This window comes from Sciurus carolinensis, chromosome X, assembly GCF_902686445.1.
Source record: "Sciurus carolinensis chromosome X, mSciCar1.2, whole genome shotgun sequence".
Taxonomy (NCBI): domain Eukaryota; kingdom Metazoa; phylum Chordata; class Mammalia; order Rodentia; family Sciuridae; genus Sciurus; species Sciurus carolinensis.
In genome coordinates, this window is record NC_062232.1 from 131,255,331 (window position 1) to 131,327,419 (window position 72,089).

Consider the following 72,089-nt stretch of genomic DNA (forward strand, 5'->3'; position numbering starts at 1 on the left):
AGGGGACCCAAAGGTGGAATCTGTGGGTTGAGGCAGTCCTGTCCCTTTTATATATCTAGTTTCCTTTGTTCTCCTGCATTCTTCTCCCTTATCTTGTTCATTTCCCACTATCCTGTATAGTAACTGGGAGATGCTGGTGGGGTTGTCAGAAGGTGAGAAGCAGGAAGGGCCAAGGTGGAATGCTGGGCAGGAAGGGAGCAGCAGCCCAGAGGGCATTAATTAGCAACTCCCTGTCTGCTCAAGAGTTGCTTCATTAACCTTTTGGGAAGGGTAGTATAGGCAGGTAATCTTGACCCATCAAAGGGCTCTGGAGACATGAACATTCCAATCTCCCAGAGGCAGTTTCCAAATTCCCAGACCAAAATCGGCCTCCATTTTCTCCATTTGACCTGATCATCTTTCTTCACTTTTTGTGGTCCACCATGGATGGGGCATATCATGGGTGTTTCTGGAGATTTTTGTTTGTTTTTTGGGCACTGGCAATTGAGTTCAGGGGCACTTGACCACTGAGCCACATCCCCAGCCTTTTTTATATTTTATTTAGAGACAGGACCTCACTGAGTTGCTTAGGGTCTCCCTAAGTTGCTGAGGCTGGCTTTGAACTCGAGGTCCTCCTGCCTCAGCCTCCGAACCACTGGGATAACAGGCATATGCCACTATGCCTGGCTGTATTGCTGTTTTTAATGAAAGGAAGAAACACGAACTACTGAGGCCAGCCAAGATACTCCCACTTCCATCTTTGCAGAAGGGGCACAATGCGGGTGTGGGTGAACCCTTTTTGGGTCATTCTTATTTCACTGTTTAGGCTTTCTGTAATGATAGCAGCCTTCAAGTCTCAAGATATTCCTCCTTTTTTTCATATGGAACCTTTGTGTAAGTCTAAGGCCGCAGAGGCCTATTGGCCAATGCTAAAACTAGTATTTGGGCTTTTCCTTATGTCTGTGTTCATCCCCTTTGGGATTTTTAGTTTTTCTGTCTTGTCTCTGTTGTTTAAAATCCCAAAGGTCAAATTTAAAACTTGGTTAGTGAAAATTTGAGATTTCATTTCAGGCCATGTTTTTCTACTTTAACTTATATTGAGGACAAGCCCTGTTAAAGAACTATTTCTCTTTCTTTAAGTCCTCTGCCTTAACGACCAAGGTATTTTTAATAGTGAGGACATAAAGACCTGTAGAGAGTTTTTTTTTTTTTTTTTAAATTGGGAGTGTTCTTGAGTAGTATGAACTTGGGTAAAATTAAATGAAGCTTACTTAGCTTTACTAAGTAATGAAAAAACCTAATAAAGCCATGCGAAGTGGTGCATGCTTGTAATCCTACAGACTCTGGAACTGAGGAAGGATTGTAAGTTGTTAGAGGCTAGCCTCCAAAATAGCAAAACCCTGTCACAAAATAAAAAGATAAAAGGGCTGGGGATGTAGATCAGTGACAGAATGCCCTGGGTTCAATCACCAGTACTACAAAAACCAACCAACAAACAGAAAATGAAGTACAAACCTCTCCAAAACAAAATGACACAAAAACCTAATAAAGACAGCAGAAAATTTGAGAAATTATCTTAAAAGTAAAAACTCTTTGTTTTTTGTACTTAATAAAGTACAAAATCTTTGCTTATATATATGTTTATACATATATATGTTTCTTTTTTCTCATTTTAACTTTTTTATGAGTTATTTGTCTTCTTATTTAAGTGTTGGGGTTTTGTTTATTTTATTTTATTTTTGTTTTTGATTGCTTCTCTCTTTTTTTTTTTCTTTCTTTTTTTTCTTCTTCTAATAGCCAAATTCTTTTGTCTTCTCTTTCTCTCTGTTTACTTACTTTTTTATTTTCTCCTCCTTTATAGCCATCACCTAGCTACATCTCTTCTGCATTGTTAATATTTTGAACATTGTAAACTCTGTTCTAACTTCCTATCACATTTTCTTTTGTTAATGAACTATATTTTACCATCTCCTAGAACTATTTAGTTTATATAATTCTTTGCCCTATCATTCATGCTTTTGCAGTTATTAGTACTATGGATGGTATAATTGACCTGCTGTTTAATGCCAGATCTAATCCACAGATTCTTATTATTTTTGCTGTTGGCAACTGCTGACCCTACTATTCCTGTTTTGTGGTAATTAGTGTTTTAGATGTCATTGTAGGCACCAGGTACTTATTTTAATACTGTATAGTTTGCTTCTGTTGTTGCTATTGGCTTTTCCATGGGGTACTGGGAATCTAGGGAACTACAAGCTCACAGAGCAGAGACTGCTGCTGAGCTAAACCCAGACAAGTGACAGTGCACCTTGCTCCACACACAAATTTAGCACCAACTTCATTCTTTAATACAAAAAAAGAAAAGGAAACAAGAAAAATCCAAAACTTATGATCAGGTCAAAATAGGAACATCTAGGGGGACCTACAGCAAAAACACCGAGAATAAATATGAAGACTGTGGACACCACGCCTATGAGGGGTTTCAATATACATCATTCCCTTAATGCGTTTAGAATAGACAGAGTTGTTTAGTAAAGAAGAGCAGACATAGAGCATGTACCCCCAGATATCATGCTCTATAAAACATAATTTCCAGATTCACAAGAAGGACCCCATTCTTTTGAGATCTACAGGGAAAGTGGAATCCTCAAGCTCTGACGCAATGTATACTGTATCAAAATGCAATAATCATCACCAAAAACTAGCAGAAAAACTGTACTGGAAAACCCATTTGGAAATATATTGAAAAATTCATAACTACTGGATGTCCCAGAACACATTGGCAAGTGAAGGCTGTGCCTTAAAAGACCCACAAGTAAGAGAGGAAGACCAATCCATTCCAACACATGCATAAAACCCAACACATCAATACAAGAAATACGAAAATGTAAGGCAATATGACACCTGCTAAAGTTCATAATTCACCAAAAACTGACATCAAAGATATTGAAGTGAATGCAATACCAGAAAAGAATTCAAAACAATGATTATAAAAATGATCAATGCATTCCAAGAGCACACAGAAAAACAACTGAATTAATTAAGGAAGTCAATACAGGATATGAATGAGAAATTTAATAGGAGATAGAGATATTGAAAAGAACCAAACAAAAATTTTAGAAATTAAAGGCACAAAAAATCAAATAAAATGTTCACTTAAAAGTGTCTCTAATAAAGTGGACCATACCGAAGACAGAATCTCAGAGTTGAAAGACAAGTGCCAGACTTGAACATTCAGATAGTATTAAAGAAAAGAAAACAAGTAACCATGACCAGAATATACATGAATTTAGGACAACATTAAGAAACCAAATTTAAGAATCACTGGAATTTTGAGGAATGCCAGATGCAGGCTAAAGGCATGGATAACCTCTTTAGGGAAATAATAACAAAATTTTCTAAATCTTGAGAATGAGATGGACATCGATATTCAGTACGCATTCAAAACCCCAAATACACAAGATAAAAGAAGAACCTCTCCACTGCAAATTTTAACTAAAATACTTAACATAAAGAACAATGCTAGGATTTTAAAAGCTTCAAGAGAAAACACCAGGTCACATTTAGAGGGAAGCCAATTAGAATTACTTCATATTTCTTGGCACAACTTCTAAAATCCAGGAGGACTTGGGATGATGTGTTCCAAGCCCTTTCAGAAAATAACTAACAAGATTGCTATACCAAGCAAGGCTATCCTTTATAATTAAAGATGAAATAAAAACCTTTCAAGACAACAGAAACTAAAAGAATTCACAACTACTAAGCAGGCACTACAAAAAATATTTAAAGAAACAAAATGCACAAAATAAATAAAAACAAACCAACACTTTCAAATGAAAAAATCTCATTTGAAGAGTAGCTAATCAAATGAATAAGAGGACGAAATTAAACATGATAAATAAACCAAAATGGCAGGAGTTGATAAACATCTCTCCATAGTAACATAGAACATAAATGGTCTCAGCTTTCCAATTAAAAGACACAGGCTGAAAGAATGGGTTAAAATACAAGACCAAACTATATGTTGTTTGTAAGACGCTCACCTTACAGGCAAAGCCACAGGCTGAAAGCAAAAGGATGGAAATTGATATACTTTGCAAATTGAGCCTGAAAACCAGCAGAAGTAGTGACTCTCATATCCAACAAAGCCAACTTCAAGCCAAAATTAATCAGAAGAGTGAATGAAGGTCATGTCATACTGGCAAAGGGAACAATCAAACAAGAAGATACAGCTATAGTAAATATTTATGCCCCAAACATTGGTACACATAATTACATAAAATAGATACTACTCCAGTTAAAGGCTCAGACTCCAGTACAATAAAACTGTGTGATTTCTCACCAATAGATAGGTCATCCAGACATAAACTCAATATAGACTGTTCGGACTTAAAAATATTATAAATAAAATGGACTTAACAGATATCTATAGAATATTCCATTCAAAAAGAGACAAATTTGCTTTAATCTCAGTTGCTTGTGGAGTTTTCTCTAAACTAGACAATATTTAAGACCATAAAGCAACTCTTACCTAATACAAAAAAGAATGTAATTTCTTGCATATTATCTGATCATAATAAATGAAATTAGAAATCAACACATACACACAAAAACTACAGAAACTCTGTGAACTGATGGAGATTGAACAATACACTTTTTTTTTGTGGTGCTGGGGATTGAATCCAGGGCCTTGTGCTTGCAAGGCAAGCACTCTACCAACTGAGCTACATCCCCAGCCCAACAATACACTTTTGAATGATGAGTTTGTGGTAGAAGAAATCCCAGTAGAAATTTAAAACATGATAATAGTAATGTAATATATTAGAACCTCTAGAATGGTGGTTCTAAGAGGAAATCTTATGAGTGCCTACCTAAGAAAATCAGAAAGATCCAAATTAAGCAACCTAATGATATATCTCAACACCCATGAAAAATAAGAAGAAACTAAACCAAAACCAATAGAAGCAAATAAGAGCAGAACTGAAATCAATGAAATGAAGAATAAAAAAGCAATATAAGGATCACTGAAATAAGTTGGTTCTATGAAAAGATAAACAAGAATGATAAACCCTTAGCCTAACTAACCTAAGGAAACTGAGAGAAGACCCAAATTAATAAAATGAGAGATAAATAAAGGAAAAATAACCACAAACATTACAGAAATCCAGAGGATCATTAGAGACTATTTTGAAAACTTATACTCCAATAAGTTGGAAAACCTAGAATAAATGGACACAATTTTAAACATATATGAGCAACCCAAATTGAACTAGGAAAATATAGAAAACCTAAACAGAATAATATCAAGCAATGAATGTTATTTATTTATTTATTTATTTTTGCGGTGCTGGGGATTGAACCCAGGGCCTTGTGCTTGCAAGGCAAGCACTCTACCAACTGAGCTATCTCCCCAGTCCCACAATGGATGTTTTTGACCTATTCACTCTACTGTGCTGGTGGTATTAAAAGTGCATACATACATCAGTAATTATAAAATTCTATGCTTTAAATATGTGTAATACGTTAATTATAAATCAATGAAGTTTTTTTTTTTAAAAACCCTTTGTCCTATCCCTTCCAGCCCACACCCATGCATTCATAGAACACATATATTTAGAAGAGGCTTTCAGAGGCCAGAACATTTTTCTTCCTGATAAGTGTATATTAGACTATTGTTGCTTCAGAATTTTTTTTTGCTATGGGTTTTTTTTTTATTTTTACAGAATGTATTTTGATTCATTGTACCCAAATGGGGTACAACTCTTCATTCCTATGGTTTTACACACTATAGATTCACACCATTCATGTACTCATACATGTACATAGGTAATGATATTTGTCTCTCAAGTAATGAATTTGAAACACCAATTAAAAGTCTTCCCACAAAGGAAAGTCCAGGACCAGATGGATTATTGTTGGAATCCTACCAAACCTTTAAACAAGAACTAATCCCAATGCTCCTCAAATTATTCCTTGAAATAGAAAGTGGTGAAACACTTCCAAATTAGTCCTAAAAAGCCAGTGTCATGGTCATGTTATATCAAAACCAGATAAGGACACATCAAAGAAAGAAAACTACAGGCCAATATCCCTGATGAACTTAGAAGCAAAGATGCTTAGAAAAAATTTGCAAATCATATCCAACAACATATTAAGAAGACATAATTTAGCACCCATTCATGATAAGAGCACCGAAGAAACAAGGGATAGAAGGAACCTACTTCAACATCATAAAGGTTATATATGACAAACCCCAAGCCAACATCATAGTGAATGGGGAAAAACTAAAAGCTTTTCCCTTAAAATCTGGGACAAGACAGGGATGTCCATTCTCACCACACCAAGAGTGCTAGAAGTTCTAGCTGGAGCAATTAAGCAAGAGAAGGAAATAAAAGGGATAAAAATAGGAAAGGAAAAATCAAATTATCATTGTTTGCAGATGATATGATTCTATACCTAGATCAAAAAACTCCACCAAATGACTGCTAGGGCTAATAAACAAATTTGGGAAAGAAACATGTTATGAGATCAACATACGAAAATCAATAGCTTTCCTATATACCAACAATGAATCTTCTGAGGAAGAATTCAGGAAAACCATCCCATTCACAATACTCTCAAAAAATACCTAGGAATAAATCTAACCAAGGAGGTGAAAGACTTCTACAATGAAAACTATAGAACTTTGAAGAAAGAAATTGAAGACACGAGAAGCAGAAAAGAAAGTATTTCTCAAGAAAGGCAAAGGAAAGAAGACAAAGCATCTTTTTATGGGTTTGGGGGTTAAACTTATCCCAATTTCTAAAGATGTAGCTGAGGGCTGACTCTTGGAGTATGGACATGTAGTTACCCATCTGGAAGAGAAGATAAAGAGTATGTTAGAGGGTGAGGTGTCCCTCTATCCCTTTCAGCATGTGAACTGATGGAATTCTGGCCTTAAGCATTGTTACTGCACTGTATCTTCCATTGGGTCTCCACCTGGAGATTCCTTACCCTATTGTCTTAATGTACGTCTGTGAGCATTCTAACTATTGGACCTCCACATGCCAGATGAGGTCTTTCACATTTCTCCAAGCCATGAGCCATTAAGGACAGAATGCTGCAAAATAATGGAGGCTATGGGAGGCCTTACCCTGAGAGCGCCTGATGTTTTCCCACCATTTAAAAAAACTAGAATCCATTATAATGGATTAGTAATAGTTAGTTGGCTTGCAGAGAGATTAATAGATCCTGAGGCAACTGACAGAAAAGATGAAGGAAAAGACAAGGCAAGCATTGAGTAAGGTCTCCTATCCTTGTGGCACACAAGTAACACCCTTTTGACCCTGGACATGTTCAAGCAGCAGATTCAACAAAATGCCAGAAAACTGGAGACAGCTTTGAGAGTTCTAAGGGAGAGTCCTAAAATTTGGAGGAAGAAATGACCCTCGTGCCATAATCTAGGAAGAGAGAGAGCCTGTCAGGGTCCTACAGCTATGCCATTAAGGAGGGATGAGGATGAGAACTATCTTTGATGTCTGGAGAGAAGTAGGGTAGTACAAAAGAAAGTAGTGAAGACGAATCTGAAGCCTATGATCAGTCCAAAGACAGAACAGCAGTGAAAAAAAGATAAGGAAGAGTGTGGAGATTCCAGTGTGAGGAGGGGGAAAAGGAAAGAGAACAGAAATGAACACATAAGAATGTACCAAGCCTTTTCATAATACATATATTATAATTGCATGTCTAATTGCCTGTCTCCATTGTCAAACTGTATTTTGTGAGGCAGAAAATTCTATGACTAAAAGTCATAGAATAATCACAATTACAACTCTACCACTAACTAAATGAGTGAAATTAGGCGGCATATGTAACTTGTTTAAAGTTAATTTTCACTAGCAAAAATAAAAATAATGACTGAATCTCTCTGAGTCTATGTTATCTTATATCTAAACTTTGAATAATTTTTAAAACTATGTTTGTAATAAAAATAGTTATCCTGGACTTAGAAAAATTCAAATTAGTACTTTCTTTCATCTTGTTTTGTGGTGCTGGGGATTAGAACCCAGGACCTTGTGCTTTTGAAGCAAGAACTCTACCAACTGAACTATATCTCCAGTTCAGCTTTCTTTCATTTTGGAGTCATACTAGAGTATTTTCTAATAAGCTTGATTGAACTTATCAGACTCTCATTAGAGAATGTAACTTTTCTGTCCTACTGTATTTGACTAAAAATTCAAAATTGATGAAGTCATAGATGATTTGGAGACCTATAAACTTAGAAATGTAAATATGCAGAAATAGATATGTTCTTATGAGTTTATAGTTCAATAGAGAACTTCTTCCTGCTGGTTCTCTCCTAAGTAAATGACAACATTCGAGAATTGTGATTTTACATACTTCATAGAGTTGTTGTGAGTATAACAAAATAAGAATTAATAACACTAACTCAACTAATAATTACTGAATTAAAATTTATTGATGTCAGCTAAGAAGATAATAGGAAGTGAGGTCCATTTCCTTTGGTCCTGGCAGCCCCATTCAGCCTTCAAAAAAGATAATTATCTTTTTTGTCTAAGAGGGTAATTCTGAGATATATTAGTACTTATGGAATTGAGTAAGCACTTACTTGTCACAAATGTTCACCTTGTTATATGCTGGAGCTTAGTTGTGGCATACTTTAATTCTGTACAAATGGCTTCGGTTAATAAATTTCAGGGTGTGGTACTGAGAAGCATTGTTCTTTAAAACTGTAGATCTTAAACTTTACTTTAAAAATCATGTTACTGACATAGAAAGATTTGAGCTGTTCAGAAAAGTTACAGCCCCGCCATCCAGACAGGGTACAATCTCTCAGATCAGAAGTCTTTCAGCAAAGACGTCATATGACATAAATTTACCTTGACTCTATTTTTCAAGGACAGAATTTTGGGCCATTTCTATCCCTAAGCTTGGTGTTAACTCTTCACTCATTGCCTTATTTTTCTTGGAACCTATTAAAATACTACTTCATTTAACTTTTATCTAAACTCTATCCCTGTGTTTTCCTTTTCCCCCTCTTCATACCAGCGATCAAACCTGGGGCACTCTACCACTGAGTTACATCCCCAGTCCTTTTCATTTTTATTTAGAGACAGGTCTTGCTAAGTTTCTGGGGCTGCCCTCAAACTTGCTATCATTCTTCCTCAGTTTTCCAAGTTGGTAGGATTTCAGGTATGCATCATTGTTCCTGACCAGTGTTTTCCTTTTTGGAAGATGCAGTTTAGCTTGTGTTGAAAGCATAGGGGAACTTTGAAGGAGCAAGAGTTAAGTTCAGCTTTTGTTTCCAGACTTGAATAACTTGACAGTACTTTAACATGTGACATATAGAACAGGAATCTCAATACATATAATACATTTAAAATTCTATAGAAAATTTTGTGCTCATCCACTAAGGACTGAGTACTTTGTCTTTTTACAAATGGCAACAAGACTTCTTTTCGGTAAGCCAACTTTCTTAGTTTCCTTGTTTCTGACTAAAAGATCCAAATTGACTTTGCAGCTTTGCTATGTATTTGCTTCTGAGCTTGTTTTTTAAGAATTATATTTTATCAAATGAATACTTGCTCATTTAACAATAATATAATCCAGTCACAAAGACAGTCTGATCTCTGAGGTCGTCATATTTTTAGGTTTTGAAAGCTGTTCAAGGACCAACTGATTTTGGTCTCTTTAGTGATTTAAAAAAATAATTCTTTTAGAATTTGCTTCTCTGGGCTGTGGCTGTGGCTCAGTGGTAGAGCACTTGCCTGGCACATGTGAGGCACTGGGTTCGATCTTCAGCACCACATTAAAATAAATAAGTAAAATAAAGATATTGTGTCCATCTACAGCTAAAAATAATTTGCTTCTCTGATATGTTCACTCTCTGATCTTATTATTCATGTCATAAACTTATGTGCACATGAAACTAATAAAAACATAAAATTATCTTGATACTTTCCATGTCAGTCAAGGTTGCCATGGTTTGTCATAGGAATAAATAAAAATGAACCGAAAATGTGAAGATCTGTAAAATGCAGAATGAACACATTTTTTATGGTTACTTAGATACAGAAAATACAGAGTTCTTTTTCATAAATGGGTTGGATAGAGGAAATACTGTTTTTCACATTCTTATTTCTCAAAAATTTTCTAATGAAGCAGAAAGTGAAATCTGATAACAAATATAGCTTTTTCTCCTGAAAGAGTTATTTTAACTCTTCTGTTTAGCTACATTTGCATAGGTGTTTTCAATTTCTTTGTCTTTGGGGCAAGTGTGGGTAAATTCTTCACGAGCATAGGCATTGTGGAGATAGCGCCAGACTCCTGAGAATTCTGCTGGAATGTCAAAGTCACGGTATTTCTTAGCAGCAACCTACAATTTTGGAAAAAAGTGTAAAAAGAAGTTGGTCATAAAAAGCATCAGTAATGTGACTGTTATGTAGAAAGACATCTCGAAAATCAAGTATTATAAACTTAAATAATCTTGAATTTACTATTTTAATATTTTGTCTACAAATGTAGGCAACACTAAATGATTGGATCATGTTTATTTTGAGGTTATATTTGATTATGAATACATTTACAAGAAGGGGACACAGAAAAGGAGAGCATTTCACCCTCACTAGACTAGGAACTTATTAGGGTCCTGATTATGTCATTTTAATGTACTTTGTCAGGATATAACACAGTAAATTCTGTGAAAGTTCTCTTCAAAAATATTTGTTAAATTAATGATTAAATTATCAAATTATAATATGTTTTTCACTTGCTATGATCTAAAGCACTGTTCCAAGTATTTTTTCATACTTTAATTTATTGAATTTTCTCTTGAAAATTCTGTGAAAAGGATGGTACTATTATTCTTGTTCTGTAGACAAGATAGTAAAAACACCTTTTGATTTAGGAAGAAACAAGAATGTTCCAGAGGATATCATTATGAATCTTTTATCTTAAGAGAGAAAGGATACTTCGTGATAGGAACTCACAAACCCCTCCCATACTATTGTAGCCTCCCCTATAAAGACTTACTTTAATAATGTTCAGTTTGGGTAACAAGCTGCAGTCAGCCAGTGTTAGCTGATCCCCATCCAAGAACAATCTTCTGGAAACTCTGAGTTCCTCAGCATTGTCTGGATCAATTTCATCCAGAAGTGGGGTGTTTAAGTAGTCATCAAGACGTTTAAACTCTCTGAGCAGAGATTTTTCAAAATCTGAGGGAATTAAGTCATTAAGTTATTTATGAATGTATTATCCTCATATATACACTTTAAATATGCTTTTCACAATTTAGACATTTCTGTTTATATACATAGCTTACACTGGCTCTTGAATATCAACTTAACTATATAGAATGCTCAAATATTCAATGGTGAGACACAGATCAAATGGTGAGTAGAAATATATTGGATTTTTCTTGTGCAGGTGAAGTGGTAGGAGAGTCAAAGAAAAACAATATATGTTATCCAACAGAAGAGTCAGAAAATGGAAGAGGAGATAAAGTTTTCCTGACTCGGAGGATAGTAAATTTGTTCAAAAATGTTTGTGGGAAATGGTAGATCCTATAGTTTAAGGATTCTTAAAGATTCAGCTAGTTCATACTTGGCATGCCAATGCTTTAATTGAGCTAAGTTGGTAATTGCTATATTAATCTTTGATTATAAATCTAATAAAACTTTAAGCAAGGGAATTTCAGAGGAGAGAATAAAAACTGAGAGGAAGAATAAGCTGTTACCCAATATATGCTATATATTCAGGAAAATTCTATTTTAGCTGAGTGAGAAGGAGAAAAATAGAGATTTAAAGAAAGAAATCTTACTCTTATTTGCCTCCTTTTGTGTATTCTTAATGTATGCAGAGAATTTGGCAAAGAGGTTACAGCCCACATCAAAGGATTCCTTGTACTTGGGACTCAGGTGAGGATACCTTAAAAAGAAACACAAGGGAACTATCATTCACTCTATGTTCACTAAAGTTTACTGGGAAATTAGTGACTATAATTCAAAGTTTATTTACCTGTAGCAAGAATGTTTAAAGTGGTGGTAAATTTCCCATACATATTTTTTAAAGCCCATTTGTTACAAGATATGGAAAAAAAACCAACATATATTCAAAGATAAGTAGTAGAAAATATAGTTTTAAATTTGACGATTTATAAAGCAAATAAAGGAATAAAGAGGATGGAGATAATGGGGAAAAAAAGTTGTCAAGATATACTCCTCTTTGTAATACAAATTTCATTTACCATAATCAAATGAAATTATGTAATAATGTAATTAACCACACTAACAAATTAAATAAAACCTATATTATCATGAATAGATGCAGAAGAAGGATTCAACACAAAACAAGCACCTTGTAGAGATATCTGCACTCTGATGTTCATTGCAGCATTATTCACAAAGGTTATGATATGGAAGCAACCTAAGAATCCATTGATGCTTGTATGACTAAATAAATAAATTATGGTATATACATGAAATGGAATATCATTCAGTCTTAAAAAAGAAGAGACCCTGCCATTTGCAAATACATAAATGAACCAGAGCACATTTTACTGAGTGAAATAAATCAATCCCAGAAAGAAAAATACTGTATGCTCTTGCTTGTGTGTGGTATCTAAAAAAGTCACATGCATTGAAACAGGGAGTACAACATGTTATTAGGGTGATGGCATGGGGAATAGGAAATACATGTTAGTCAAAGGGGATAAAGTTGCAGTAATGTAGGATGAATAAGTCTAGAAATATAATGTATAATTCCAAGTTTAGAGTTAACAGTGTTTGCTAAGAGAGTAGGTACTTGTATCACACAAAATATGTAACTATGAGCTGTGGCGCACACCTGTAATCCCAGCAGTTTGGGAGGCTGAGGATGGAGGATCCTAAGTTCAAAGCCAGCCTCAGCAACTTAGTGAGGCCCTGAGAAACAGCAAGACCCTGTCACAAAATAAAAATAAAAAGGCTGGGGATGTGGGTCAGTGGTTCAGCGCTTCTGGGTTCAATCCCCAGTAACAAAAACAACAACAACAACAAAAAACAAACTATGTGAGGTGATGGATATGTTAATTTTTACAGTAGTAATCACTTCACTATGTATATGAAAACATTATGTTTTATAATTTCAATGTACACAATAAAAATAAAGGTTAAAAATCAATCCTGTTTAAAAAAAAAAAAAACCTTATTGGCAACTAGAAATGGTCAGGCTGAAACTTAGGTATCTTCCTTGATTTATCTATTTCCCTTCAACAATACATTTGACCCATCAGCAATTACAGTCAGCTCACCTTTCAAAATTTACCTAGAATCTGTCCACTTCTCACCAACTCCATTGTCCCTGACTAGTCCAAACCCTGTATTACTGTAATAGCTTCCTGACCATTCTTATTCTCCCCATTCCCATGCTTGTCTGTCATACCTCTGGAATACTCTCCATCTGTAACCAGAGCAATCATGTTAAAATAAAATGTAAATCATATCATGTCTCCTCTATGTTCATTACTCTGCAATAACCTCATCTTGCTCAGATTCACAGCCCAATTCCTCTATAAGGACTGATGTGATTGGATCACATCTTACTTGTCTGCTCTTATCTCTCACTCACTCACCGACCTTCTTCAAATACACCTAACTTCTACTCCAGGACCTTCTCTGTAACACTGGAACCCTTCTCCTGTTCTAACACCCACTACTTTCTTCCTTTGGTTTATTGTTCTCCTTGGTATTTTTCATCATCTAAAAGAATTTACATTTTGTAGAGAGAAGATGCAGATTAGAGGAAGGATGCACTTCTCAGCAGTTCCTCAGTACCCAACTTATAAAGCAGTAAAACTGCTTCTCAGAGAGGTGGGTAATTAAGGGAACTCACTGAAACTTAATATTGAACTGTGAAAGGAAACATGGACACACAGAAAGTCAGAAACTTGAGCATAATATAAGAAATAACATGTTAGAGATGTGCCAGCTTGGCCACCAACAGCAGCAGTGATGGTAGCTCAGGGGAAAAATCTCTAACACATTCTTTCTGGAAATGAAAGATACAATAGATCAAATTAAAAATTCACTTGAAAGCATTACTAACATAGATTATATTTTGTAGAAAATAGAATTCCAGTCCTTGAAGACAACATATATCAACTTGAATACATAATATACAATAAAGGGAAAAAAGATACAATATGACCAGAATATAGAAGAACTGTGGGATAATATTGAGAGATTATATCTTAGAGTCACTGGGAAAGAAGAAAACATACAGGTACAGGTCAAAGGTATTAAGAATATTTTCAATGAGATGATATCAGAAAAATTTCCCCATGATAGAAATGAGATAGACATCCACATAAAAGATGCATACAGGAACTGAAACACACTAGATCTGAAAAAACCTTTCCAAAACACACCATAATCAAAATGCCTAACATATAGTATCAAAAGTTGTAAGACTGAAACACCAGGCCACGTTTAGAGGCAAATCAATAAGGTTCACTTCTGACTTCTCAACTCAGACCCTAAAAATAAGGAGGATCTGGAATGAGGTACTAAAAGCTCTAAAAATTTGCCAGACAAGCTTACTATATCCAGCAAAGCTATCTTTAAAATTGATATAAAAATAAAAACTTTCCACAACAAGGATAAACTAAAATAATTCACTAAGAAGAATTCACCACTAAGCCAGAACTACAAAGAATATTTAAAGGCAAACAGAAGAACTCAGAAACAAACCCAAAAGCTCCCAAACAGATGGACGCTCATTAGAAGAGAAACTAACTAAATGAAAATCAAGATAGAATTAAATGTAGCAAAGAAACCAAAGTAGCAGGAAATAACAAACACCTATTCATAACAACACTGAATGTAAATGGTCTTGACTCCTCAATTAAAAGACACAGATTAGCAGAATGGATCAAAAAACAAGATTCAACTCTATGCTGTCTGCAAGACTTATAGGCAAAGACACCCATAGTCTGAAGGTAAAAGGATGGAAAGAATATTCCAATTCGAAAAGAGTTAAAAAAAATAGCAGGAGTAATTATTCTCATGTCTGACAAATTAGATTTCAAGCAAAAATTAATCAGAAAAGACAGATACATCCTGGTAAAGGGAACAATCCAAGAAAAAGGTATGATAGTAAATATATATACCCCAAATGTCAGAGTACCCAATTACATAAAAAAGTTCCTTAACATTAAATCTCAGACAGACACAATACAATATTACTGGGTGATTTCAACCCACCCTTATCACCAAAGAAAATCATCAAAGCATTAAACCAATAAAGATATTTCTGACCTAAATACTACAAAAAAGTGGATCTAGTAGACATCTACAGACTATTTTGTCCCAAAACAGAAGAATTTACCTTCTCAGCTCATGGAACATTTTTTAAAACAACATATTCTATATCACAATGTGAGCGTTAGCAAATACCAAAAAATATCTGTATAATCCTGTGCATCCTATTGGATCATAATGAAATGAAGCTAGAAATCAACATTAAGAAATAGAATAGAAACCACAAACACATGAAAATTGAGCAATAATCCTTTAAATGAAGAATGAATCAAAGAAGAAATGGGAGAAGAAATCAAGAAATTCTTGGAAGCAACTGAGAACAGATATATAACATATCATACTTAGTATGAAAGCAGTACTAAGAGGAAAATTTGTAACACTGAGTGCCTACATTAAAAAGTACAGTTGGGAGGCTGAGGCAAAGGGATCACAAGTTCAAAGTCAGCCTCAGCAAGTTTGTGAGACCCTAAGCAACTTAGTGAGATCCTGTCTCAAAATTAAAAAATAAAAAAGAAGGGCTGGGGATGTAACTCAGTGGTTAAGCACCCCTAGGTTCAATTTCCAGTACCCCCTCAAAAAATGGATCCCAAATAAATTTGCCTTAAGGTCTTAGAAAAGGAATAACAAACTAAGCAAAAAATCAGTAGAATACAGAAAATAATTAAGATCAGAGTTGAAATTAATGGCATTGAAAATTTAAAAAAAATACACAGGATCAATGCAAAAAAGAGTTCTTTGAAAGACAAGTAAGATCGATAAACCCTTAGCCAAACTAACCAAAAGAATGAGAAAGCAGACCCAAATTAACAAAATTAGAGATGGAAAAGGAGGTATTACCACAGACCCTTATGAAATCCAGAGGATCATAAACTATTTTGAAAATTTATATTCTAATACTGGGAAATCTAGAAGACATTGACAAATTTCCAGAATATATGACCTGCTCAAATTGAACTAGGAAGATAATAGAAAACCTAAATGAGTCAATATCAAGTAATAAAATTGAAATAGCAAGTAAAAGTCTACAAAGAAAAGCTCAGGACCAGATTCTCAGTTGAGTTCTTCCAGACCTTTAAAGAAGAATTACCACCAGAATTAAATTATTCCATGAAATTGAAAGGGGAACACTCCAAAATACATTCTATGAAGCCAGTATAACCCTGATAACAAAACCAGATATACATATCAAGGAAAGAAAAATACAGAACAATATCTCTGATGAACACAGATGTCAAAATTGTTAATAAAATATTAGAAAAATACATTAAAATCACATCAAGGAAATAGGACACCATGACCAAGTGGGCTTCATTCCAGGGATGCAAGGTTGGTTTGACATGTGCCAATCAATAAATGCAATTCACCACATACATAGAGTTAGGGACAAGAATCATATGATCATCTCAATAGATGCAGGAAAGACTTTTGATAAATGCAGCACCCATTCATTTTAAAAATGCTGAAGAACCCAGGCATAGAAAGAACTTACTTCAATATTATAAAGGCTATACATGACAAACCTGAAGCCAACATAATAGTGAATGGAGAAAAACTGAAAACATTTCCTCTAAAATCAGGAACAAGACAAGGATGTCCACTGTCATCACTTATATTCAATATAGTTTTCAAAACTCTAGCAAGAGCAATCAGGCAAGAGAAGGAAACTAAAGGGATAGAAAAATAAGAAGTCACACTAACTCTGTTTGCTGATGACATAATTCTATATCTAGAAGACTAAAAAGAATTCCAGAAGACTTATAAAGCTGATAAATGAATTAAGTAAGGTGTCAGCATACAAGATCAACATCCAAATCAATATCTTTCCTAAACTCTATACTCCAACAGTAATTCTGCTGAGAAAGAAATCAGAAAACCATCCATTTTATAATAACCTAAAAAAAACTGGTAATTAATCTATGAGGTGAAAGAGCTCTACAGTGACAACTGTAGAACACTGGATAAAGAAATTAAAGAAAACCTTAGAAGATGGAAAGACCTCTCATGTTCTTGGAGAGGCAGAATTAATATTATCAAAATGGCCATACTACCAAAAGTGCTATACAGATTCAATGCAATCCATTTCAAAACACCAGTGGTATTCTTCACAGAAATAGAAAACATAGTCCTAAAATTCATTTGGAAAAACAAGAGACCCAAAACAGCCAAAGCCATGCTGAGCAAGAAGAGTGATGCAGGAGGCATCACCAATACCTGATCTGAAATTACACTACAGAGTTATAGTAACAAAAACATCATGGTACTAACACCATAACAGACATGAAGTCCAGTGGAATAAAATAGAAGACACAGAAACAAACCCACATAGATACAGTCATCTGATACTTGATAAAGATGCCAAAAATATGTTGGAGAAAAGAGCCTTTTAAACAAAAGGTGCTGGGAAAAAAGAAACAGATTCCTATCTCTCACTCTGCACAAATATCAGGTAAAATTGAATCAAAGACTTGGAATTATACAAGAAACCTTGCAAGTGCTTGAAGAAAACATAATGTCCACAGTTCATCATATAGGTACAGGCACCAATTTCCTTAACAGGACCCTTAAAGCTCAAGAAACAAAACCACAGTCAAAAAGTGGAATGCCATAAAATTTAAAAACCTCTGTACAGCAAAGGAAAGGATTAAGAGAGTGAAGAGAGTAATATAATATAAAGCTGCTCCCCAGGCCCTTTACACTGCAGTCATTTCCCCACCTCCCAACTTACAGCCTAGTTTGTCATTCTGTGAACATCCTAGCCAGCCATGGGTTCATCAGTCAGCTGGCAAGTATTCTTCTCTGTTATTGGTCCCTGTTAGCCTGCGGAATTCCACTGCTTAAGAATGGCTCCCCACCATTTTCTCTCTCTCTCTCCTCCTCCTCACTTTCATGCTCTCTCCTCCATCTCACTCTCTCTCTTGCACATGTGCTCTCTCTCTTTCTCTTTCTCTCATTTTCTCTCTTACCCTGCAGGGAGACACTCTGCCTGTTTGCTTAATAAACTCTCTTATGTGAGTTCCCATGTCCGGAGTGGTTTCCGGGTTCTTACATTGGTGCCGTGACTCGGATGGGCTCTTCCACTGTCTCTTAAGCAAGTGAAATCCCATCTGATGCCCCAGTGCCTCCCAGACATGGTCTCACCTTCCAACGGTCTCACCTTCCATTCACACTGACGCTCTGCTCTGCATCCATCACCAGACTTCAGTTTGGTGACTTCCCTAGGTAGGTTCCCCTAGGCCGACTTAAACACTCCTCTGCTGACCTGAGAAGTGACTGTTGAGTGGCCGGGGCTCTTGAGGCGGCTGAGGGGTGGGAATACCCCCAGCCATGACTTTTATAGTTATGGCTGGTGCCCTTAGTCGGTCTTATCTGCCAGGTGGGTTCCAATTTTATGGTGGAGATTCTCAGGGTTGAGGCTCCTCTTTGCGCTCGCTCTCTCTCAAAAATCCTGATGTCAGGTCCTCAACTCTCTTGGCTTTTGCCTGGCACACAATGATGCTTGGGTGACTACCCTTCTCTGTTCTGCCTTCTTGTTTCCAGCCAACTAGTCTGTGGCCTTGGAATGCCCTGAACACTGGCTCAGCTGTATCAGTCTCCACCATGGGGTCTGGGTCCTCCATTCTGGCAGATTCTGGAATGTCTATTAGACAACTTTAGAACCCTTCGCCTGATCCCCAGCTTAAAGCCATCAAAACTTATTCATTTGTGTAATGATATTTGGCCACAGTACCCTCTAGGTAATCAATCCAAAATGGCCATGTAATGGCACACAGTTTCTGTGAGTGAGCAGGGAAATGGAAAGGGATTCCTTATCTTCAAGTCTTTTCTTTCTTGCACTTCTTTGCTCTTCCTGCAAAGTTGAATGCCTCCTTTTGGCTTCTTCTCCCCATCTTAATCCCTCCTCCTTCTCCAACTTCGACTCAGCTAACAAACCACTCCCATACCAGTCTGCTGCAGCAGAGGCCCCTCCGGCCTCTGCTTCCCCAACTCCTTTGCCCTGTTCTGTTTCTGCTTCCATTCTCCTGCCCAGTCCACCCAGTCTTCCTGCCATGAGGTCCCACGCACATATTCTAGACCCCCATGGGAGGTGGCTGGTGTGGAGGAAGTAACCAGCCAACAGTCAGTGGCGTGGTGCAGTAAAGAGTATGATATAGCAGCCCCATTCCTCAAAAGTAGTGTGAATAATGTTTCACAATTTTCTGCATCCAAATTTGAGTTGATTACTAACCAGGAAAAAAGGTTAAAATGGCCTAGGTATCAAGTTTCTGGTAGAAACCTGTTGTCTCAACTCCTTTCAGATCTCAGTCAAGGCTTACATTGAAATGTAAATAGAGGAAGCCAGAGGCGCAGTGGGAGACCAGTCTCAAACCCAAGGAAAAAAAAAAAAAGGCAAAACGTTTTACCTGAACTCCAGCAAAAGAAATTATATGATGCCTTACCAAAACAATTAATGGCCGTATCATTTTTCCAGGACTCTTGTTTTTTTTTTTTCCCCTTAAATTCTATATTTTTTGAGCTCATGACTTTTTTCGCTCAGTTCTTTTTATCCAACTCTAGAGTTATTTTTGAACATCTGTTACATTGCAATGGAGATAAATGTTACAAGGCCTTTGCTTTTGTGTTGTGTTGTCTGTCTGTGTGCAAGTAAATATAAGCATGCATAAAATTAAAATTTAAAAAAATAAATCCAAATACTTTTAATTCATGTGATTGAAAAAGGTTCAATTTAAATTGGGTAAACTAATAAATGTAAAATGTTTTTAAATTAACTCACAAGTCTCTATAGGTAGTCAAAGTAATAAAATGTTGATGTTTATAAAATGTCTAACATCAATTTTTTTCTAGGACTTTTCTTCAACAGGAAAAAGACTGCAAATACTAAATACCATTAGTACACTTGTCTGATATCTTGGTTGTTTTATAATAAGATGAGTGAATTAAAGTTGACATGTATGGGATTACTCAAATGTGTTTGTTAGAGACATCTGATTAATTTATAAAGTTAAAATGCTAATTTTTAAATAACATCAAGTACTCTTTAACTCTTTAAATTTCATGCAGTAACATACTTAAACATTATTTGTGTTTTCATAGATTGGTAAATAAAAAAGGGTTTAAAATTGCTTTGTGTCATCACTAAACTAAAAATAAGGATTTCTTAAAACACTAATTTACTCTTAACATTATGTCTGTTAAGTTTTATTCTTTAGGACAATTAGTCTTAAAAATTGGGGTTTATACTATTATGGTTAAACAACAACTGTTAGAGTATTGTACTATGTTACAGAGTCTAAATTTTTCTTTAAAAACTAAATTTAATAATAATTGTGGAATGGTCATTCTTTGTATATTAAATGTGTTCATATTTTCCAGGTATACAAGCCTTTAAAGCAGAACATTTATCAAGCTTCTATTCTCCAAATTAAACTTGTCTGTAATGGTAATTTTAAACTTATAAAGAGTAAATTTTATTGGTGACTTATTTTTATCATTTAATGTTCTGTTTTAGGACCTGTTATCAATAGGGTATATGTAAAATTTGTTATTTTTTACCCTGAGATAAAAATTTAAATGTAAATGTATTTCTAAAAGTTATTGAGAGCCTGATTTGTTTAAAGGTTAAACATGAAAGCAATTTGCCACTTTGCCACACAAAAGGAAAGTTAAAAGCTCTCTCAGCCTTTCTTTAATTCATGTTTTAGATATAATGTTAAATTGTGTTAACTAATGTTCATATAGACTCAGGAGTTGATATATGTAAACTTAAAATGACATTTAAGAAAGAAGCAAAGATCAACATCAGAATTAGAACACCATGCCTTACCTGAGATAAGGCTCTGCCTCCTCTCCCACCTTACTGCATGTTAGAGTGGCTTCACAATAAGCCAGACTCCAGCTTCTTTAAAGTTATATTCAAAAGATTGGTTCTTTTTTTTGTGGTGCTGGGGATTAAACCCAAGGTCTTGTGCTTACAAGGTAAGCACTCTACCAACTGAGCCATATCCCCAGCCCAAAAGATTGGTTCTTGTTGTAAAACTACTGGGATCTCAAATGGGATATAATGTAGAGCTCAGCCAAAAATTCAAGATAGTTATTATACAAGCTGAATATAATTTTACTCTTGCTAACTTCATTTTGTAAAACTGTTCCCTGTTTTGCAGAAGTACTGCTTCAAGAACACAGAACCTAAGTAACTTGTGATAATCAGCCATCACCTACAGAACAGATAGTATATAATGGTGACTTCTAGACTCCAGTTAAATAAAAGGGTAAATAACTGTAAAGTTATAGACATTGAAGTTAAAGCCCAGTACTCTTACTTTATGACTGATGAGACTGGCTTGCTGGATGGTTAAAGATCAAACCTAGAGGTTGAAATTAAATACAGAGGCCAAGAAAAACCAGTACCTGGATCTTGCCTTCAGTCAGCCTGAACCCAGGGAACAAGAGGACTTCTCTAAGGAGGTTATCAACTCTGGGTCACACAACCTACCAATCAGGGAGATTGATGAGACCACTAGAGGATGAAATGCCAATCAGTGCACCTGTTGCAGAGGAGGGTCAAGGAAAAAGGGAGACATCCCTGGTGCTTTCAAGCGAAGCCACTTCACCAAGAAGACCCTAACTAGGGAATGGCACTAAGGAGCTAAGAAGTTGCTCTCAAGTTCCCCATGAGTGACCCCTGTGGGAACTCAACTGACTCTTTCATAAGACAGGAACAGGTCAATTTGACCAGCTTGATCTTAGACACCTAGCAAAACAGTTAAAACCAAAATATAGCCATTCTTGGGCATTTAAAAGAATCAATAGTTAAATGTAACTTAAGGTGTACACTTGTGTTAGCCCACTAGAATAAAGACTAGAAGCTACAAAAGAGAGATTCTTAGGCAAATGTGCCTGATAACTATCAAGAGACACTGCCAGAGTCAGAAGATTTTAGTCAGTTTAACACCTACAGACACAGGTAGGCTTAATCTATGTTTGCTAGTAACAGAAATATATAGATCTCTACTAAACACAAGTTATACCAATAAAAGCACATTTTACAAAAATCAGATGACATTAAGTAGCTTAACTATATTTTCTGGGGACATCAATGACATTAAGAGTTAAATGTTGTGTTTACATTGCTGAGAACCTGGACAATGTTAAAGTTCCCAAATAAAGGCCTTGTCCTCTCCAGCCTTTGTTAGGCTTGTTATGGGAACTATTTCTCAGTTCTTCCACCTCCTGGTGAGGGATTATTGACTCCTGTGATTTTCATGATATTCATTGACATGTTCCAGATTCTGCAACATTTATTTTGTATTAATCTCATTTCAGTACTCATGTCTTTTTGTTCTTCTCTCATAGAAGCACCCACCCCCAGTTGCCTTTACAAACTGCTCTTCCCCAGCCAGACTTCTACAATGGACCCCTCAATTGACCCAATTTTTAAAAGGGAATTCCAAACTGCTTGCCCCACACTGCCCCCTTCCAGCTCGAAGAAGCCAGAACGGTCATCGACCCCTTTCCCTACAACACTAAGGAGTTCCTAAAACTAGAGGGGGAATGAAGCCAGAATTGGGGACAGGCAGTTAGTGTAGAAATGGGGGATAGGGTCAAATCGAGGAAATGAAGTCCATGAAAGCCATCTGCCTCTGGAAGTCTGGAAGTTGGAGACTGCCCCTGGGAGAATGGAATGTCAAGGATCTTCTGAGCCCATTGATTACCAAATTTTCCTGCCCTTATCAAGGACTGCAAGCAAGGAGGTGCTAATTGGTGCCCCCTGGGTCCTTACCTGGCTAAATTAGTTTGGCCCTCCCCCGTCCCATCCACTTCTTTTTACATCTCACCTGCAAAGCCAGGCCTAGTCACATAGGCAGAAAGGAGAGATAAGGGGGGAGGGAACTGGAGAACAAAAGATCTTATAAAAACAAAAACGGGGGAATATAATATAACATAAAGCTGCTCCCCTGCCCTTTACACTGCAGTCATTTCCCCACCTCCCAACTTACAGCTTAGCTTGTCAGTCTGTGAACATCCTAGCCAGCCATGGGTTCATCAGTCAGCTGGCAAGTATTCGTCTCTGTTATTGGTCCCTGTTAGCCCTTGGAATTCCACTGCTTAAGAATGGCTCCCCACCATTTTCTCTCTCTTTCTCTCCCCCTCGTTTTCATGCTATCTCCTCCTGGCTTTCACTCTCTCTTGAGTGTGCTCTCTTTTTCTCATTTTCAGTTCCTGCGTCTAGAGTGGTTTCTGGGTTCTTACAGAGAGAGCCTATGAAGTGGGAGAAAATTTTTGCCAGCTCCTCCTCTAACAGGTTATTAATATTCAGGATATAAAAAAACTCAGGCTGGGGAAAGTGTTCAGTTGATAGAGTGCTTGCCTTGCAAGCACAAGGCCCTGGGTTTAATCTCCAGCACCGCAAGGAAAAAAAAGCACTCAAAAAACTGAACACCAAACCACAAATAACCCAAATCAAAAAGTAGGCAAAAGAACTAAACAGACATTTCAAAAGAAGAAACACAAATGGCTAACAAATATAAGAAAAAATATGTAAAACACTTCTAGCAAGCAGGGAAATGCAAATCCAAATTACACTAAGATTTTATCTCACTCCAGTTAGAATGGCCATTAGCAAGAATAAGAATAATAAATGCTGGCAGGGATTGGAGAGGGAAAGATACACTGATACATTGTTGATGAGACTGTAAATTAGCACAACCATTCCAAAAAAGCAGTATGGAGATTCCTCAAAAAACTAAGATTGGAATCACCATATCACCCAGCTATCCCATTCCTTAGTATTTATTTGAAAGAAGTAAAATTAGCATACTACAGTGATAAGGACACATCAATATTCACAGCAGCACAATTCACAATAGCCAAGTTATGGAACTAGCCCAGGTGCTGTCAACAGATGAATGGATCAACCAAATGTGGTATATACACAATGGAGTTTTATTCATCTATAAAGAAGAATGGGGGCTGGGACTGTAGCTCAGTGGCAGAGTGCTTGCCTAGGATATGTGAGGCACTGGGTTCAATTCTCAGCACTGCATAAAAATAAATGAATAAAATAAAGGCATTCTGTCTATCTACAACTAAAAAAAATTGAAAAAGAAGAATGAAACAATGGTGCTCATCAGTAAATGGATGGAAAATGGAGAACATCATGCCAAGTGAAATAAGATGGCCTCAGAAAATCAAGAGTCAAATATTTTCTCCTATATTTGGAAGCTACAGTAGAATAAGGTAAGGAATGAGGTGGTGAAAAGGATTGAACATCATAAATATATATGGAATATCAGTGGAGTAGAAGATGGAGAATGAGAAGGAGGGAAGAAGGACAGGAAAGGGAAGGAAATACATAATGAATTTAATAAAATCACATTATATGAATATATAAATTAACCAAAAGGAATTTCACCTTTATGAATATGTAGAAAGTACCAATCAAAAATGAATAAATAAAAAAGTGTGGAGGCTGAGGTTGTGGCTCAGTGGTAGAGCGCTTGCCTAGCATGTATGAGACACTGGGTTCCATCCTCAGTACCACATGAAAATAAATAAAGGTCCATTGACAACTAAAAAAATATTTTTTTAAAAAGTGTGAAAGGAAGATCAGAATAGAGGAAGGAGAATGGGAGGATGGGGATTGAAAACAATTTCCTTGCATATATGATTTTGTAAAAATGAACCCAACTACTATGCATAACTATAATACTCTAATTTAAAAAATGAATAAACTAATTTACATTTTATTTTTTAAATCTTGTTTATTTACTGTCTCCCCCAGCTTGGGTGTAAACTCTATTAAGGGACATGAATTCACTGATTTGTCCCAAGTGCCTAAGTGTACATAAGTATTCAGTAAAATATTTATTAAATGATTAAATTAATTCATTAACTTCCTTAATTGATATTAGACTTTGTTTGCTGAATGTTCCCCAAAAGCCCACATGTTAAAGACTTGTTCTCTAATGGCACTATTGAGAGGTGCTGGAACTTTTGGGAGGTGGGGCCTAGTGAGACATCCTTAGGGAGGCATGCCCTTGAAGTGAATTGTTGGGTTCTGGTCTCTTTATCTTCCTATCTATATTTGCTTCCTAGTTCATGTGGTGAGCAGTTTTGCTGTACCATGTGTTCCCTCCATGATGTGTTACCTTGCCATAGACCTAAGCAATTGGTTACTTGATCATGTACTGGAACCTCTGAAACTGTGAGCTGAAGTAAACCTGTATTTGTAAATCGGTTATCTTAGATATTTTCTTATAGTGATAGAAAGCTAATACATTTGATAAAAGGTATCCAACATAACCTTTTGATGAGAGTGTCAACAAAATGGTAGAGTATGATTTTATAGTGCTCATACTCTCACAGAAACATTAATTTGAACAACTATTTATATATGAAAATAGCTTCACAAGAGCTAAGAAACCAGATGAGAGATTACATACCTGATTGTGACACAGAAATAAGAAAAGACACATTTAAGAGGACAGCACATTGGAGAGAGAGAGAGAGAGAGAGAGAGAGAGAGAGAGAGAGAGAGAGAGAGAGAGAGAGAGAGAGAAATTCTCTGCTTGGGGAATGGAAAAGAAAACGAGCCTTTGGTTTGTATTCCAACACTGGAATTGCCACAGTAAAACGAAATTGGGAAGGCTCCCATAAACCCAGACTCCAGGTCAGCCCTGTGGATTCAGTCTCTATACCAAGCCCAGCATGATGCTGGCCTCTGCTGATTTAGACACTAGGCTAGCTCTTGTAGCCAGGCCAACCTAGCAGACTCAGTCTCCAGGTCTATCCCAGAGTCAGTCCAGTCACCAGAGACTCAGCATCCAAGCCTTCCCAGCCACTAGTACCAGATTGGCCTCCACAAACTCAGGCTCCAGAAAATCCCGAAGGTCCCCAGGCCAGAACCACTTCCAGGCCTGGCCCAACACCAGACAATACCCCATGGATCTAGCTACCAGGCCTGACTCAGCACCAGCCAAGAGACCATGAATACTAGCTTAAGGGTAGTTCCCCCAGACCCAGCCTCAAAAACTATCCAAGTACCAGGATAGCCTCTGAAGCTCCAGACTTCAACTTTGCCCAACACCACATTGGCACCTATGCACTCCAGCTCTAGGCCAGCCTGCATGGGCTCAGTCATTAGGCTGGAACCCACATGGAACTAGGCTCCAGGCCTACCCAGCAGGTTGTCCTCGATGGTCCCAGACTTTTGGGCACCCATAGACCACAGCACCAGGCCAGAAACTGCAGACCTACTCTCAAGTTCATCCTCCAAAAATACAGACTTCAGATCTACCCAATGTCAGGCTAGCCTCCATGGCCTCAGGTATCAGGTCAATACCCATAGACTCAGCCTTCGGTTCAGTCCCCATAGTTAGAGACTCCAGGCTTGTCCAGTTCCAGGACAGACCATGTAACCCCAGGCTCCACATCAGTCTCTGAAAACTTAGGCTCAGCCCAGGTTCCAGACCAACATAGAGTAAGTCTAGTTCAGATGGCTTCAGACTTCAGGTCCATCCCACTATTGGACTTAACCCTTTAGTTCAACACCAGGCCAACACCTATGGTTTCAGATTCTAGAATAGTACCCAGAGATCCTGCCTTCAGGATGGCTCCCACAGACAAGACTTCAGACCTGTAAAGAGCTAGGCCAACTCCCGTAAGCCCCAAGCTTCATGACAATCCTGTGAACATTTTGGGCCAGGTAATAATAGCAATAATTAAGAATAATTATTATTATTCTCCTTTTCCCTATAATTCTCCTCCTCCTCCACTTCCTCCTCCTTCTTCTTCTGTTTTGTACCAGGGATGCTTAACCACTGAGCCACATCCTCAGCCTTTTTTATTTTGAAACAGGGTCTCACTAAGTTGCTTAAGGTCTTGCTAACTTGTTGAGGCTGGCCTCCAACTTGTGATCCTCCTGCCTAAGCTTCCTAAGCTGCTGGGATTATAGGCATGGACCACCAATACCTGGCTGGGTCAGGTAATTTCTTTGTTGTGGGGGCTTCCTTGTGCATTGTAGGATATTTTGAGACATCCTTAACATCTACACACTAGATGCTAGCAGCAGCCCTCCCTCTAGTCTATATCCAGACATTTCCAAATGTCTTCAGGGGACAAAATCATCACCAATTCAGAACAATTGCCATAGATCAAATACTCAGGAGTGAGATTTCTGAGTAACATGTTCTTTGGTATGTCTGTGCCACTTTACATTTATTTATTTATTTGCCAGTTTACATTTAGATCAAGAATATGTGAGAGATTCAGTTGGCTCATATCTCATTGACATTAGGTACTTTCAGATTTTTTAAAAAATTTCAGTCACTCTAATAGGTGCATATTGGCATCACATCATGGTCTTACTTTGAAAATTTTCCTAAAGGCCAATGATATCGAGCATCTTTTCATGTGCTTATTTTGCTATCCGTGTATCTTATCTGGTGAAATGTCTGTTCAAATATTTTGCCCATTTTTAAAGTGAGTTGTTTTCTTCCTGTTGAAATTTTATATATTCTGAACTAAGTCCTTTGTCACAGCTGTGATTTTCCCTATGTGACATGTATTTATCTACTTAATCATTTATTCATATTGACATGACATGAATATTTATTATATAGTTTGTGTGGTACATTATTTATTCAGTTGTTCAAATAGATCCTTTTGACATGCCCCCATCCATTGGTTTTTGAATGCTTCCTTACTTTCTGACATGGTAAGATGCTCAAAATTCATCTTGTATTTTCCTTGTCCCAGCCATAGAATCATCTGTTTCTCCAAAAAGCCCAGGCACTTTTTAAAAAATGGTGAATAAAACTAAGACCTTGATGCAAGATATCCAAATACTTTTCATTTTTACATTTTGATTCTATTCACATGTATTTGTACACTTTTTGTTGTTTTATTGGTTACTGTACACATTACAAAATGCATAACACATCTTTAACTCATTACAACTAATATAAATTGTTACCCTTCTCTTGGTAATACTAGAAACTTAGTAATCTTTTTTTTTTTTTTTTTTTTTTTTTCCGGGTAGCGGGTACTGAGAATTTCACCCAGGGCTAGGAAAAACCTAGGCAAGTGCTCTGCCACTGAACCACACCCTAGCCCTTTTAAAATTTTATTTTTGCGGGGCTGGGGATATAGCTCGGTAGAGTGCTTGCCTTGCAAGTACAAGGCCCTGGATTCAATCCCCAGTACCACAAATAAATAAATAAATAAAAACAAATAAAATTTTATTTTGGGACAGGGTTTCACTAAATTGCCAAGGCTGGTCTCAAAGTTGCCATCCTTCTGCTTCAGCTTTCCCAGTAGCTAGGATGACAGGCGTGAACCATGTATCCAGCCTGATAATTAGAAACTCTCCTTACTACCTTGCTATCTTTTGCATTGCATTTTAATTGTACCTAATTTTAAGACTCACAAGACATTACTGTTACTGTTTTTACAATCACTATTCAGTTAATATTCACTAATAGTTACCTACATATTTACTCTTTCTGTTGCTCTTTGTTACTTAATCCATTTCATATTTCCATCTTGGTTTATTTTTCTTCTTCCTGCAGAATTCCTGTATCTGTTAATGCAGGAGTGCTGACAATGAATTATATTAGTTTTTCTTTGAAACATCCTATTTTTCCTCTTTTTTTTTTTTTTGTGGTGCTGGGGATTGAACCCAGGGCCTTGTGCATTCGAGGCAAGTACTCTACCAACTGAGCTAGATTCCCAGCCCCTCCTTTATTTTTGAAGGATATTTTTACTGGATATATAATTCTAAATTGACAGCTATTTTTTCCAGCACTTTATATTTCCACTGTTGTTTATCTTCCATTTATTTTTCAATGGAGACTTTAGATATTGGTCTTATTATTGCTTCTTTGAAGGAAAGTATCCTTGTTCTTCAGTTTCTTTTTAAAATTTAGTTTTTGTTTTTGTTTTGTTTTTCAGAAATCTTATTGTGGTTATCTTTAATGTGATTTTGTTTGATTTTTTTTTTCCTATTTGAGGTTTGCAGAGTTTTTTGAAACTGTGGATAAGTTGTTTCTTATTAACTTTGGATGAAAATATTGCTTCTTTCCTATTATTTTTCTCTCTCATTCTTGGAGTCTAATGACATATATGCTTAACCTTTCTCTGAGATCATACCTATGTCTCTAATGCTCTTTTATATACTTTTACTAATTTGTCTTTGCATCAGTTTGGATATGTCTCTAGTCACTGTGCATCTCTTATACTGTGTCTTATCTGCTGTTAAATCCATGTCATAAATTCTTAAGGTCATGTATTTAATATTTCAGTTATAGAATTTTAGTTGTTCTTTTAAAAATACACTCTAGTTCTGTTGTGAAAATATCTATCATTACATCTGTTTTCTCCATTTTTTCCTTTTCTTTTCTTGAACATATCAACCACAATTATGTAAAAATTCTTTTTAGCTAACTCCCATAACTGGGTCACTTGCTGGTTCAGTTCTAGTCTTTTTTACTCTCTCTCTCCATATATATATATATATATATATATACACACACACACACACACATATATATATACACACATATATATACACACATATATATATATACACATATATATGTATTTTGCTGTTTTTTAGTTATTTTTTATTGAATGATTGGTAGACATGCATAAAATTTTAATGGCTCTAAATTATCCTTTTATAGACGGGGTGTACCAAGTCATTTTCCAGAAGTTAAAGTGGTGGCTGATAATGCTAACTGAATCACAGACTGTGTGAGTCAAGGTTGTGTTAGGGCCCTGGAAAAAAATAGTTTATATCTGGTTCACCCTTGGTCCTCTTCCTCTAGGATTTTAATATGATTTCCTGGAATATTCTTTAGATAATTCTCATGCTGCAAGGTACTAAACTCAAATTTTTGTCTCAGGGGACTTGTTCATTTTCAAAGGTTTTCCATTTAGTCTTTTTTTCCATCCAACCTGAGCAGCTGCAGAATCTGGCAAATGTTCTGATAAGTAAACTGGTTATGTGCTTTAGGACCTCAAAGTCTGCAGTAAAAGCCCTGATGGTTTCTCTGTCCCCAAGCAGCAATTCTCTGTTGCTATATGCTAGGCATGAAAGACAAAGATTTAAAAAGGTGTTTTAGAAAGACTGAAAATAAGTCCAGAGTACAATATACTAAGCAAATTCTAAGTAAAAAATATTATAGTAGTATAATTTTAGTCAAAATGGAATTATCTAATTCATTGAAGAGAATCAGAAATCAATTCCAAAGATATAGACATCCCCCAGGCATCTGGAATAAAAAAACACAATGAAAAAAATTTCATGAATATAAAATAAGTAAAATAATTCATACAACAAAAAAGCAAGAATGGAAATTACAAAAATATTAAAAACAAAGGGAGGAGGCTAGAGTTGTGGCTCAGTGGTAGAGCACTTGCCTGGCATGTGTGAGGAACTGGGTTCGATCCTCAGCACCACATAAAATTAAATGAATAAATAAAATAAAGATCCATTGACAACTAAAAAATATTTAAAAACAAACAAACAAACAAACAAACAAACAAAAAAACGAAGGAAGTAGCCCTGGGACCCTGTCTTACTTGGTTTCTGGTCATAGGCAGCTAAGTAGACAGAATTCTAAAATGGCCTCCAAGATTCTCACTCCCTGGTATACATGCCATGTGTAATGCCCTACCCTTCAGTGTGATTGAGGACTTTGAACATGATAGGATATCACAACTATGATTAGGTAGGCAATCAGTTGATTTGGAGTTAATCAAACGGGAGATTATCTTGGGTGGGCATGATTTAATCAGGTAAGTCCCTAAAAGAGAGTGAAACAGAGAAATATTATTTTGCTGGTTTCAGAGGAGGAGAGTAAATAGTCCTGTTGTGAACTGCCAATGCAAATGGATAGCCTCTAGGAACTGAACGCTTACTACAACAGTGAACCAGTAATCCAAGACCTGACATATTTGCTATAAGAAACTGAATTTGCCCAAAACATGGAGAAACATGCAAGAGGACCTGGGCCCCAGATGAGAAGTGCATCCCTGACCAATACCTTGATTGCAGCTTCATAAGACCCTGAGCAGAGGACCCTGTAGGTCATGCCCAGTTTACTGACCAAGGAAAACTGTAAGATAATAAATGTTATTTTAAGACATCAAGTTGTGGTAATTTGTTGAACAGCAATGGAAAATAAATAAGGCATGCTTCTTATTTCTAAAAATTATCCTGTGTAGGCTACATTTGTCATTCAAGTATAGACAGTGCAGTTCTGGTCTCTGGCCAACTATTTGAGATCTATTTCCTAGCCTTTAGCCTGTGTTGAGTGTGTTCTTTTATATAGTGTTAATATCTTACCCTCTCATTTCTATCCCCCTGTGTTTTCTCTATTTTAAGCCCACAGATAATTTACGTTCGTGTTTTAAAGTATGTTATGCATTTAAAAATAATTTAAAATGATGTATTTATCATATTTGTGTATTTGAAGTTGGAGGGAGAGGTTTATGAGTATGTCTTATTTGACATGGAGGCCCAGAAATCCCAAAGCACTTTTAAATTGGCAATAATCCTCAACCTGTAATAAATATACCAATTGAATAGATTACAGGTTATATAATAATATAACAATATCCTATAAAATGTTGTACCTTGGAGGAGCCAATGTTTGCTCTAGAAACTCCTCAATTTTAATGAAGTCCGTTTTCAGCTCCTTGTTATACACCAAGAAGGGAGGATTGGTACCTGGGGCTAAGTCCTTCAGCTCTTCCGGCTTTCTGTGATTATTTAAAATAAGTAGAGTTAGGTCTCTGGATAAAGTACACATTATAAAAACACAATTACACTGGTGTCTACCAATTTCAATCTCCAGAATTTAACATGTCCTGATTTCTCTTACCTGGTCATATCAACAGTTGTCACATTAAATTTAACTCCTTTAAGCCAGAGAATCATAAAGAGGCGTTGGCAAAATGGACAGTTTCCAATACTCTCCCCATCACTTCCAGCCTATTTAGAAAAAAAAAAAAAGCCTCAGGTCATTTATTTGTTTGTTCAACAAGTATGTATTGAGTGATTATTAATAAATGGACTAGTTTATGGAGACAAAGTTGGAAGTCCTTAATATCATGGATTCTATCATCTGTGGGCTAAGAGAGATAATGAATGAAATAATCTTATTATATATAAAATTGTAAGTATGGATGAATAAATGATAATTTTTTTATATTATGAGAATTTATATAACCATTTTTGGTTGATAGACATTTAGAATATTACAAAAATTTTACTAACAACTTTAGTAACAAATATTCCTGGGCATATAACTTGTCCCACATCTGAGATTATATCTTTATAGTTCATCCTTAAAATGAGAATGCAAGGTAAAAGTATACACATTTTCTATTTTGATATACTCTGACAAATTTCCTTCCTGAAAAGTATCTTTCCATATGTTCATTGACCATTTGATTTCTTTGTTTTCTGAATTAATTATTCATGACAGTTTTCCATTTTTCTATTAAGGGGATGAAATTTTCCTTATTGAGTTGGAAAAATTATCTGTATATTAAAGATATTAACTTTTTTTTATTTTTTTATTTTTTTTTTACGTTTACATAGGGTAATGATGTTTATTATATTTTTCCCCTCCCCCCCACCCCTCCCACCCCTCCCCCCCCCTCCCACCCCTCTTTTCCCTCTACACAGTCCTTCTTTCCTTCATTCTTACTGCTCTCCTTAGCCTAACTCTAAACCTAACCCTAAACCTAATGCTAGCCCGTCCCACCCCCCATTATATGTCCTTATCCGCTTATCAGCGAGATCATTCGTCCTTTAGTTTTTTGAGATTGGCTTATCTCACTTAGCATGATATTCTCCAATTTCGACCATTTGCCTACAAATGCCATAATTTTATCATTCTTCATTGCGGAGTAATATTCCATTGTATAAATATGCCACAGTTTCTTTATCCATTCATCAACTGAAGGGCATCTAGGTTGGTTCCACAATCTGGCTATGGTGAATTGAGCAGCAATGAACATTGATGTGGCTGTATCTCTGTAGTATGCTGATTTTAAGTCCTTTGGGTATAGGCCAAGGAGTGGGATAGCTGGGTCAAATGGTGTTTCCATTCCAAGCTTTCTGAGGAATCTCCACACTGCTTTCCAGAGTGGTTGCACTAATTTGCAACCCCACCAGCAATGTATGAGTGTTCCTTTTTCACCACATCCTCGCCAACACCTATTGTTGCTTGTATTCCTGATAATCGCCATTCTAATTGGGGTGAGATGAAATCTTAGGGTAGTTTTGATTTGCATTTCCCTTATTACTAGGGATGTTGAACATTTTTTCATATATCTGTTGATTACTTGTACATCTTCTTCTGTGAAGTGTCTGTTCATTTCCTTAGCCCATTTGTTGATTGGATTATTTGTATTCTTGGTGTAGAGTTTTTTGAGTTCTTTATAGATTCTGGAAATCAGCGCTCTATCTGAGGTATGGTTGGCAAAGATATTCTCCCACTCTGTAGGCTCTCTCTTCACATTTCTGATAGTTTCCTTTGCTGAGAGAAAGCTTTTCAGTTTGAATCTATCCCAGTTGTTTATTCTTGCTTTTATTTCTTGTGCTATGGGAGTCCTGTTAAGGAAATCTGATCCTGAGCCAACAAGTTGAAGATTTGGACCTACTTTTTCTTCTATAAGATGCAGGGTCTCTGGTCTGATTCCGAGGTCCTTGATCCATTTTGAGTTGAGTTTTGTGTAGGGTGAGAGATAGGGGTTTAGTTTCATTCTATTGCATATAGTTTTCCAGTTTTCCCAGCACCATTTGTTGAAGAGGCTATCTTTTCTCCATTGCATATTGTTGGAACCTTTGTCTAGTATGAGAAAATTGTATTTATTTGGGTTTGTGTCCATGTCCTCTATTCTGTACCATTGATCTACCTGTCTATTTTGGTACCAATACCATGCCGTTTTTGTTACTATTGCTTTGTAGTAGAGTTGAAGATCTGGTATTGCAATACCCCCTGCTTCACTCTTGCTACTGAGGATTGCTTTAGCTATTCTAGGTTTTTTATTCTTCCAGATGAATTTCATAATTGCTTGCTCTATTTCTGCGAGGTACATCATTGGGATTTTAATTGGAATTGCATTGAATCTGTATAGAACTTTAGGTAGTATAGCCATTTTGACGATATTAATTCTGCCTATCCAGGAACATGGGAGATCTTTCCATCTTCTAAGGTTTTCTTGAATTTCTTTCTTTAGTGTTCTGTAGTTCTCATTGTAGAGGTCTTTCACCTCTTTTGTGAGATTGATTCCCAAGTATTTTATTTTTTTCGAGGCTATTGTGAATGGGGTAGTTTTCCTAATTTCTCTTTCTGAAGATTCATCACTTATGTATAAAAATGCATTGGATTTATGAGCATTGATCTTGTAACCTGCTACTTTACTGAATTCACTTATGAGTTCTAAAAGTTTTCTGGTGGAATTTCCAGGTTCCTCTAAATATATAATCATGTCATCAGCGAACAGGGATAGTTTGAGTTCTTCTTTTCCAATTGGTATCCCTTTAATTTCTTTGGTTTGCCTAATTGCTCTGGCTAGAGTCTCAAGGACGATGTTGAATAGAAGTGGTGAAAGAGGGCATCCCTGCCTTGTTCCAGTTTTTAGGGGGAACGCTTTCAGTTTTTCACCATTTAGAATGATATTAGCCATGGGCTTAGCGTAGATGGCCTTTATAATGTTAAGGAATGTTCCCACTACCCCAATTTTTTCTAGTGTTTTGAGCATGAAGGGATGCTGTATTTTATCAAATGCTTTTTCTGCATCTATTGAAATAATCATGTGATTCTTAACTTTAAGTCTGTTGATATGGTGAATGACATTTATTGATTTCCGAATGTTGAACCAACCTTGCATCCCTGGGATAAAACCCACTTGATCGTGGTGCACTATCTTTTTAATATATATTTGTATGCGATTTGCTAAAATTTTGTTGAGAATTTTTGCATCGATGTTCATTAAGGATATTGGTCTGAAATTTTCTTTCCTTGATGTGTCTCTGTCTGGTTTAGGTATCAGGGTGATATTGGCTTCATAGAACGAGTTTGGGAGGGTTCCCTCCTCTTCTATTTCATGGAATAGTTTGAGAAGTATTGGAATGAGCTCTTCTTTAAAGGTTTTGTAGAACTCGGCTGAGAACCCATCTGGTCCTGGACTTTTCTTTGTTGGTAGGCTTTTGATGACCTCTTCTATTTCATTGCTTGAAATTGGTTTATTTAAGTTGTGTATGTCCTCCTCGTTCAGTTTAGGTAGTTCATATGTCTCTAGAAATTTGTTGATGTCTTCAAGGTTTTCTGTTTTGTTGGAGTATAGATTTTCGAAATAGCTTCTAATTATGTTTTGTATTTCAGTCGTGTCTGTTGTGATGTTTCCTTGTTCATTCCGAATTTTAGTAATTTGAGTTTTCTCCCTCTTTCTCTTTGTTAGTGTGGCTAAGGGTTTATCAATTTTATTTATTTTTTCAAAGAACCAACTATTTATTTTATTAATTTTTCCGATTGTTTCTTTTGTTTCGATTTCGTTGATTTCGGCTCTGATTTTAACTATTTCCTGTCTTCTACTACTTTTGGTATTGGTCTGCTCTTCTTTTTCTAGTGCTTTGAGCTGTAGTGTTAACTCGTTTATTTGTTGATTTCTACTTCTGTTTTTGAATGCACCCCATGAAATAAATCTTCCTCTAAGTACTGCTTTCATAGTGTCCCAGAGATTTTGATATGATGTGTCTTTGTTCTCGTTTACTTCTAAGAATTTTTTTATTTCCCTCCTGATGTCTTCTGTTATCCATTCATCATATAATAGTGTATTATTTAGTTTCCAGGCATTGGAGAAGTTTCTGTTTTTTATTCTGTCATTTATTTCTAATTTCAATCCATTATGATCTGATAGAGTACAAGGTAGTATCTCTATCTTCTTGTATTTGCTAACAGTAGCTTTGTGGCATAAAATATGGTCTATTTTAGAGAAGGATCCATGTGCTGCTGAGAAGAAAGTATATTCGTTCTTTGTTGGATGGTATATTCTATATATGTCCGTTAAGTCTAAATTGCTGATTGTGTTGTTGAGATCTATAGTTTCTTTATTCAATTTTTGTTTGGACGATCTATCCAGTGGTGAGAGAGGTGTGTTAAAATCGCCTAGTATGATTGTGTTGTGGTCTATTTGATTTCTGGAATTGAGAAGGATTTGTTTGACGTACGTGGATGAGCCAATGTTCGGGGCATAGATATTTATGATTGTTATGTCTTGCTGATTTATGCTTCCCTTAAGCAGCATGTAATGTCCTTCTTTATCCCTTCTGACTAGTTTTGGTTTGAAGTCCACATTATCTGAGATGAGGATGGATACTCCAGCTTTTTGCTGTGTCCGTGTGCATGGTATGTTTTTCCCCATCCTTTCACCTTTAGTCTATGGGTGTCTCTTTCTATGAGATGAGTCTCTTGCAGGCAGCATATTGTTGGATTTTTCTTTTTAATCCAATCTGCCAGTCTGTGTCTTTTGATTGATGAGTTCAGGCCATTAACATTCAGGGTTATTATTGTGATATGATTTGTATTCCCAGTCAATTGACTCATATTTGTTTTTGACATGATTTGGTTTCTCCTTTATTTGGCTGTTCCTTTAGGCTAGTTCCTCCCGTTGCTGATTTGCATCGTTGTTTTTCATCTCTTCCTCATGGAATATTTTGCTGAGAATGTTCTGTAATGCTGGCTTTCTTTTTGTAAATTCCTTTAGCTTTTGTTTATCATGGAAGGATCTTATTTCATCGTCAAATTTGAAGGTAAGTTTTGCTGGGTATAAGATTCTTGGTTGGCATCCATTTTCTTTCAGGGCTTGGTATATGTTGTTCTAGGCCCTTCTAGCTTTTAGGGTCTGGATTGAAAAATCTGCTGATATTCTTATTGGTTTCCCTCTGAATGTAATTTGATTCTTTTCTCTTGCAGCCTTTAAAATTCTGTCTTTATTTTGTATGTTAGGTATTTTCATAATAATGTGCCTTGGTGTGGGTCTGTTGTAATTTTGTATGTTTGGAGTTCTATAAGCCTCTTGTACTTGGTTTTCCATTTCATTCTTCAGATTTGGGAAATTTTCTGTTATTATTTCATTGAATAGATTGTTCATTCCTTTGGTTTGTTTCTCTAAGCCTTCCTCAATCCCAATAATTCTCAAATTTGGCCTTTTCATGATATCCCATAGTTCTTGGAGATTCTGTTCATGATTTCTTACCATCTTCTCTGTTTGTTCAACTTTGTTTCAAGGTTAAATATTTTGTCTTCAATGTCTGAGGTTCTGTCTTCCAGGTGTTCTATCCTATTGGTTATGCTTTCTATGGAGTTTTTAACTTGGTTTATTGTTTCCTTCATTTCAAGGATTTCAGTTTGGTTTTTTTTCAGTATCTCTAACTCTTTATTGAAATGATCTCTTGCTTCCCGTATTTGGTCTTTTAACTGTTGATTGGTGCGATCATTTAATGCCTGCATTTGCTCTTTCATCTCCTCCTTCAATGCCTGCATTTGCTCTTTCATCTCCTCATTAGCTTCCCTGATCGTTTTAATTACGTACATTCTGAACTCCCTTTCTGACATTTCTTCTGCTGTGCTGTCATTGGGTTTTATTGATGTAGTATCTAGGTTTGTTTGGGACATTTTCTTCCCTTGTTTTCTCATAATGGTCAGTTGTCAGTGGGACCCTGAGATATTGCAGTTTTCCACTATTGGCTTATAGTGTCCCAGTAGATTTCCAGTGTATCACCTCCCAGTCTTCAGTAGCCTGGAGTCTTGGAGGAATCTGATAAAGCAGCTCATTCGAAGAATACTGCCCCTAGCCCCCTACTGGTTCCAGGGTTTGGAACTGGCTCTGTGCGGAAATGCTCTCACTGTGGGCCTGCACCGTGCAGCTGGCCGTGTGGGCGGGGCCCACCGCCAGAGTGCGCAGGACTGCCTGTGGATGACTCTAGCTGCCCTGCCCGGCTCCGCTAAGCCACCTCTATCTGGGCCTGCCACCCGGGCTGAGCTTTACCCAGTGGGCAGACTCACCCGTGGCTCCACTTCAGTCCGAGTCTCTCAATGCCTCCCCTTCTTAACTCCTGGGTTCTGGAGCGACTGGAAGTGCAGTCTCCCTCTAGGCCGCCATCTTGGATCGCCCCCCAAGATATTAACTCTTTATGATGCATGTTACATGTAATTTTAAAAACATGTCATTTGAAAATTAAATTTACAATCCAAGTGGCTCAGGAGGCTGAGGCAGGAGGAGTATAAGTTCAAAGCCAGTCTCAGCAATTTAGCAAGTCCCTAAGTAACTTAGTGAGTCCTTGTCTCAAAATAAAAAATAAAAAGAGCTGGAGGGCTGGGGCTGTGGCTCAGTGGTAGAGCACTTGCCTGGCACATGTGAGGCACTGGGTTCCATCCTCAGCACCACATAAAAATAAATAAATAGAAAAAAAGGTATTGGGTTCATCTACAACTAAAAAATACAAAAAAAAAAAAAGAAAAGAAAAAAGAGCTGGAGATGTGGCTCAGTGGTTAAACATGCCTGGGTTCAATCCTGGTACCAAAAACAATTTACATAGTATTTATCATTCTTTTCCTCTATAGAGTCTGGTTTTTCTGATCTGCTTATATATCAAGATTACGAAAACTTATTTTTTTCTTATTTTGTTTTAATATAAAAGATCTTCTGTCATGTTTTTATGGTTTCATTTTCTTCATTTTTGCATTTGTTTCATCTATTTGTAATTTATTTTGGAGTGAGAAGTGTATTGGGACTCCTATTTTAGTATTTTTAACTATTTTTTACAAATAGTTAATAGTTTTCTCATACCATTCATTATAAAAAAAACCACCTTCTCCTATGGATTAAAAATAGCAACACATTTTTCTGCTTTGAAATTTTGTACATATTGAGTTAAATATGTAGACCCTTTATTCATCTTCATTCATTCAACCATTCATTTACATACCCAATACATATTCACTTAACAAATAATTATGTTTAACATATACTAGACTATATTTGTGTGTATCTATAACATATTAAATATTATAATATTATTTTATTTTAAAATAAAAATATTCCCTCAAATTAACTCTCAGTTTTAAATAGACATAAATTCTTTGAAATAAGGAAGTACATTTCATGTGTGTGAAACAGAAGAACACAGAGAAACAATGTGAAATTCATTAAGGAAGGTTGTTATTGCGAAAGTGGCATTTAAATTGGGTTCAAAGGAGGAATAAGAATTAACTAGGTGAATAGTCATGAAGAAGGCATTCTAAACAGAGGAAATAGCGTATACAAAGATTTTGCAATAGGCTTGCACATGACACATATAAGGAACTGAAAGAAGGTCAATGTGACTGTGATTCAGAGTGAGGGAGAGGAGAAAATTTAATAATGTATCAAAGCTAAAATCTTCACAACAATTGTTAGGAAAATGAAAAACATTTTTTATTGTAAGGAAATTAAAATATGAATAAAAACCTCTTAAAACTCAATAACAAAGTGCTTAACTTTAAAAATGGGCAAGAGATTTGGACATTTTATAAAAGACAATATACAGATGATAAATAAGAACACAAAAAGATTCTCAACATCATTAGTCATCAGGGAAATGCAAATTAAAACCCCACTATGAACACATTAGAGTAACTAAAATGGAAAAGACTGATCACACCAAGTGTTGGCAGGGATGTGGAGCAACCAGAATGTTCAAGTACTGCTATTTGAAGTATAAAATGATACAACTGCTTTATAAAAGTTTGTCAAAGTTAAACATGTGTCTATCATATGACCCAGGAATTCCAATCCTAGGTATTAACTGAATAGAAATAAAAGCATATAGATATAGAATGACTAGTACAACTTTATTCACAATATCCACAACCTGGTGACAATACAAATGTTCTTCAGTGGGTGAATGCGTGAACAAACAATAGCAAATACATACAATGGAATACTTCAGCAATAAAAAGGAATGACCTATTGATGCACAAAACATGGGGGAATCCCAAAATTATTATTCTAAGTCAAAGAAGCCACACAGGAAGAGTACATAATATTGTATGATTCCCTCTACAGAAAAATTCTAGAAAATGGCAAGCCAATCTATCTGGACAGAAAACAGATCAGTGGTTATCTGTAGGTGGATGGTACTGTGGAGTGGGGTGAGAAAGACTGACTGCAAAGAGACATAAGGGAACTTTCTGATGTGATGAAAATATTCTATATTTTGATTGGAATACTGGTTACATATATATATGTACACATATATGTTCAAAGTCATTGAATTGTATACTTAAGTGCATTTTATTTGATGTAAATTACAATTTGATAAAGTATGTTAAAATAGAAAAGTTGAAAAAGCACAGAACAAAGTTTCAAGTAATGATGTTATTCAGGGATTGCACACAATGTAGTGACCATGGGAAAGGGTTATCTGAGAGATTATGGAGAATAAGATCCTTGGAGAAAAAGTCAAGATGTGAGAAATCAGAGTATTGGATTATCTGGGTAGATATCAAAATCACCAAGAATTATGATAGAAGCAGTACTGGAAAGAGTGACAATAATGCTCAGAAAATAAGGGAGAATGATCTGGAGATTGGAAAACTACAAATAATGAAGGACAGTGGGTGGTAAGTTTGATGTTTTGAGACTCACCCTAGATATTTTTTTAAAGTGAGTTATATAAGTGATAATGATGTTATGGCATCTCTGTAGTGCAAATGCAGAAGGGTAAATTTTTTTTATTGTAAACAAATGGGATACATGTTGTTTCTCTGTTTGTACATGGAGTAAAGGCATACCATTTGTGTGATCATACATCTACATAGGGTAATGGTGTTTGATTCATTCTGTTATTTTTCACCCTAGATATTTATGTGTACAAAGGATGGTAAAATAATCTGGAAAAAGCAATGAGGAGGTTACCTAAAGGACAAAAGAAGAGGAATGAGGAAGAAATGTAAGCCATTTCTTCAGAGGGTTACAGCTGATGTAGCATCCTCATGATCTAGGTTTTGGGACACTTCAATTTCAACATATCTCAAACTGAATTTCAATCCATTTTCTTTTCTTTTTTTTTCTCACATAAGAGAGTTTATTAAGCAAACAGGCAGAGTGTCTCCCTGCAGGGTAAGAGAGAAAATGAGAGGAAAAGAGAGAGGGAGAGAGCACATGTGCAAGAGAGAGTGAAAGCCAGGAGGAGCTCAATCCATTTTCTTTATTCCATACACAAACCTACTCTTTCTTTAGGGTGTCTAATTCTTTGAAAGGCACTGCTGTCTGTTATGAACTGCATTGTGTCCTGCCTTCAAATCAATATGTTGAAGCCCTAACCCCTAATGTAATTTTATTTGGAAATGAGACCTTTGGGAGGTGATTATATTTAGTTGAGGTTTTGAGGGTGGGGATTCCATAATGGGATTAGTGTCTTTATTAAGAAGAGATGAGAGGCTCTCTCCCTATCATGTGAGGACACACTGAGAAGGTGACCATTTACCAGCCAGGAAGAGAGTCCTTACCTGAACCTGGTCATGTTTACACCCCGATCTTGAACTTCTGGTTATCAGCATCTCTCATCTGTTGGACCCAATATTTTCCTGTTTTGTCTTGCTTCTACAGGCTAGAAAGTTACTTCGTCTTAAAGATTCTTTGATCTCTTATTTATAGAAATATTGAGGTCCCAGAAACCCTGGGAATAACTTCAGGGTTTTGGCAAATTTTCCTTTTGCTCAGCAGTGGGCATTACTGAGGAAATGATATTTATTGTGATTCATTTCTGATGTCAGGGAGTGAACAGACATGAGAAGAGGCAACCAACCTTGGCAACTGCATTTCTTTTTTAATAGAAGTTAGACTAAGGATCCAAACAGAAATGGGCTTAGTGAGTGGAAGCATGATTAAGGGTGGGAGGCAGGAAGAAGAATGAAGTCTGATAATAGATATGGCAGGAAGGGTGGGTCTCCTTTAGCAAAAGGACAGTCAAAACACTGACGTGGTGGGGAAATGCAGCAAAGTTTCACAGGAAAACACGTTTTTTTTTCTGTTTATGTTATCCTGATTTAAAGTGCCATCACATAAAATTTAAAGACATAAATTCCCTAGTTTAATGGACAAATCACTTACCTCTTTTAAGTGTCTTTAGCTCAAAGACAACTTTTTGTCTGTGTTTGTGACCTACATTTCTAAACTTCAAAATAATAACAGCAATAGCCAACATTTATTGACTATTTACTATGTTACCAACTGCTGTAATTTACATAGTTGTTTCATTTAATCGTCATGAGGATGATCCTTCAAGGTGGATTCTATCATTACTCTTCTTTTATATGTGAGGACAGTAAGGCTCAGAGAGACTGGCTTTCTCAAGTACACTCATCTATTCAAGAGTTGATAACAAATATATTGTTCTCACTTAGTGAACCCTGGACTGTCCCCTCTAAAACCCACAGCTTTCTCCCATCTAATAGTTTTCTTGAATTTTTAATTCAATCAGTTTTATAATACTTTTATAATAGTTCTAACTATTTAGAACTATAAGTTTCAAACTATAAGTTTGAAAACAGTTTGAATAGTCAGTGAAGAGTATAATCTCTTGTTTTTAAGCATGTTGGACAATGTTTTTTTTTGATTCATTTGTATTGTAAACAAATGGGATACATCTTGTTTCTCTGTTTGTACATGAAGTAGAGGCATGCCATTTGTGTAGTCATACACCTACATAGGGTAATGGTGTTTCATTCACTCTGTTATTTTTCCTTCCCCCACCCCCTCACCCCTCTTTTCCCTCTATACAGTCCCTCCTTCCTCCATTCTTGACCCCCTCCCATAGACAATGTTTTTGACAAAAGAATTACATTCACAATTTTGACCCAAACATTTCATTCCATAATTTTCTATACAAATCTACTAAACCCTAATTTTAGAGTGTTAGGTAGAGAATGTAAACATTCAAAGAATGAACAAAGAAGATGGGTCCTGCATTTAGAGACAATAAAATATGGATGATAAACTTCTCTGTTCTTAGTTCCTGGATATAAAGCTTGTACACATCATTCAGAGATGAAGGACAGTGTTTTCACTGACTACATGGAATATAAAGGTGGTATGATAGAAATTTTTAATTGTGACAGAAAAGTGCTTAATCTTTTCTAGGGATCCCATCAACAGTACAGGAAAGAAGTTGTGGTAGAGTTTTTAAACCACAGCCAGAGGTAGCTGTGTTGGAAATCATAGATTCATTTAATTTTTACCATTGATAAAGAGCAATATTTTTAAAACTTAGCATTTGTTTCCCTTCTTGACTCTTATGTCCCTGTCCATATTCCATGAAATTTCTAGAGATCTTTTTAAAAATGTTTTATTTGTTCTTTCAGTTGTATATGACAGTAGAGTGTATTTTGACATATTTATACAAACATGGAGTATGTCTTATTCCAATTAGGATCCCAGTCTTGTGGATGTACACAATGTGGAGATTCACTGTGGTATATTCATATATGTACACGATCTGTGGAACACATATTAAAGCAAAGCAAAACAAAACACCTGACCCAGATGTAACTCAAGTTTCTTCTAGAAAATCTGTAATTTGTTTCAATGACATTAGATAAACTTACACCTAAAGTATTCTATTTGATGAAATTCTGGAAGTTTTTACTAAAGTATTCACCCATTTAAAAATAACTGAATAAATTATACATACTATTTTAAAGGATTAGAGTTCTCTTTCATTCACGAGTTCAGTGATCTTGGACAAAGTTACTTAGCTATATTTTTCTTTAGTTTCTGTATCCATAAAATGGGGTCAGTAATAAGCCACTTAGCATATTGCTTGCCATACAGAAAGTACGCAATAAATAATAGGTTAGTTTAAACTGAAAGTTGTTATTTAATTCAACATTTACACATCCAGTGTGTGATTTGCTAACCTCTCCTCTCTAGATTACCACTCGAATATAGGAAGTCTTGTGAAGATAAATGCAGATCAATGACAACAGCTGATTTGAGAAATATGACTTAATTGAATGAATTAACAGTTTAGACAAAAGAAGCAATTTAGTTGCCCTATGAAGAAATGTTACCTCGTTTGGAATTGGTAGATGTAAAAGGCTAGTTGGAAAACCAAGACTCATTTTTATCCTAACTGTCTGAATAGTCACATGTTTTGCTACAATCCAGAGATAGGATAGCTCTTATGATCCATAGTCCAGCAAATACTTATTTGTATGACTTGCTATGTAGGAATTCACTGATCTTTGAAAAGACAGGTTGATGATGTCCTCATTGTATATGTGTGATCAACTGATAAATAACCTCAAATTGTTTTAAAACAATTACTTTGGTCAAGGGTGTTTAATTTAACATCTGATAAGTATACCTTATTTTGTCCTTCTTATGTCTTTGTAAAGTCATAAATAGGCTGTATAGTTTTAGAAACAAGTTACATAAACTTTAATGTTTTACTATACTTACATAGAAGTGGGAGGACAATATTACTATAAGATTGTAATAACAAAATTTTAATAAAGTAGTAACTACTATTATCACTCCTACTGATGATAATGTATAATTTCATTATTATGATATGATAATGTATAATGTATTAATAGTAACCTATATCCTAACTTGCTGTTAGGATAAATGAGGTAATATACATAAAAGTATTTGAAAGGATTTAGAAAAGGACCAAGTTGTTGTTGTTATTATTATATTATTATTATCCTAAATATTTCCAATACTCAATGAAAACACACTGTAAAACTAAACAGTTTATGTATGGAAAGATTTAGGAAACTTTCATTTCTACTTGGAATAACCCATACAAATTTTTTTTTTGCTTGATGAGTAATTTGGAAATGCATGTTTCTTTTTCCTGCTTTAGGGGTTTTCCAAAGTAATTTTCAGAAAAGTTAAGACATATTTTTCAAAACCTCCAAGTCAGATTAAAAAGAGGAAGTGCAGAATTCTAAAATGACTCCTCCTTATGCTCCTCACATAACAGGCACACAGATTTCTGGCTTTTTTCTTCCACAGCATCTATATAACTGCTATTATGTTATTCCATTGTGAAAGAATTTTAGAAAGTTTTGTCTGGGCTGTGTGCGAATTGGGGTCTCAAGTCATTCTTGGTCCTTTCCTCCACTCATTTGGACCTTGCAAAACCTATCTCATAAAATCCAGATTCTGAAGCTGGAAAGCCCTTCAGGATGATTTTGTTTCTTCATCACATAGATGCAGAAAAAAGGTCTGCAGGAAGAGATTTTTTCCCCAAGGTTACATAGGAAGTCACTGAAAATAGAATTTAGTTACTCTGACTACCAACTATTCTAGTGCTCTTTCTACCATATCATCTTCTCTTTTTCAGACAAGATCTATTTTTGGTTGTCATCTAAGAACAGTCAAACACCCAGGCATTCTTCTAGAACTGAGAGTAGGAATAACTCCAAAATTCTTTCCAATCTCTAGCCCAAACATTGAGTTTTTTTTAAAGAAGCTGAAGTACTGAGTCGATAATACATTCTGTATGCTGTTATTATAGGTGGAAAACTTACCTTCACAAAAAGCTCGATTTCAGGGTCTGTTTCAGTGTTGGTCCTCAGGCTTGCCATCTTTCTGCTTTTACTTCCAGTAGTCAGAAGCAAAAATACAGGTGACCTCTTCTTCTAGTATTATCCAAAGGTTAGAATAATGTTGATGCTTTAAGAAGAGAGTGTACTTTCAGGGAACAGTCAAACTTGGGGTATTCTCTCCTATTAAGAGGGGGGACACAGAAAATTCAAGATACTTAAGAGCAGCTCTTTAATTTGTTTTCCTTCTTCCTCTTGATTTAACATTTGAACCAAGGAGGAGCTCAAGGGGTGTGTGTAAACTGGATGACCAGAAGGGTGGGGGTGTTTCCAGAGAGGCTTCAATGCCATGAGTCAGCATAAGAGAAACACATACACACAAATAAACACATGCAGGGCAGGCTTCTATGTATCAAGTCAGCCAGATGTTCTTTAGAGCCTCCCTTTGAGTCCTGGGCGCCATGCCCAGAAAACAGCCTCTTATGGCTGTTCCTGTAACCTCACATCTTTTCCAGGAAAAGCGCCAGAAATGACTCAAATTTTTATCATTGAAAAGGATGTTTATCCAATGATACGGTCTGAAACAGGGTTAAAAAACTGTACTTCATCAAATGTGTCCACCCATAATTCTACTGCCACACAGCCAGATTTCTGTTCTGGCTTGCAAATTTCACTTCTCTTCTATAACCTGGGAAAGTTCAGTGGAGTGGTAGAGTCTGGGGGCTTCTTCAGTACGCTCCTCCTAGTTCTTCATTTCTTGGAAGTGTGGACTGAGACCAGTCACTTCCTTGTTTTGGTGTTATGTATCAAGAACCACTAGTATTTCTTTATCTCTGCTTGTCAACCCTGAGGAGGCAAAAATCATCCACACCAACCAGTCCATGTTTAAGATGCTTCTAACAGCTGTGTTTTCTGTCCGCCACAGCTGGTGTTACCAAACCTCTTTGGTGGGAAGAGGGTCTTCCTGCGTAGAGCCAAGCCAAACATAGATCCACCAGCTGGCCACCACTGTGACCCTCCCTCTACAACACCAAACATCCCTCAAGCTCACATGGGCTGGACGAGAACCTGCCGTTGCGCCACGTGTAGATTTGTAGGATAAAAGACTCTTGGGGAAGCCCACCCTGTGCCACACCTGCAGGTTCTAGGCCAGGAGTACCTGATATATAGTGAGTGTTCTTCTGGGTGAGGGAGTGACCCGATAATTGCTCAAGGACTCTGATGGGAATTGTGCTGCACATCTGTTGAGCCAGCCTTGAGACTGAGTTTAGGACTGGCCGTTTGGCAGAAACTGGTGACTGCTTTCTTTAGTCAGATTTTTTTATTCTACTCATCTGCTTTTACTCTATTCATCATACCCTATTTGTTTACTCCAAAGACAATCAACAAGTGCCTGCTCTGTGCCAGGATGCTGATCCAGTCTCTGTGATCGGGAACACAGAAATACAGCAAGGTTGGGGAGGTGACAGGAGTTCAACTTTAAGCATGCTCAATGTGAGGCATTCTCAGTCGCCTCCACTGCCTGTATGTAATCTGTACAAAACCTTGTCAACTCCACATCCCCAATATTTCTTAAAGCCATCTGTTTCCCCACCCCACTACTCCAAATTTCAAACCAGCAATACTCTTTTTAAATTTTTAAATACAAATCACTACTTGACCCTCAGACCTCAGGGGAAAACCACTTACACCATCACCATCACCAGCGCCACAACATCAGACAGTAGCCTAATGAGCTCTGAATGACCTCTCACAAATTGTCAAAGAGATGAACTCCTTTTTCTTTGCTTCCTAGGATGTTCTTAATTTTTTTTTTTTTGTAGGGTGAGGGGACTGGGGATTGAATTCAGGGGCACTCAACCACTGAGCCACTTCACCAGTCCTTTTTAAGTTTATTTAGAGACGGGGTCTCGCTGAGTTGCTTAGGGCCTTGGTAAGTTGCTGAAGGTGGCTTCAAACTCAAGATCCTCCTGCTTCAGTCTCCTGAGCTGCTGGGATTACAGGTGTGCGTCGATATGCCTGGCTTAATTTTTTCTTTTGAGATATCCTCTACATACCATAAAATTGGCCTGTTTGGGGTGTACACTTCAAGCATTCTTAGCAAACTTATCAACAGGTAGAGCCATCACTACAAGCTGACTTTAGACATTTCTATCACCTCAATGATATCTCTCACTTTCCTACTTGCAGTATATCCTGTGACCACCACCAGAACCAGGTAAACCCTAATCTACTTTCTGTCTCTATGCATGTACCTATTCCAGACACTTCATATGAAAGGAATCATAGAATAAGTGACTTTTATTGCCCAGATTCTTATTATTCTCATAATGTTTCCAGGGCTCATCTGTGTTGTACCACGAATCAGTGCTGAATTCATTTTCATGACTGAATGATATTCCACATTTTTTAAAACCACTCATCAGTTGATAGATATTTTGATTGTTTCCATATTTTCATTGTTGTGCACATTTGTGTACAAGTATTTGGGTGGATATATTTCTAAAAATGGAACTACTGAGGCAAATGGTAATTCTATGTTTACTTTATTGAGAAATGCCATAGAGATATCCACAACAGTTCTACACTTCTGCATTCCCAATAGCAGGATACAAGTTACCCAATTGCTCTGCCTCCTTTGCAGAACTCATTGTCCACTTACTTTGTTTTATTTTATAATAACCTTTCTTATTGATATTTAGTGTTACCACATGACGGTTTTGTTTTTTATTTTCCATAATGATGTTTGTGTACATCATGGATACTTCTATATGTGATTTGGAGAACTATCTATTAACATACTTTATCTTTTTAATTTGAGTGCAGTGTTTTTGTTGAGTTGTATTTTTCTGGAAATTACACCCTTATCAGATATATAGTGAAATTATACTTGAACAAGGCCAATCTACTTCCAGTCTGGTGTTATCATGAATAAAACTGCTATAAACATGACTTAAAACTGCTTTTGTGAATATGTATTTTCAGTTCATCAGGATAATACTGGGGAGTGGAACTGCTGGGTCGGGAGTCTATGAGTGTTTCGCTTCATAATCAGTTGCAACAAGTTTTACCAAAGCAGTTTTACCATTTCACCACTGTCACCAACAATGTATGAGAATTGTATCTGCTCCGTGTCCTTGCCAATACCTGATGTTCTCGGTCTTTCAATTTTAACCCTTATGAGGGGTACCTTCTTGGGGTATTGATTTGAATTTCTCTGGGTGACTAATGACGTTGAGCATCTTTTCATGCACTTATTGTCCACTCAAGCATCTTCTTTTTTTTCCGATTCTTTATTTTTAAATTGACGAGTAAAAATTGTATATCTTGGTCATGGACAACGTGTTGTTTTGAAATATGTATACATTGTACAGTGGCTACATTGAGCTCATTAACAGATGCTATCATTTTCCTGTGGCGAAAATATAAAAAAATCTACTCTCATAGCAATTTTCAAATATATAATACATTGGTATCAGCTACACTTCCCATGTTATACAATCGAGCTCTTCAGTTTCTTCCAGCCTAGCAGATTTTGCATCCTTTGACCAACATCTCCCCAAACCCTTCCCCTAATCCTCGACTCCCTTCTCCTACTGACTTCTGTGACTTAAAACAGTTTTAGATTCCACATGTAAGTGAGATCATGGGGTATTTGTCTTTCTGTGCTGGCTTGTTTCACTTAATGTTCTCCAGCAGTTCCATCCATGTTGTGTCAAGTGATAGGATTTCTTTCTTTCTTTCTTTCTTTCTTTCTTTCTTTCTTTCTTTCTTTCTTTGTGACTGAATAGCATTCCATTGTGGATATGTACCATGTTTTCTTTATCCATTCACCCATTCATGGGCATCCAGGTGGACCCCACATCTAAGCTACTGTGAACAATTCAACAATAGACAAGAGCATACAGGTGTCTCTTTGGTATGCTGATATCATCTCCCTTGGAAATATACCCAGAAGTGGGATAGCTGGGTCATAGGGTAGGTTTGTTTTTGACTTTTGGAGGAAACTCCATACTTTTCTACATAATTGCTGTAATAATTTACACCAACCAACAGTATATAGAAGTTCCTTTTTTTCCCCTGAGGTGCTGGGGATGGAACCCAGGGCCTTGCACATGCTAGGCAGGCACTCTACCACGGAGCCACAGCCCCAAGCCCAGGAGTTCCTTTTTCTCCATGTCTTCACCAGTGTTTGTCCCTCTTTGTCTTCTTGACAACAGCCATTCTAACTAAAGCAAGATGATATCTCATTGTGGTTTTGATTTTCATTTCCCTGATGGTCAGTGATGTTAAGCCTTTCATATACCTGTGGGCCATTGGTGTATCTTCCTTTGAGGAATGTCTACGTAGGTCTATTGCCCATTCTTTAATCAGTTATTTGCTTTTTTGCTAGTGAGTTGAGTTCCTTATATATTATGGATATTAACCCCTTGTCAGGTATATAGTTTGCAAACATTTTTTCCCCATTCTGTGGGTTGCCTCTTCACTCTGTTGATCGTTTCCCTTGCTGTCTGGGCTTTTCTTTGATACATGACTTTTAAAAATTATCGATTAGTCTCAACACTCATTATTGATCTGTTCAGGTTTTCTCTTTCTTCATGATTCAATCTTGGTAAGGTGCATGTGTTCAGGAATTTACCCATTTGTTCCAGATTATCAAATTTCTGGCATCTAATTGTTCATAATACTTCTTAATGGTCCTTTGTATTTCTGGGGCGTCAGTTCTGATTTTTCCTGTCTCGTCTCAGATTTTGAGTCTTCTCTTTTTTCCTAGTTCGTCCAGCTGAGAGTTTGTCAATTTTGTGTACCTTGTCCGAGAATCAGCTCTTCATTTTGTTGACCTTTTGTAATCTTATCTCTATTTCATTTATTCCTGCTCTGATCTTTACTATTTCTATCCTTTCACTAATATTGGGTTGTCTTGTTTTCCTAGTTCTTTGAGGTGTGTGATAGGTCATTTGTGTGAGGTCTTTCTGCTTTTAAAAATTTTTTTTGGTTGTAGACAAACACAATACCTTCGTTTTATTTATTTATTTTTATGCGGTGCTGAGGATCAGACCCAATGCCTCACACGTGCCAGGTAAGTGCTCTACCACTGAGCCCCAGCCCCAGCCCATCTTTCTACTTTTTTGATGTAGGCGTCGATTGCTATAAACTTCTCTCTTGGTAGTGCTCTTGTCATATCCCATAGGTTTCGGTATTTATGTTTCCATTTTCATTTCTTCCAAGACATTTTTAAATTTCCTTCTTAATTCCTTCCTTGACCCATTGGTTGTTCAGGAGTAAGCTGCTTAATTTTTGTGTTTGTATAGTTTCCAAAGTCTTCCTCATCTTGTTGCCCTGTAATCAGAAAAGATACTTGATATGATTTTGATGTTTCAGCAGTACAGGGTACCCCATGTCCAGGTTTGCCCCAAATTCACAGTTGGTTTGTGGTCCGTCATGAACTTGGAGAGTGCCTAAGAAGAATGGTCTGAACCTGCTAGCGTCCACCTGTGGCCAGGGTAGGCTCACATGCCTCATCCACATTCACTGTACTGTGTTCAAGTACCATGTGATTCTGCCAGGTTTTGGGCCTCACTGAGGAGCGAACAGCCCCAGGCTCCTATGCCAAAACTTGGCACCTACCTCCCTTTTCTTACTCTCAGCAGACAATTCCTCTCTCCATGTTGTGCTGCCTGGGCATGAGGGAGGAAAGGGTGGGCAGTCCCGTGCCCACCAACACTACAATGCCAAATAACATCTGGAGCCCACAACCTGCTGAGACCAACCCAACACTGGGGTGGGACCAAGACTCACTCTGCTATGTGCTTTTTACTGCTGAGGTTGACTCGTGGCCCAAGACCTCTGCAAACGGTCCTAGGTGATGCTGGCTAAAATAGAGGTCTGATCAGCAGGGGTTGTGTCCACCCTGGCATCAGGGTAGGTCCAGAGGCTTTGTTTTCAGGCAGCGGCCTGCGGGTGGATGCTCTTAGGATCTCCTCAGTGTTAGGTTTCACAAGCCTGGCAACCGAGTTCCAAGCATGGTCCTGTGCTCACTTTCCTGCCCCGTCTCCCAGAGGGAAGGGTTTTGCTTCTCATTCTGCTGCCCAAGGCTGGGGTAGTGTTGGTGGGGACAGTCCCTTGGCTGTCCAAGCTGATGCTAAACCGGACCACATCTGGGTTGTTTTAGTCAGCTACTTCACTGCCGTGACTAAAAGGACCCCACCAGAACAACTGTAGAGGAGGAAAAGTTTATTTGAGGGCTCATGGTTTCAGAGGTCTTAGTCCATAGAAGGCTGGCTCCAATCCTTGGGGATCGAGGTGAGGCTGAACATTATGGCAGAAGAGTGTGGCGGAGGGAAGTGGCTCACATGGTGATCAGGAAGCAGAGAGAGACTCCAGTCCCCAGATACAAAATATATATACCCCAAAGCCATGCCGCCAATTCCCAGCTCCAGTCACACCCCACCTGCCTCCAGTTACCACTCAGTTAATCCCTATCGTGGGATTTTCACTGATTGGGTTAAGAGTCTCACAACCCAGTCATTTCTCCTCTGAACCTTCTTGCATCGTCTCACGTGTGAGCTTTTGGGGGACACCTCACATCCAAACCATAACACAGGTCTTTCAGATGCAGGGACCTGTACTGTTGCGGGGGTGCACCAACTCTCACACCACAGCTGACAGTGATGCAGGCTAAAATGAGTTTGTCTCATAGGTACCAGGGAAGGTCTAGAGCTCCACCTGAGAGCTCTGGCCTGGGTATAGGAGGCCAGACACTGGTGCTCGGTCTCATGGCTGTGGGCCAGACACTGAGTTCAAAGTCAAAGTCGTCGTGTGCTGCTCTTCTGTCCTGTTCCCCAGGAGGTAGAGTCTCGCCTCCTTTTCTGCTGCCTAAGACTGGAGGAGGGGTAAGTGGAAACAGTCCCTTGGCCTCCTTGGCTAACCCGATTCCAGCAGCTCAGTTTATGGAGACTGTTAGCCTGGGCACAGGAATCATGGGCTCTGCCAGGCACTGGGTTTCACCCCAGCAGGACTGGTAGCAGGTTTCAAGTCTAAGACCTGGACTTAAATCCCTCCCCCTCCTCCACGTGGGAGGCGCCTCTCTCCATGCTGCACTGTTTGGAGTTGGGGTAGGAGTGATGCAGGCAACTCTTTCCTTCCTGCCATCTTTGATGCACCTTATGATTATACTGAACCCAGCACTGTGGTGCTATGGTGTCCCACCTGGCTTCCTTAGCTCTTGTGGAGGTAGTTTGGTGCATAAACAGTTGTTTCCATTTGTGTTTCCTTCAGGGAGATGATCGCTGGAAATTCTCACTCAGTTACCAACCTTGAACTGCTGGCATAAGCCCTGCTTGCATACATTAGCATGTGCACACACACACACACACACACACACTCGCACGTGTGCGTGTGTGTGAGTCCAGTCAGCAGAACACACAATAAGTTAAACAGGGACTATTAACATAAAGATTTAGGAAGTGTGATAAAATAGTGAGTACAAAATAAAAGGAAAATCAGTAGAGTGCTCGAGGGCTGAGGCCAAATAGGTAAGGAAGGATAAACCTGGATAAACCCGGAAGGTTCAGACCTTCAAGAATGAGTGGTGTGCTTCAGCTGCCTGATAGCAGAGCCATTTTCTTCTTTGGCCAGGTCAAAGCTGACCTGGAGTTTCTGAGCAAACAATAGACCATCCTCTGGAATGGAAGGAGGGAGGCAGGCCATCAGCAACTGATAGCTTGAGTGTGTCATGGAAGTCTGGGTGCACATGAGAGCAGGAAGACTTCAGAGCACATGGGTTGCATGGGGTGGGGGTGAGGGGTGAGACCTTGCAGAAAGAATGTCTTCTCAGTGCGTATCACTGCAGGACATAGGAGGCCGTGCGCAGTTCAAGAAGGGGCTTGCCCAGAGAGTCCAAGCAGGTAAGGTTACAGGCAGCAGCTGTAGATAGGCGGCTACCGGCAGGCTGTGATGGGGGCTCTCTGGTTTATCATGACAAGAGGTCTGTGGAAAGGTTATCACCCAACTGAGGCTACGTAGTAGCATGGGGACCAAGTTCTGACTGAGAGGCTGGAGTTGGCTCTAGCAGATGTCTTCACACTCACAGTACAGAATCCTGCACAGGGCCAGAAACAGCAGGGAAAGGTCTTCTTCTTTTAGTGTCCTTGCAGCGCTCTCTACAGAGAAAGCTTAACATTGTGCTTACTATGAAGGAAGTGGGATTCTTATATATCAGGAGCATATACAGAAAGGTGCCTTTGGAACTGAGAGGCAATGAATTGCTAACTGACATATATACATAGCTGGTTTCAGCTTAAGTGATAACTTTGCATCCAGTTTCCAGGGGACATTGGTCTCCAGTTTTCTTTTCTCATAATGAGTTTTGTCACATTTTGGTATCATCCTGACCTGGTAAAATTCAGTTTACCAAAGAGTTTGTGCCGTAATGCTATATTCTTCAATTGTAAGGGTGCTCCATCCGATTACAGGGCCCATCACCTTTCGTTTGTAACACAATACTCAAATGTTTGTTAGAGTTCACCAGGGAAATTCTCTAAGGATGGAGTTTACTTCTGGGGAGGGTTTTGGACATTAAATTCAACCTTTTTTCATCTACAGAGAGCTAATAAGATCTTTGTTTAATCTTTAGTTGGTGCTTCTTTCAAGAAATTTGTACATTTTATCTAAGTTTTCAAATTTGCAGTCATAAATTCACTCGTAACATTTTCTTACTATTTTCATATCTATAGATTCTACAGTAATGCCAGATTCTTTATACTGGTAAATTTTACTCCGTGTTTTTGTTTTTCTTTTTCTTTTTCCTGTTCAGACTAGCTAAGAGTTTATCAGTTTGGTTGGTCACTTCAAAGAGCCATCTTTTTGCTCAAGTTCTTCAAATGCAACTGCTATTCAATCATTGAGCTCTCTTTACTTGGAAAATATTTGCAAGTAATAAGAGGGATGGCTTTTCCTATCAAATAAATTCTTGCTTTGTTTTCTTCCCTTTACTCCCAGGCCTCTATTGCCTCACATCAAAGCAGGAAAAATTAAAAAAAAAAAAAAAAAAAAAAAAGAAGAAGAAAAGTTACACAATAATATGATGACATCATTTTGTGCAAAAACCTAGGAATAGTCTCATTTTAATCAAAAGAACATTACACAGCTATTTTGCTAGTTTGTAATAGACTTTACTGGCTGCTTCCTGTTAGTGGCCTTAGGAAACAACATCATTTCATATAAAAAGTTAATACTAGATCCCATGTGGCCTTGGGCAAATCACAGGGCTTTGTCATTTTTTTCTTATCTATAAAGTAAGATAATAATAATAGCTGTATTCCTTGCCTCACAGGATTATAACACAGAGGGTCAATAAGATATTACATATGGAAACGTTCATAAACTGTAAATCTCCATCTGAAGCCAGGAGACTGCAGTCGTGATCCGTTAAAAAATTGTCTTAAGGAAAAACTGTACACAGAAATTACATTGGTCTTCTGTTCTCAGGTATAAACAATGAGTCAAAGTATTAGGGAAACCTGACTTTAAAACCTGTCTGCTACTTATATGAGCCCTGTGACACGTTTAATCTGACTTTCAAGTTTCCTAACGTCTAAAAGGAAGTTAACAATTCCTTCCCTTCTGGAATCGTGAAAGGAGTGAATGAAATATTCGTGGAAGTACCTAACACAACCCTGGAAGTTTCTGGAAGTAGCAATGGGGGTCAAGACTGGTGAAGACTATGCTTCGTCACCCTGTTCTCCCTCTGGGCATGGCTCCTCAAAACCTGGGAGGAAGCACTGTTACATTCTTTCATGTGATTTTCATGGTATCCCTATGAGATCCACTAAGCAGGTGTTACTATGCTCATTTTACATATGGGAAAACTAAGAATATTGGCTTTGATTGTGCTATGTACTAAAACCAACCAACATTCTCTGATACCCAGGAAGGGGACCACTGGATGTTTATTTCTCTTTGCAAAGAACTTCTTTGGCAGTGTCTGCTCAAGCTGAGCATACCCATACTTATGACCCAGAAATTCCACATCTTCAGAGTTTATCAAACAGAAGTGAATACAGATGTTCACCAAAAGGCAATGTAAGAGACTGTTCACAGCAGCCCTATTTGTAGTGCTTCCAAACTGGAAAGTACTCAAATATTCACCAACATTACTTATACAATGGATAAATAAACCATGCTGTGCTCACAAAATTAGAGTCTATACAGCACCAAGGATGAACAAACTACTGCTAAACAATGATGTCCTCAATCTAATACTAAATGAAGGAAAATAGATATGAAAGACTAGATATTGTAGATATGTATGAAGATGCGTGTAGATACATATAGATGTCAATAAGGATGTAGTCGATATGTATGATTCCATTTATATAAAGTTTTGTTTCTCATAAACAGTAAATGCTTATCTTTGGCAATAGAAGTTGGGATAGTAGTTCCCCTTGGGTAGGGGAAGGGGCATGACTGGAGAGGGCCATGAGGAAAGGTTATGGGCTTCTAGTTAATTACTTATTTATCTGGAAGGTAGTGATAGAGATGTGATCTCGTCATGAAAATTCATCAAGATGTATTTCTCTGCTCTGTGTGTGTGTGTTATATTTCAGTAAAAAGTTAATTTGTATCCCATTTGTGTACAATGCATCAAAATGCAGTCTGTAAAAATAAAACATATTTTAATGAAAAAAAAGTTAATTTGTCTTAGCCAAAACAGAAATCCATTATCCAAGCTAGGGTATTCCAGTGGCTTCCCATGGTGCTCACACACACAAAAAAAGTCCAAAGTCCTTACCGTGATCTGCATGGTTACACATTGTCTGACCCCTGGCAACTTCCTTTGCATCACTCCTCCCACCGTGACCCCCCTCGCTTACTCACCACCAGCCACATGGCCTTCTTGTTGTTCTGCAAACACAATAAAATGCCTTTCTACCCCACAACTTTGTACTTGCTATTCCCTCTGCCTGGAACACTCTTCCCTCAGTCGGTTGAATTGCTGGTCTCTCATCACCCAGGTACCAGCTCCAATGTCACTTCTTTTTTTAAAAAAGCTCAGCACTCAGCACCCCATCTGAAATAGATTTCGCAGGCATGCTTAAACACATAACACCAATTTTTCTTCTTACCATCTGCAACTAGCTGAAATTATTTATGTATTTGTTTCTAGTTTATCATTTATCTTCCTTAATAGAGCATAAACTGCGCAAAGTTTGGGATCACGTCCGCCATGTTCATCATTGTGTGTTTAGTGCCTGACACACTTTCTCGCATGTAGCACAGGCTCATATAAATGCTAGTATTGAATGAATTCATGAAGATCCTTGGGCGAACTGTACACAAGGTTATAGCTGGCATTTCTCCCACAAAGGGAGACACATGAGAAGGTATAAGTCATTAAAAAGAAAGCTTTGTTAATACAGCCTACCTTGCCCATCTCAGCTTGATGAGGGGCAAGCTCAGATCTTTCCCCAATGCTTCCATGAACTTTGACCAAGAAGGACTTACTCCATGAAATATGCGTTAGATAAAACATCATATCCTAAGATGGGAAAAACCAACTGGAACTTAGCTTCTATCCCCTGTGCCCAGGTTCTACAGAGAAAAACAAAACATGATCAGCAGGCAGAAGAGGTCCTCTCTCCAATCCTGTACACCTAAGAGAATGTTGACTTATTGTCAGCTCATCTGTAGAACAAGTAGTGAATGCAGAGAAAGCCATATGTGAAGTAGTTCAATAAGCAACCGATGTCTTTATTGTGTGTTTGAGATCTTTCTTTCCCACAATTCTGTTAGGTACAACAACTATGACCGAGCTGTCATCAACACCGTACCTTATGATGTCGTTCATCGTTGGTATACAGCACATCGGACTCTAACAATTGAGTTGAGGAGACCTGAGAATGAGCTTTGGGTCAAACTAAAGCCTGGGAGGGTAGGTCCTAAACTCTAAATATGTCAAATAAGCTTGTTACAGAGAAGCAGTGAAGAAAGCCGGGCACGGTGGTGCAAGTCTGCAATCCCAGTGACTCGGGAGGCTGAGGCAGGAGGACTGCAAGTTCAAGGCCAGCCTCAGCCACTTAGTGAGACCCTGTCTCAAAAATTTTAAAAATGAAAAGGGCTGGGGATGGAGCTCAGTGGTAACACAGCCTGGGTTCAATCCCTAGTACCAAAAAATAAAAAAAATATGGATAAATAAATAAAGGGTACCTGTTTAATGTGTGTCATGATGTTGCAAAGGAAACAGAAAAAAGTCCTAGGTGTTGGCCATGGTCCTGCCACTCACTCACTGAATGACCTGGGAGCAGGCCCCACCCCATCTTTGACATCTGTGACTCAATGTGAATGATGAGGGGATTTAACTAGGTGATCCCTAAGAGTCCCTGCACCTTCATGATTCCATTTTTTTTTTTTCATCTGTATTTCCTCTGGATGAAGAATCTCTTCATGTAACATAATAAAATAGTTTAACCCTTTGAGAAAGTATAGAGTAAGAATTAGAAAAGAAAAAGAAAGAAACCAATTACATGGTTTGCTTTCAAAAGAACAATTACTCAAGAAACACAAACCCCTCAAATGCAGGGCCCGTTTACTACCGACAATAGTCCTTGTAACTTCCATTTATCCTGCTACAGGGTTATACACATCTAGGCTTCCAAAAGTCTGTGTAGTTTAAAAATAAAAATATCGCACAGAATATAACCATAGAACAACCTAAAGCTTTTCTTTTTAAATGATCTCTTCTGATTTAGGGTTCTGTGGGTTTCACCTTGTTCTGATGGTGTTTTCTCTTTTTATTCATCCACAGGTCCTATTTATAGACAACTGGCGAGTCCTACATGGCAGGGAATCCTTCACTGGCTACCGCCAACTCTGTGGCTGCTATTTAACAAGAGATGATGTCTTAAACACTGCTCGTCTCTTGGGGCTTCAGGCTTAAGTTTGACAGCATTGGGATTATGAACATACCTGGCACCTTGGCTACCAGAATTTCTTATCAGCAGAATACGGTGTCAGAATCTACTTCGTGTTGTCTCTTTTGTCCCATCCCCACGAAGCAGAAGCTGCCCCTTTCTCTAGCATGGGAACGTGTTAGAGACAGGAGGGGCTTCTGAGATACCTAATGTATCTCAGAACCATCTAGTGGGGTAGATCTCTCCCCCAAGCTGTAACAGGAGCCTGCATGTTTTCTAAAACTTCTGAGATAATTCTGGTCACTATTAGTGCTTCAGAAATATAGAAAATTTATTTGATTCTCCATATTGAAATCAAAGCAATAATACTGAGTAGGTAAATTTTTCTTCAGACCAGGACAGTTGGAATGAAATGCATCCTAGAAATGGCAAAATACTGATAAGTCAGCAATTCACAAAAATTTTGGTCTTAGTATCCACAAGGGAGAACATTTGGCACTTGTCTTTCTTTCTGATTCACTTCATTTAACATAATGTTCTCTAGTCGCATCTATTTTTATATAAATGATAGCATTCTTTCATGACTGAATAGTATTCCATTGCACATATGTACCACATTTCCTTTATCCATTCATCTATTCGTGGGCATCCAGGTTGATTCCACATCACGGCTATTGTGAATAATGCAGCAATAAACAAGACCACACAAGGATCTCTTTGGTGTGCTGATAATCATTTCCTTTGGATACATACCAGAAGTGAGGTAGCTGGATCATATGGTAGACCTACCTTTAATTGCATAAGGATCCTCCATACTGTCATACATCATCACTGTACTGACTTACATTTCCACCAACCATGTGTAAGAGTCCCTTTTTCTCCACATCCTCACCAACATTTTTCTTGACAACTGCCATTCTAGAGGGCTCAGGTGGTATTTCAGGTGGTATCATAGTGTTGTCCAGCATAGCTTTGATGATTAGAGTTGCTCAGCATGTTTTCATGTCTCTGTCTGCCATCTGAATGTCTTCCTTGGAGTCACACTGACCTACGTCTATTGCCCATTTTTAATCAGGTTGCTTTCAGGCTACCAAGTTATTTGGGTTCTTTATGTATGCTGGATATCAACCTGCGTCACATGTATGGTTTGGAAATAGTTGTTTCTCCCATTGTGTAGGTTGTCTCTTCACTCTGAAGAGTGTTTACTCTGCTCTGCAGAAGCACCTTAACACCCTGAAAAACTACTGAGGATCTCAAAGAGGTCTTGGGTTTAGGTTGTACCTACTGATAATAATTATCTTAGATATTAAGAGTAAGAAACGTCTAAAATTCAAGAACACAGAAGCACACATCCCTCAGCTATCAGAGACAGCATCGTCACATGTCGTGTGGCCTCTGGAAAAGTTCTCTGGATACTCACGAGATAATGGGAGTGAAGAAAGGAAATATCACCTTACTGTTATCGTAAAAATGTTTCATCCCTGTATTGCTAGTTTGATGACTTCAATTCTTTAGGGTAAATACTGAGGAGCGGTATAGCTGGGTCCTACAGTGGTTCCATTCCTCCAAACTCAGAAAGTCGTAAGGTTTGTATGCTTTCTCTCATATGTCAAAGCTAGAGAGAAGAAAAGGAAAAGGAAAGGTGGGGAGATCTCATGAAAGTTGAAGGGAGACCAGTAGAGTAGAAGAAAGGGAGGACCAGGGGGAGGGAAGAGGGGAGGGAAAAGGAAATAGTGGGCAACGACGATATTAGTCAAATTATTTAGTTGTGTTGTGTCTACGTATGAGTATGTAATGAATCCCACCATTATGTACAATTATAATGTACCAATAAAAATGTGGAAAAATCGTTTTGTCCCACAGACCCATGAAAAGGGCCTCAGAAACTCCCAAGTCTTTGTTTCAGGGTTGGGGGGGGAGGGGATGTACTGGGGATTGAACCCAGGGGTGCTTAACCGCTGAGCCATATCCCCAGCCCTTTTTATTGTTCTCTAAGTTGCTGAGGTTTGCCTTGAACTACCGATCCTCCTGCCTCAGCCTCCTGAGTCGCTGGACTTACCCAAGCCCTCCAAGAGGCTTTAGGCCATACTCTGAGAATCAACGGGCTAGATGATTGATTCCTTGGGATAGCCCTTTTCAGAGGCCTATGGATTGAAGGGTTTTGCTGAAACCCTAGATATTTCCTTGTAGTGTCCTCAAACCGTAGACACTGTAGGAATTGTTTGGTAGCACAAGCTCAGCGATAACCTGGGAACTGAATTCAAGTTATAGTGTTATAATTTCTAAGAAGACTCATCTCTATCCAGCTCATCTCTGAAGAACTTAAAAGTACAAGTCACAACTGCTCTTGTGGAGCAAACCCACCACCTTGGTAATTATGTGAGGGAAATTTGCATAGAGTTTTTAGAGACTGCTGGGGTTCCACATAATATTCCCACCACCCCCACCCCCACACCACTGACAGTGCACAAATAATTATTCTGGGAGACTGTTCAGGGACTCATCCTGATAAATGGTGTGCTTCCAGAGAACTAGACATCACTATCCAAACCTGTATTTTGGCCATTTGATGGCACTTTAGGATTTAACCCGTTTTCCTCCATTTCTGACATTTTTCCCTTCTCTTAAAATATTATGTTAATTGCCAAGATGTGACTAGGGGTCAAATTTAATGCGTTCTTTCCTTTATTCTTGAATGACTTATGTGTGAAAGTGGGACGGGTGGGGAATGTGCGAGGCTTCTGTTCCCCTGGCTTTCACTGAAAATGAAGCTGTACAATAACCTCACTGACCACTGCAGAATGACGAAAGAACATGCAGGCCAGGGTGCAACCTACAGGAAAAAAAAATTAGTAAGGAATACAGGAGTCATAAAGGAAAGAAAACTCAGCGTTCTTATAGAGAATAGAGCCTAATCTGATGTTTTCAGGGAGTTCCTAGGAAACACTCGGTAGCCTACGCATTATTTTATTGACTCATTCGGTGATCCAAAATGTGTTCTCAAAGTATTATCTGCGTTTTATTTTTACTGTGCAGGAATCTTTAGGAGTCTTCCCTGAAATCTGTATCCCTGTTAGGTTAAAGGACTGAGAATTAATTTTGGGTCTTACAGAGTATACTCTTGGGCGATCAGGGTAGAAGGAACAACATTTAACCATGCAAATCTTTTCCCTTTGCTATTATGCACTCCTAAAATACATTGCCATTAAGTCCTCGCCAGGATATTTGCCTTTATTGAAGTTTTGTATAAATTGGCCTTGAAGATTACACCGTAACTGACGTTGGCACTGATTTATGACATGCGAAGGACACACTCGTGGCTCTGTAGAGGACAAAAAATTCAATTCAATTCAGTAAGCCCTCCTTACTGAACAACTCCCCTTACCTCTTCTCTCCTGAATTATTAATGAGGAATCACTCATTACTTCACCTTCCTTTTCCTAAATGTTTAATCAGTCCTTCTCAATGATGTGCTCCCTTCAGAGGAAGAAAGGAGGGAGGGAATTATTGGACTGCTGATCATGTATTGAAACATCAATGAAAAGTTTTGATGTGGGGTGTTCCTTCCCCACATCTATTCCAGGTGTTTCTGAGTATATAAGCCTGGGTCTATACCTACCAAGCTCACTGTAGACTCACTTTTACCTTTTTCTCTGGTGGGATGGGATCAGTAGTGTCAGGAGCACAGCACCTAACATGGTGCCTTACAAAGAGTAGTTTCATAATACAGATTTTTTTTGAGAAGAAGAAATGAAGGAGTCCTTTTCAGACAAACTCATCAGAAATTACCTCATTCTCTGTATGTCCTTTTCTGTTTGGCAGTTGACGGGCACCAGATTTTGTTTGCCTTTGTCTACAATGGCCAACCATCCCAGTGTGCCTGGGACTGAGGGGTCTCCTGTACTGTACGACTTTCCATTTTAAAATTGGAAAAGTCCCACACAAACCAGGACTATTGGTCAGTCACCCTGTCTTCTTGCTGCTAGCTTTTCTTTTTCTTTAGTTTTCATCTCTGTTTTCCCTTTCTTTGTGTTTACAGATAACAGGCTGTGGAGTCCACAGTGAAAAGGAAAAAAGATGTATGAACTATGGTGTGTTGTGGTTCCCAATGTCCAGGTCCCCAGACCAGCAGCATCAGCAACATTTGAGAATTTCTTTAGAAATTCAAATGCTCAGGTCCCACTGCCACATACGAAATCAGAAACTCTGGGAGTGGAGACTGGCAGTTTGTTTGGGCAAGCCCTCCAGGGGACTCTGATGCACACCAAGGTTGTTTGGGCAAGCCCTCCAGGGGACTCTGATGCACACCAAGGTTTGAGAACCACTTGAAGAGTCCTGTTGCTGAATTCTAAGCCCAGTTCTGGCACTGCCTCACTAAATGACTTGAGCCATGCCCTTCTATTTTGAACTTTGGTTTGCTCTTCCATGAAGTGAGGGCCTTGGAGTAAAGGTTTTGCCACTCTGTAGTTATATGAGACTTTGGTCATTTTGCCTGGCTTTTCATTGCTCAAGTTCTCTCATGCAGGTACAGAACGGAAAACACCTACCTCACAGGGTTTTCTAACAATTCTGTGGTTATTTTGCAGCACACATTGTGGCCCAATAATAACAGCTAACTCTTACATAGTGCTACGTGCTGGACACTGTTCTAAGCGCATTTAATCTCCACAACAACCCTATCGCCATTTTACAGATGAAAACAACGACGACAAAAAGAACGAGGCGAAGAGAGGTTAAGTGGCTTACCCAAGGTCACAAGGCTAAAACAAGTGTCAGAGTTTTTAGCTAATCTGCCATATTGCTCAATTAATTTTGCTAACTCCCTCACCCCTTCCACACACACTCTAATCACCCATTCATAGACAATAATCATCATTCCCACTTTCATCTTCTGCCAGCAAGATCTCGAGAGAACCACGAGCTTATCTAGATTGGTTTTGCAAGTAGTTTGCAAATATCAAAAAAACAAGTCGAAAACATTTTCTAGAAACACTGTGTCTGTGTCCTCATCCTCATACACCTTTAGCTCATCAGAGACAAAGACCCTGGCAGAGTTTGGTAGATGTTCTTTTTTGTTGTTGTTGTTCAGATTTATAGCCAGGGGTTGGTGAGTTTGTGGGTAGCCACATTCCAGTCCTTGGCTTTATGCGGTCAGTGTGGCTTTTGCCCTCCATCTTGCTCAGAGTACTCTTGGACCACTATGCCTTGCAGGCGCTTAACTTCTGGCTACCATGGTTTGCTTCCAGACAAGCAAGCCTGAGACTTCAATATGGAGACAAATATCTGATCACATTTGCTTGCTTGTTTGTTTTTGTCTTGGCCATGCCTTTTTGAGTTTACTTTGTGATATTCAGTCCATCACTGCCATGTGTTCCATACCATGAACCGTACCATCTTGGGTGGGAAGTCAGCGGAAATCTTTCCCATGTGGATTTTACTCTTCCCTGATTGCCTGAGCTGAGTTTGCAAAATACAGTCACACACTTTCTTGATGATTTGGGCTTATTGTTACGACTATCTGTTTTTGTGCCAGGCAATAAGGCACTATAAAGTCTTAGCCTGGTTAATGGAATCCAAGCTTCCTTTCTGGAAAAAAAAAAATCAGGCATCTTTTGCAATTGTGATAAATCATCTTAAGCCATGTTGGTGTATAATCTACAGATTCATAGTAGTGTTCTAACTTACTTTCTGTGTGGGTAGGTAATCACGGTCATTTATCCTGTGCACAAGAGAGGATCACAAGCACGGATGCTGTGCAAACTTGTGAAGCTAGCAAAGGTTTTTCTCTGCTAGCTCCATCTTTACCCGCAGTTTACCCATTAATGGTGGCCACTCCCTCCAATTCAGGAATTTAGTATCCATTTGCCTTGTGCTTTCTAGCTCCCTCTCTGATGCCTTGACTGAGGCGGCTTAGTGTCATAAGAAGAACTCAGACTTAGAATGGCCTGGGCTTAAATTTCATCTTATTAGCCTGGAGAATTCTGGGACTCTGCTTTCCTTCCTTGAGCCACTCTTCTTCATATGCAATGCCATCTACCTAAAAAAAAGGGGGGGGACAGAAAAATTAAAAGGTGTGATGAAGAATGAACCGAGGTCTTGTGTAGAAACCATCTACTGCAGTGAGCAGCACATAATATACAGTCAGTACATACTAGCTGTTTATCACTGTTGCCAATATCATTATTGGGGAAAAGAGGAGGGACTGGGGCTAGTCTGTGTTTGACAGAAATCAACAGCCTTCTTAGAAGCAGCAAAGTTATAAGACTCAGAACTGGAAAGGTATGGGGAAATGCTAGGGGTCGTGAAGTGAAGGTCTACTGACAAGGTATCTGACCCTTAAGGCCTGAGGGTTTATGGATAGGAAGTTGTCTGGGGGTTTGGGTGATTTTCAGGTTCAGAGATGAAAGAGAAGAATGGTCAGAGAGCCTGATGAGACAAATTGGGTCTGGGGAGTTTTAAGAATGGCTTGTTTTAAGAGAGGTGTGGAGGATGAATGAGACAGGCAGGGAGACACCCATGTCCATGATGATGTATAGTTAAGGCGAGACACATACTTCCACATGCAGCTTCATTGCCTCTCAAAACCCCCACTGAAACTACTACAAAATGATTTTTGAAAGGATTAGAAGGACAGGATTTGGAGGAAATGACTGGGAGAACAGGAAAGGAGGCAGGACTAAAGTTGGAATGCTGAAAAGCAGGTGGATGACTAGTAGTTGACGTAGCCGATCCAAGAAGATGACAAAGCAGGAATCCTGAGACCTTACCAGGAAAAGCCAAAAGCCAACCTGTATCATCCCCTGCTCCCAAGGATCTTCAAGAACTGCAACAAGTAACTTTGGAAGTGGAGGTGAAGGTGGCTAGGCACCAAAGTAATGAGTGCAACTGCAAACTGGTTGAAGAAGTAGATTCATTCCCAAATCCCCTCCAGCAGCCAGTGCCAGTGGGGGGCTGGTCCCTCCCTTCCCTGACAGTAACCTGGAGTGCTATTCCCTGGAGAGTGTAAGGGAAAGGGCCTCTGGACTAGAAGTTCCTAAACCCACTCAAGGGTTGGGCTCCCATATTGAAAACAGGGGGCGTAAGTGGATGCATGCATCCTGTGAACCTCCAGTCTTCTTCCCTGACTCTGCCCCTAAAATTCTGGCATCTAAAAGAATCTTCTGTGGGTCATCTGACCAACCCAAGAGAAAAATCTATCTAAGGATAGTGACACTGAAGGTTCCCCAGCAAAGGGCCCAGTCAGGTTACTCTATAATGAGGTGCATGGTTGATAATGGGAGGGACAGGAGGAGGAAGACACCCATCCAGTCGAGGGCACTTATTTTTAGAATGGGAAGAGAGACCTGCGCATGATAGTTATTGCAAGGAAGGGAGTCAGAGAAGAGGGAGCGAGTACACACCCTGGAGAAAGGAGGTCACTGATGGAGTGAGGCACCTTGGGAGGCAGGATGGGCTGGAATCCAGAGCAGAAGTAGAAGTGACAGCCTGAGGCAGGACAAAGGACCTTTATCCGCCACTAGGATAGGATGAACATAAGTGAGATTCGGTTGAAAACGGAATTTAATCTGTTATTTCTTAGCAACTCGTACATCCATGGCATTTTGCTGGGTAGTGTTCATTCATTCATCCACTCATTAGCAGGACATTTTTTTTTTCTGGAGCAAGGACTGCGTTCCAGGCCCTGTGCAGGGTGCTGGAGATACTGAGATGAATCAAAGGTCCAGGTCTCATGGAGCTCACACTCACAGGGCGAAAGCAGACTCACAAAATCAGGAGGTAAATGCTATGAAAACGGAGTCCAAAGGGCTGTGGGGACACAGAGCAAGGGACACTATAGAGTACAGGGAATTAAACAGGTATGGAAACGCCTACAGAACAAGACAGACTGCTCTGTGAGTTCAACAGCACAGAGATCTCATCCAGCAGGGCCAATCTGCAAAGGTATCATCATAGGCTAGGTGGCCTTTGAGGTGAAACTAAGAGGATGCCTCGGGATTCTTTCAACGTGCAGTAAGGTGGGGGTTAAGGTGCCCTCCACGATGTGGAAACACATGGAAAAGTCCACAGACAGGAAATTGTAAGAGGATGTGTTTGGAAAAGAGGGAGAGGCCCTGGTCAAGCACAGAGTATACTGTGGCAAGTACTGGGTGGTGCAGTTGGGAAGCAGGAATAGGATGAGATGCAAAAATGTCATTGGGGCAACATCACAAAATGCAATGGGGTTGAACTAACAGACTGTATAAAGAACACCGCACTGTGGTATTAGAAACCTGCTTACATTCTAGGCCCAGCTCTGCCACAATACTGCCCTTGGTGTGGTATGTGGCTACACAAGTAATGTCTGAACCTTTGTTTCTTCGTCTGTCAGCTGGTAGTAAGAATACCTTCCCTGCCTATTTCATGGTGTTGTTAAGAGGAGTCTGTGAGTCAGTGAACATGAAAACGCCTTTTAACAAATCTTTAAAGCAGTGGTACACGCGAGTAAAGGGCTATCACTGAGGAAATGCATGTGATGGGGACACGTCGGCAACTGAATAACCGTGGGGCGGGGGCGAGTCTACCGAAATATTCTCCTGTGAGAATCTAACAGGCTTCTAAATGTGGTTGTTAGGTAACATGGTGAGTGACTTAACTCCTGATCATTTGGAACGTCCATACATCAAATTTACAGAGAATGAAAGTAGATTTGCCCCATCCTGGTGTCCACCTATGATGACCATAAAGCAGTAGATATTCTTTTAGAAACATAACAGCTTAGAGAACAGACAAAAATGGGCTAGTTTCCAGTTGTTCTTCATTTGTGCAATCCACATTCACTGACCCCTCTGCTGTGCACGGAAGGCAGGGCACAGAGGGGGAGAGACAAATATAATTTCTGCCTTCAAGCAGATCTCCTTCTGTCATGGGAGGCAGACATACCAACAGTCAGTGTCAATACCAGGTAAGCACAAGGGGTCTGTGGTAACTCAGAACAAGGGTACCTAAACCAGTGTTTTGCAGCTAAGCTTAAATAAATATGAAGTAATACCACTGTTCCAATATCACAGGTGGGGAAACTGAGACTCCAGAGAACAAGTGGCAGAGGCAGTACTTTAACCTAGACCTTTGAACTCTGGTCCCAGGGCTTTTACTGCCTCACCACAGCTGCCTGTTTTGCTTTGTAAGTATGTTTAGGCCTAATGCAGGTGGCAGAAGATCACGTTCTTTTGTGTGTCCCTGCCGTCCTAGACTGCTCACTCAATTCCAGAGATGGGTAGGAAATTGGGGCACCTCCATGCGTCCAAAATGTTATATTTCGGATAGATTTTTAAAAAGTCTTCACATTTTAAGTTCCTATTGAAAGTTCCTCAAGAATCCAGGAGTGTGTGTGTGTGTGTGTGTGTGTGTGTGTGTGTGTGTACGTGCGTGCACGCGCTCACCTGTACACAGGTACGTGTGCATCAGAGTTTGGAGCAGGGCAGGTTGGGAGACATTGGGAGACATTGGTGCCTACATTTTCAACAAGCCTATGTGGAGAGAAAACGGAAGGTAAGTTCCAACAAAACTGGCAGAAGAACACAGATGAAAACCAATGAGCAGAGACCTCAGAGGACACCACGAGAGGAGAGTGGTGTCGTCTGGCCCTATCTACTGCTTCACTGCCAGTTCCATACAAAGCTTATGTAGGGGAAGTGGTTTCCCTCACCATACGCTTCTTCTGGGAGTTTTGTGGGAATTCCCAGGTGTTGTGTGAGTCATAAGAGGAAAAAGGAATGATTTTGATTTCTGGAAATACTGCAGACTACATAATCTGAAATCCCTCCTTGCTACAAAACACCTAGAAAAGCTGGATAACTCGTGGTCCGTCGGTGCCAAAAGTGACATCCCACGAATAGCTGGGGGAACCTCAGTCCATTTTGACACTAAGGCAACTGAAAAAAAAAAAAAAAAAAAAAGAAGGAACTGTCCTTCTCCTAAGATCTCCTCCACCCATTTCTTTGGACCCTATCATTCTTCAGCTCTTGTATCCACTCATTCATTTAACCATTTACTGAGCACTGACTGTGTATCAGGTATTGGCTGTATTTAATGCACATAAAGTTGAGAGGCATGGCCCTTGCACTCAAATATCTCAGGGTGTGTGTTAGGCAGGGGCTCTTAACCACAGCTGCACCTCAGAATCACTGGAGAGAGTTTGCAATAATGCATTTGCCTATCCTCCCCACCTCCCTCAAGATTGTAATTTCATCCTGGAGGGAAACAAATGGCCTGAAGTTCTTTCTGTGTTGGACTCTAAAACCTGGAGTCTAAAGGGACTCCAAAGCTTTAGATGGCACCCCACAGAAATATGAAGAGAAAAAGAATTTCCTCCAGAGAAGATAGGTGCTCAAGCTCAGGGGAAGGTGCCCAAGAGGTGAGATCTCTCATTCCCAAGAGTGGGAACACTGGTCCTGCTGCCCTTCCCAGCAGCAATGCCAAGAAATGGGTAGATCTGAGAGGCATTTTGCAGGTTGAGTCGAATGGACTTGGTGCCTGATTAACTGTGAGAGAGGGGTTGAGGGAGAGGAAGGTGTCAAAGTGACTCCCGGATTACTGATGTGAACTGCTGGGCACAACCTGCTTACACAGGGAATATTAGAAGAGGAGAGAACTTGGAAAAAAGATGGTATTTTTGGTCTTGGATATATTTGAGTGGAAAGCCTTGGCTGGGCATGCTGTGCTCTCCAATCTCCTCTACCATGGACATGTATCATGCTGGTCAATATTGAGAGGAATATGTCCAAGAATTTCCCTTGAGCTCCTAGCACAAACCCAGATCATCTTTGACCTCCAGTCCCTCCACCAAAATTACTCTTGCCCAAGGCCCCCAGCAGCCCTTACACAGTGACTCACAGTGACTATGATTTAATGTCTGCCATTCACGAGCTCAGCAAATGTTCCTGAGTTTGTCGCTTCTTGCTCAGTTCTCCTTCTGGTTTCCTTCTGAACATTTGCTCCCTTCTCCTTCTGGTTCAATTCTCTCCCAGCTCTGCCTCTCATTCTCACCCTTGATCTCACTCTCTCCTCTTTTCCTGTGAAGACACTCCTCCAGTCTCCTTCCACATATTTTCTTCTTTTGCCTGTCCCTTAAAAGAAGTTGTCCTTCATTCCCTATGTGTTCTCTCTCTCTCTCTCCTTGCATGGTCTCAACTGCATCCATGGCCTCAAGAACTACCCTGATGACTCCCAAATCCAGTCCTGATGTCACTCCTTCATCTCCACCTGGTTATCCCAACAGGTGTCTCAAATTTCACATACTCCAAACTGTACTCACCTTCCTACCAATACCTGCAACTTCTCCTTCATCCCATATCTCCAGTAATGGCTCCAAAGTCCACAGTCACCACACTCTACCCTCAGGGAGTCCTTCCAGAGCTGCCACCACCTCCTCCCTCCCTCCCTCCCTCCCCCTCCTCCTCCAACACCACCCGCCTTCGCCCTGCCAACCCATGCCCTACTTTTCCGCTTGACTAATTTCCACTCATTCTTCAATTTCTCCAGGAACATTCCCCAACCCCATAAGTCTGTATGAGGTACTCCTCCCATGTGTTCCTACAGCACCTCGAACTTAACCCTCGCGTAGCACTTACCACAGTATAGTGTTGGAAATGTCAGGTTCCTTGTCTATATCCTCAGCCAGTCTGCAAGAAGGAACGTGACCCGTATTTGCTCACTGGAATTTCCTCAATTCGTAATGCAGTCCCAGGCATACAGCAGGCACTCAGTGCACATCTGTTGAAGGAATGAAAAATGAATCATCATGTCTCCAGCCAGGCTCACCATTATGAGATGTACGTAGTAAAGTACCCATTATGTGCATTTTACTGCTTAAACTTTTCTTAAAAAAAACTGAATCTGTCCCCCGTCTTATCTACCAATGCCATCAGCTTAGTTGAGATATGTATTATTTCCTGACTGGGATACTACAGCCAACTTCAATCTCAATCCTCTTTGTTCTGTCCTGCGCACAGCTACCAGAATGCTCTTTCTAGAAGCCAATCAGCTCATGTCAGTACCAAGATTGGATTGTTGGTTCACTATAACCTATAGGATATTCCAAGACCTAAGCATGGCAAAACAGAACCTCCACGACCTGGCTCCTAGCTACCTCTTGTCCAGCGACATCAACCGCCACTTGCCCGCCAGCACCTTATCCTCCAGTCCTAAGGAACTAATCGCTGCTACCCCCCATCCACCCCCACCAAACGCCTTGGCTTCTCATCATGCTACAAATTCCTTCACACACACTGTCTCCAAGTAGCTTACCTGATTCACTCCTATTCTTCCTACAAAATGTTCATTGACTATTATACATCATGACCAAGTACCATCTAATCCACAAATGTAAGGTTGGTTCAACATATAAAAATCAATTTATGTAGAATGGCATATTAACAGAACTGGGGGGGGGGGCGGGCCAGGCCAGGGCGGGTGGGGGGAGGTTCAACCATCATCTTAATCACATAGAAAAAGGATCATCTGACAAAAATCCAATGCACTTTCATGAAAATAAATTCAACAAAGTAGAAATAGAAGGGAACTTCCTCAACCTGGTGCCATGCATCTATGGAAAACCCAGAGATGATAATATTGTCCTTAATGGTGAAGGACTGCTTGATTTCTCCCTACGATCAGGAACAAGACAAGGATGGCTTCTCCTGCCACTTCTATTTGACACTGTATTCAAAGTTCTAGTCAGCGCAATTAGTCAAGAGTAAGAAACAAAAGGACTGCAAAGGAACAAATAAAACTATCTCTATTCATAGATGACACGTTCTTATATGCAGAAAACACTAAAGCATCCACCAAAAACTCTGTGTGTGTGTGTGTGTGGCGGGGGGGGGCTAAACCAAAACCTACTTGAATATCCAATAAATGGGCTCAGCAAAGTTACGGGATCTAAGATCAATATGAAACAATCAGTTGCATTTCTATACACTGGCAGCTAACAAACTGAAAAGGAGGTTAAGAAAATAATTCCTTTTAGGATAGCATCAAAAGAGTACCGAGGAATAAATGTAACAAAGATGTATAAGACGTATACTCGGAAAACTACACGACATTGCTGAAAGATATTAAGGAGACCTAAATAAATGTAAAGCATTCCATGTTGATGGAATGGGGCACTTAGTATTGGTAAGGTGTCCATAATCTCCAAGGTAATATGCAGATTCAGTGTGATGCCTGTTAGAATGCAACCTGCCTTCTTTGTAAAAATGGACAAGCTGATCCTGAAATTCATGTGGAGATAGATACAGAGGACCCAGATGCCC

The 72,089-nt window shown here is 38.5% G+C and overlaps 1 protein-coding gene and 2 long non-coding RNA genes across 3 annotated transcripts; 1 reads left to right on the plus strand and 2 right to left on the minus strand.

The window, feature by feature from the left end:
• Positions 1-5,391: 5,391 nt before the first annotated feature.
• Positions 5,392-46,242, minus strand: Clic2 (chloride intracellular channel 2). Its single transcript, XM_047537159.1, has 6 exons — positions 45,872-46,242; positions 32,156-32,265; positions 31,908-32,033; positions 11,795-11,901; positions 11,008-11,189; positions 5,392-10,351 (listed from the first exon to the last, which is right to left on the minus strand). Exons 1-6 carry the CDS (start codon positions 45,926-45,928, stop codon positions 10,190-10,192), a joined length of 744 nt encoding a protein of 247 aa, XP_047393115.1. The 5' UTR covers positions 45,929-46,242; the 3' UTR covers positions 5,392-10,189.
• An 11,050-nt stretch (positions 46,243-57,292) lies between these two features.
• LOC124971728 (uncharacterized) lies at positions 57,293-59,506 on the plus strand. Its single transcript, XR_007106338.1, has 2 exons — positions 57,293-57,818; positions 58,692-59,506. It is a non-coding gene; the product is annotated as an uncharacterized LOC124971728 (long non-coding RNA).
• Positions 59,507-64,389: 4,883 nt separating this feature from the next.
• Positions 64,390-69,885, minus strand: LOC124971729 (uncharacterized). Its single transcript, XR_007106339.1, has 3 exons — positions 69,670-69,885; positions 68,217-68,303; positions 64,390-64,834 (listed from the first exon to the last, which is right to left on the minus strand). It is a non-coding gene; the product is annotated as an uncharacterized LOC124971729 (long non-coding RNA).
• Between the last annotated feature and the right edge of the window lie 2,204 nt (positions 69,886-72,089).

Excerpts from the sequence above, each read along its gene's own strand:
- Clic2 (XM_047537159.1), bottom strand. The coding sequence starts at position 45,928 with ATGGCAAGCCTGAGGACCAACACTGAAACAGACCCTGAAATCGAGCTT. Across the intron at positions 32,266-45,871 it reads AAATCGAGCTTTTTGTGAAG|GCTGGAAGTGATGGGGAGAG; the intron begins GTAAGTTTTCCA and ends TTTTCTAAATAG. Across the intron at positions 11,190-11,794 it reads ACAAAAGGAGGCAAATAAGA|ATTTTGAAAAATCTCTGCTC; the intron begins GTAAGATTTCTT and ends TAATTCCCTCAG.